The 72,089-nt window shown below is 36.7% G+C and overlaps 1 long non-coding RNA gene across 1 annotated transcript; it reads right to left on the bottom strand.

Annotated features, from left to right (window-relative positions):
• Positions 1 to 13,466: 13,466 nt before the first annotated feature.
• Positions 13,467 to 53,510, bottom strand: Gm42184. Its single transcript, XR_880671.2, has 3 exons — positions 53,423 to 53,510; positions 19,233 to 19,444; positions 13,467 to 13,707 (listed from the first exon to the last, which is right to left on the bottom strand). It is a non-coding gene; the product is annotated as a predicted gene, 42184 (long non-coding RNA).
• Positions 53,511 to 72,089: the final 18,579 nt, after the last annotated feature.

Here is a 72,089-nt window from a genome sequence, read left to right as displayed (position 1 = left end):
AAGCTGATCTATGGTCCTAGAAGAGATTCTGTGAGTAACTCAATATCTTTTTTTAATATGGTTCACTGTCTTGCCATATATCAGGCACAGTGAACTTTTTCAGCTAAGATTGCTGACTGATCCAGTAGCCAAATTGGATCTCTTTGAGTTAGACAGTCTCATATATCTTGAAAAGTACAAATTGAACAGCAATAATCTGAGCAGCTTTCCGTGGACTCTGACCAGTGTGTAGGTCGAAATTGCATTAATCTCTAAGTGTCAGCCTTTGGAAAAGATATCCTTAAGTTAGAACTTGATCCCAATGGAGCAAAGCTCAAATAATGATGCTGGAAATTCTATCAGATAAGGTAGAAATTGGGGCTATTTCTGCAGATAGATGCCTCTAGGATTGATGATCACAGTGGAAATTCATGTTCTTATGCCTCTGTAAATTTAGCATGCTTATTTTCTAGAGTCATTAATTAACCTTGGGGATTACAACATGGAATGCGATGTAGGATAGTAGTGCAATGTTTGCTTTGCAAGACCTAATCTACAAAGCACTCTCTGAAGTCCATAAATTTATGGACTTGAATCAAATACAACCATGCTGTAATATTTTTTTACTATAAATAAAAATCTAATATTTAACATCATAGAAAGGTGTTTTGACTTTTTTCTTTTTTGAACTTTAAAATTGTTAGTGAAGTATGTTGAGCATGTAGATAAAAGTCAGTTGATATGACACTGATTTGCAATGAACTCTGTCCACAGCTGTTCAGCTGTTCAGCCAAGGTTATCTTTTTCAGTTTCTTATCTTATCACTCTCTCATTGCCTTTCTCTTTGTTCACCTTCCAGACTCACTAATCTCTGAGACTGCTTGACTCACTCAGCTGTATGGCTCTGGTCCTTATTTCAACTCTACCTTGGACCACGAAGTTTCTTTTCTGAATAGTTTTCTCCTAATAAGCCTCTCCAACCCATGACTCAGCAGTCTTAAATGACTGGCCAAGCTATTTCCTTAAGATAGAATCTCAGAAAATATTCATTAAGTAAATTACTAATTCATTGTTTCAAAATGTCCATTGACTAAACATAAAAAATATCAGTTTCTAACATGTCCTATGTATTAATAAAAACATATTTTTTAATCTTGAAAATACCTTCTACATTTATACCACTTTTTATTCTGGGTCAAAGAACATGCTTAGAAATCAAGCTTAAAAGGTCATTTGTGGTAAATACTCTGTAAACTTTGAAAATAATAGCTAATTTCAGTGTTGTTGTTCATAAGCTTACCATATTTCTGGCATTATGTGATTTAATAATGATAATTAGCATTGCTATGCATAAAGCTTGCAAAGAGGTGGGGCTTCTCATAATATTAAATAAATGTAGAGAACTTTGTCCTTTCAGTATTGAGACATACCCATTGTGACTTCATCAATGGTACTAGAATTAAGTGATCAAGTGTTGTTTCTTCCCCAGTTTATGTCAAATAACGTGTAAGCTTTATATTGAAAGCATTGGCTTAAAATTTGAGAAAATAATGTATCTTCTTCTCTCCTCACAGTTGTCCCATATACTGTACATTGACAAGATACAAAGGAATAGATTCATCAAAGTAGTGACAGCAGGTGGCCTTCAAAATTTAGCCACTAGAAAATTATTTTCATCATTTTTATGTTGCTTCAAATATTAATGAATAGTCCCAGCGATAATTAGCAATTTTCCTAATTATAGAAAATTGGCACTTCACAAATAACAAACTCTGATATTATTTAGTATTGTGCCTGTTTCCCTATTAATCTTGAAATGCAGCAATTATACCAGAACTAAGTAGGTTAAAGAACGATGGACTCTGGATAAACAACTGAAAGTGTCCAACAAAAGATTCAATGTCAAGAAAGTTCAGTGTTAGTATGTGAAGATAAAACAGTAGTGACCAATCCTACTCACCACAGATACTGCAGATTTCTTTGCTTTTGGCCTCAACTCTGTAGATGACATTCGTGTCAAAACTTAGACAATCCACATCATCATCAATAAGAAGAAACCAAAATATATACAAACCCATAAAATGGAAAGAACATATTTAGTGGTGTCACATCAGGCCTTATGAAGTCATCAGTATTCGTTTCTTCTAAGATCAGCAAAAGTTAGAAGATGGTAATTATCCAGCATCATCAAGTGAGCAATAATGAGCCCTTTCCATGTTTAACAAATCCTGACATACAAAAGATTTATAAGTTTAAATCATATATATGTGATGCGGTATGCTTGATAGGCATCTTGATGTTAAGACAGGGTTTTAACAATTTTTTACTCCTCACTTCACTTTGGAATGGGACCAAGCACAACTGAAAACTTAACTCTGGAAACTAGGAGGATGCAAATCACCAAATTTCCCCATCATAATGAACCCATCAGTCTTATTCTCAATGTCTCTTAATTTTACCTATGAGAAAGGGTACCTTATACGTTTATCAGTAAATGCAGGTTCACAAAAGTATCCTCCAGCTTTCTAAAGGTTGTTTTTTTTTTGTCAGAACTCAATAGTTACAAGTACAGAATCAAGGTTGCAATATCATGTGCCAAAATAGCATTTTTCTGAAATGTGTAACAATCAATCCACCAAAAGCCAAATCAATCTGAAAGCCTTCTTAATTAAATTGAAATGTAGCATATATGTCATTGTAGTTGCAACAGGAAAAAATTAGGTCAATTGAAACTGTTCAGATAACTATTATAATTATAAACAAAACTACAATCTCAAGATATTGCCAGTTAGAGACTTACAACAAAGTGTATATCAGACTGTGACTACACTTAAAGATATTGTGAAGTGGTCTCCATTTTCTTAGAAAGCAATAAAATAAGTCGACATTAATTCTGAAAAAGATACTGATGTCCTACCAAAACAAAATCTCCCAGTCTTCACTGGTGAGAGAAAAATAAAATATCTTACCATAAGATAATAACTGATGTTTCTTCTCTAAATTATGATTTCTTATTTACCATAATTTTTTTTTAAAAAATGAAAGTTTGTTTTCTGTTCATTTTCCTGTAATAAAAAAACTCATGATGATAGCTCTCCTTTTGGCATAAGACACAGTCCAACCTGTGGCACTGATAACCCCTACACACATAGGTTGTGAATGTCACTCTGGTCTCCAGAGCTCTGGCCCATCATTCCATTCCACATATTGGGTACCTTTCTGTCTCTTGCATGTTTAGATTGCATAGTTTGTCTTATTTGATCTTGGGAAATGATGGCAACTGATAACCAGTCTAACTGCTGATAGTATAAGAATGTGCAACCCAATAATTCCTTCTCACATTTAAGAAGAATAAAAGAAAAAACAAAACACCCCCCCAAAAAAAACCAAACCAAACAAACAAAAAAAAAACTGCATACATGTACAAAACACCATGCTTCCTAAAACCTCATAAAATGACTTCTTATTGTCGAATTGCTCTGGATAGTACTTCAAGTACTATATTGAATAGGTAGGGAGAAAGTGGGCATCCTTGCGTAGTCCCTGATTTTTGTGGGATTGCTTCCAGTTTCTCTCCATTTAGTTTGATGTTGGCTACTGGCTTGCTGTAGATTGCTTTTATTATGTTTAGGTATGGGCCTTGAATTCCTGATATTTCCATGACTTTTATCATGATGTGGTGTTGGATTTTGTTAAATACTTTCTGAGCATCTAATGAGATGATCATGTGATTTTTGTCTTTGAGTTTGTTTATATAGTGGAGTACATTGATAGATTTCCATATATTAAACCATCCTTACATCCCTGGCATGAAGCCTAATTGGTCATGATGAATGATCATTTTGATATGTTCTTGGATTCAGTTTATGATGATTTTACTGAGTATTTTTGCATCGATATTCATAAGGGAAATTGGTATGAAGTTCTCTTTCTTTGTTGACTCTTTGTGTGCTTTAGGTATCAGAGTAATTGTGGCTAAATAGAATGAATTGGGTAGTGTAACTTCTGTTTCTATTTTATGGAATAGTTTGATTAGAGCTGGAATTAGGTCTTCCTTGAAGGTCTGATAGAACTCTGCACTAAATCCATTTGGTCCTGGGACTTTTTGGTTGGGGGACTATTAATGACTGCTTCTATTTCTTTAGGAGAAGTGGGACTGTTAAGATCGTTAATCTGTATCCATTCCTCTGTTGAGGGGCATCTGGGTTCTTTCCAGCTTCTGGCTATTATAAACAAGGCTGCTATGAACATAGTGGAGCATGTGTGGTACATTTACACAATGGAATACTACTCAGCTATTAAAAAAATGAATTTATGAAATTCCTAGGCAAATGGATGGACCTGGAGGGTATCATCCTGAGTGAAGTAACCCAATCACAAAGGAACTCGCACAATATGTACTCACTGGTAAGTGGATAATAGCCCAGAAACTTAGGATACCCAAGATATAAGACACAACTTGCCAAACGCATGAAATTCAAGAAGAATGAAGACCAAAGTGTGGACACTTTACCCTTTCTTAGAAATGGGAAGAAAACACCCATAGAAGGAGTTACAGAGACAAAATTTGGAGCTGTGACGAAAGGATGGACCATCTAGTGACTGCCATATGCAGGGATCCATCCCATAATCAGCTTCCAAATGCTGACACCATTGCATACACTAGCAAGATTTCGCTGAAAGGACCCAGTTATAGCTCTCTCTTGTGAGACTATGCCAGGGCCTAGCAAACACAGAAGTGGATGATCACAGTCAGCTATTGGATGGGTCACACGGCCCCTAATGGAGGAGCTAGAGAAATTACCCAAGGAGCTATAGGGAACTGCAACCCTATAGGTGGAACAACAATATAAACTAACCAGTACCCGGGAGCTCTTGTCTTTAGCTGCATATGTATCAAAAGATGGCCTAGTCGGCCATCACTGCAAAGAGAGGCCCATTGGACTTGCAAACTTTATATGCCCCAGTACAGGGGAACGCCAGGGCCAAAAAGGGTGAGTGGGTGGGTAGGGGATTGGGGGGGTGGGTATGGGGGACCTTTGGGATAGCATTGAAAATGTAAATGAGGAAAATACCTAATTAAAAAAAAGGAAAAAAAAAGAATTATAAAAAAAATTCTTATTATATGCATATAAGTGTATTATACACATATATTCCTAAGTATAACCTGTGCATTCTGAATGTTTTATTTTCATCTTGGTACTTACAAGGATAATTTACAGTTAAAAATTTGGCATCAGTAAAAATGCATAGATTTGTATTATTTTCTAAAATAAAATTTAAATTCCTTTTGGCAAAAGTTGCTCACATGTACAGTGTAAACTAGTGCATAACCATGCTGAAAGTCTGTAAAGAAAGCATTACAAAAATGGTCTAAAAGGAAAAGCAGAGACTGGAGAGCGATGTTCCTAATGTGTGTCATGATCCTAGCTGCTTCACATAAAGCCTATAGTCCACATTTACAGCCAGTCATTCAAAGATAGCGTGAAGAACAGGTGTATAAAAAAAAAAAAAAAAAAAAAAAAAAAAAAAAAGAGAGAGATCATTAATCTGATCCTGATTTCACTTTGGTACCTGGTATCTGTCTAAGAAGTTGCCCATTTCATCCATATTTTCCAGTTTTGTTGAGTATAGCCTTTTGTAATAGAATCTGATGATGTTTTGGACTTCCTCAGTTTCTGTTGTTATGTCTTCCTTTTCACTTCTGATTTTGTTAATTAGGATACTGTCTCTGTGCCCTCTAGTTAGTCTGGCTAAGTGTTTATCTACATTGTTGATTTTCTCAAAGAACCAGTTCCTGGTTTGATTGATTCTTTGAATAGTTTTTTTTTTTGTTTCCACTTAGTTAATATCACCCATATGTTTGATTATTTCCTGTTGTCTACTCCTCTTGGGTGGATTTGCTTCCTTTCATTTTAGAGCTTCTATGTGTGCTGTCAGCTGCTAGTGTGTGCTCTTTTTAGTTTCTTTTTGGAGGCCCTCGGGGTTATGAGTCTCCCTCTTAGAAATGCTTTCATTGTGTCCCGTAAGTTTGGGTATGTTGTGTCTCCATTTTCATTAAACTCTAAAAGTCTTTAATTTCTTTCTTTATTTTTCCTTGACCAAGGTATCATTGAGTAGAGTGTTGTTCAGTTTCCACGTAGATGTTGGCTTTCTATTATTTATGCTGTTATTGAAGATCAGCCTTAGTCTGTGATGATCTGATAGGATGCATGGGATAATTTCAATATTTTTGTGTCTGTTGAGGCCTGTTTTGTGAGCAATTAGATGGTCAATTTTAGAGAAGGTACCATGAGGTGCTTAGAGAAGGTATATCCTTTTGTTTTAGGATAAAATGTTCTGTGGATATCTGTTAAATCCATTTGTTTCATAACTTCTGTTAGTGTCCATGTGTCTCTATTCAGTTTCTGTTTCCAGGATCTGTTCATTGGTGAGAGTGGTGTGTTGAAGTCTCCCACTCTTATTGATTGAGGTGCAATCTGTGCTTTGAGCTTTATTAAGTTTCTTTAATGAATGTGGCTGCCCTTGCATTTAGAGCATAGATATTTAGAATTGAGAGTTTGTCTTGGTAGATTTTACCTTTGATGAGTATGAAGTGCCCTTCCTTATCTTTTTTTGCTAACTTTGGGTTGCAAGTTAATTTTTATTTGATATTAGAATGGCTACTCCAGCTTTTTTTTCGGACCTTTGCTTGGAAAATTGTTTTCCAGCCTTTCACTCTGAGGTAGTGTCTGTCTTTGTCCCTGATGTGGGATACCTGCAAGCAGGAAAATGTTGAGTCCTGTTTGTGTAGCCAGTCTATTAGTCTATGTCTTTTTATTGGGGAATTGAGCCCATTGATGTTAAGAGAAACTAATGAAAAGTAATTGTTGTTTCCTGTTATTTTTGTTGTTTTTTTAAAGTTTGGGTTCTGTTCTTATGGCTATCTTCTTTTAGGTTTGTTGAAGGACTACTTTCTTGCTTTTTCTAGGGTGTAGTTTCTGTCCTTGTGTTGGTGTTTTCCCTTTATGATCCTTTGAAGAGCTGGATTCGTGGAAAGATATTGTGTGAATTTGGTTTTGGCATGGAATACTTTGATTTCTCCATCTATGGTAATTGAGAGTTTTGCTGGGGATAGTAGCCTGGGCTGGCATTTGTGTTCTCTTAGTGTCTGTATAACATCTGTTCAGGCTCTTCTGGCTTTCATAGTCTCTGGTGAGAAGTCTGGAGTAATTCTACTAGGCCTGCCTTTATATGTTACTTGACCCTTTTCCCTTACTGCATTTAATATTCTATCTTTATTTAGTGCATTTGTTGTTCTGATTATTATGTGTCGGGAGGAATTTCTTTTCTGGTCCTGTCTATTTGGAGTTCTGTAGGCTTCTTGTATGTTCATGGGCATCTCTTTCTTTAGGTTAGGAAAGATTTCTTTTATAATTTTGTTGAAGATATTTGCTGGCCTTTTAAGTTGAAAATGTTCATTCTCATCCACTCCTATTATCCGTAGGCTTGGTCTTCTCATTGTGTCCTGGATTTCCTGGATGTTCTGAGTTAGGATCTTTTTGCATTTTCCGTTTTCTTTGATTGTTGTGTTCATGTTTCCTATGGAATCTTCTGCACCTGATATTCTCTCTTCCATCTCTTGTATTCTGTTGCTGATGCTCACATCTATGGTTCCTGATTTCTTTCTTATGGGTTCTATCTCCAGAGTTGTCTCCCTTTGGGTTTTCTTCATTGTTTCTACTTCCATGTTTAGATCTTGGATGGTTTTGTTCATTACCATCACCTGTTTGGTTGAGTTTTCCTGTAATTTTTAAAGGGAATTTTGTGTTTCTTTTTTAAGTACTTTTACCTGTTTAGCAGTGTTTGCCTGTAGTTCTTTTAGGACTTCTACATGTTTAACAGTGTTCTGTAATTCCCTGAGGGATTTCTGTGTTTCCTCTTTAAGGGCTTCTACCTGTTTAGCAGTGTTTGCCTGTAGTTCTTTTAGGACTTCTACATGTTTAACAGTGTTCTGTAATTCCCTGAGGGATTTCTGTGTTTCCTCTTTAAGGGCTTCTACCTGTTTAGCAGTGTTCTCCTGTATTTCTTTAAGTGAGTTATTAATGGCCTTATTAAAATCTTCTAGCACTATCATGAGATATGATTTTAAATCTGAGTCTTGCTTTTTGGGTGTGTTGGGCTATCCAGGACTCGCTGTGGTTGGTGTACTGGGTTCTGATGATGCCCAGTAGTCTTGCTTTCTGTTAGTAACATTCTTCCATTTGCCTTTTGCCATCTGGTAATCTCTGGTGTTAATGTTCAAGCTTCTTTGGCTGGAGCTTGATCCTCCTGTGATTCTGTTAGCCTCTGTCAGTACCCCTGGGAGTCCAACTCTCACCTGAGTACCAGTGGTCAGAGCACTCTCTGCAGACAAGCTCTCCTCTTACAGGGCAGGTGTCCAGAAGTCTGGAGCTCTGATCCACCTCCTGAGTCCTGGGATCAGAACCTTCCCTGTAGTCGGACTCTAATTTGGCAAGGAATGTTCCCAGGGATCTGGGTCTTGGCTCAGCCTCCTGGCTAAGGATGAAGGCCTGACAGGACCCTGTCCAAGAGGCTCTGTTGCTTCTGTTGCCCACGTGCTCTCCGGTGATCACAAGGTCCTGCTTGTGCTAGGGGTCCTGTGGCCTGGAGAGTCCTCTGGTGCCCTCGACTCCCTCAGCAGGTTTCATGCAGAAGATGGCAGGGCTGGCCCTGACTGGAAGGAATCCCAGCCCCTGGTCGGGAGGGATTCCTTTGTCCCTGTTCCGGCTGACACAAGATCCTCTGCAATTCTTTGGAGCTGATGTTGGGTTCCTCTCACCCATTATCCCGAGGTGATCACGAGGTCCTGCGGAGTGGAGAGTTCTCTAGGGCCCTTGGAGGCCTCTGGCAGGTTCAGGAAGATGGTGAGGTGGCCCCCGACCTGAATGGATCCCAGATTTGATACTTTTTAAAGATGTTTATTTTGCATGATAATTCTAGAGGCCCAGAAAGTTCAAGAGCATGGTGTTGCCATGTTGGCCTCTCATGAAGATCTGTATAACTTTTTATGGTACAAAGCAGAAGGGCAGACAGGAATGGACAAAAAGAGAAAAGGCATGTGGGGGCAGCCTTGCCTTATATAGACTGCTGTCATGATACCTTGCCCATTCCAGCCAGAACTGCTCTGAATCCATGAAAAGCCTTCCTGACTTCTAAAAGATATAGTTCCCCAAAGCTAACCCAATACTAACCAAATAGTACCAAGGCTTTTTGGAAGAAATCCTATACAGCTATCAAAGTTTGACACACTCTCTCCATTTTTCTTTCTTATGTTATTAGAATTATTTGAGTATTTGTCCATATACCCCTCACTTACTTTTATAAATATATGTAAAGAATCCAAACCATGATAGGTATCCAAAACTATGATTGTTCCTATCTCTGCCTGTGCTCCCTAATGCATTCAGTCGCTTCTCAATAAATATTTGTCGTTGAGATGTGATTGGCTTAAATGTTGTAATTTATAAGTGAATACTTTCATTTCTTTATATCAATATTCATTTATTACTAGAATCGACAAATAGTATTTTCATTTTAAAATGTTCACTAATGTATAAGGAGTCTATTTTGTTGATAAATTCTTAATAAGCTAGTATGTTTAAGTTTTTAATAGTATAAAACTCTGGAATGTGTATCCAGGAAATTTTGTAGATAGCAATCTAGGAAATCACTGAAGGAGTCATTGTGATCTATGATCAAAGACACCACAATCATATTAGGACAACTAAAAGCATCAGAAATACAGTGGTATTGAATGGCTTTGTCCTGTTCCTCTTATTATGTGTTATGCCAAAAGAAACTCCTGTTATTCTAATATTGACATTAAATAATGTCCCCAATGTCTTCAAACATGTGTGTCTTAAAATATTGTTATTTTTCTTTGTTGTGAGCTTTTTGTTTTATTAGCTATTACAGCAAATAACACTTTCTTTTTAAAGTGCTTAAGGTAAGTAAGTACCTTATGAACTCTGGGACAAGAAAAAGGCCAGAATAATAATTTCAAAATTAAAACTAGATATTTTCTTGCCCATTTATACTGAGATAGCAAAGTAATCTTAATTTACATTAGCTTATTTGAAATGAAAGAAAAAAATGAAGTATACTCACTCAAAGAAAAACCATTGTATGTTGAAATGCAGTACTTCAGGTTAAAATAAAACATAATTTTAGAACCAGTATCATTCGGGCCAGAAAAATGACTATTGAAGATCAAAAGTAATGTTCGTTTCTTTTGCTGACAAGGCTCTGCTACCAAAGTTTGAACTGAGATATTATATTCTTCATACTATAACTGCTATATATCTTTCAAAACCATTATATTAAAAGAAAGTTACTGAACATAAAATACATAGAGGGAATAGGAGACACTCCTTCTAAGATCCTCTAAACCAGTTGTTCTCAATTTTCCTAATGTTGTGACCCTTTAAAACATGCTGTAGTGATCCCCAGTGATGAAGTTATTTTGATGATACCTTTATAAGTTTAACTTTGCTACTGTTATGAATCATAATTTAAATATCAGTGTTCTCCAATAGTCTTAGGTGATCCCTGTGAAATGGCCATTAGACCTCCAAAGGACACATAACCACCAGGTTGAGAACCACTGGTATAGACCGTTGGTTAGAGTGTGAACCTCACAATAACTGAACTTTGGTTCAAGCTTATAAATTAATGAACAATAAAGTAAAGACCTAAGCCTAAACTTCAATTTCCCAGTTGCTAGTTAAGAAGTTAATCAATTATCCTAAAACTGGGCTGAGCAAATCCCATTTCATCAGGATTTCTGGAATTATATACATGCTTAAATAATCCATGAGAATTAGTCTTATTCTAACCTGTAATAAATTGCAAATGAGTATCTAAGAAGTCACTTGAAAGAAAACTGATGACTCACTGGATGTCTTGGTCATGTTCCATTTCTTTTCAGCCTCAGAACATTTGACAAGGAGTAGAGAACTGGGTCTGGGCTTTATAGTGTGTGATCTTATCATGGGTCCTGTTTCTTTGCTCTCCCACTTAAATCTAAGTCCTTTGAAATATAAGTGCTTAGGCTATCTCTATGAACATGTTGAACTCAGTATTCCTACTCTATAATATATTATGATGTAGGAAAATAACAACTTTGGAAAATAAAGAAAGATATTTCCAGAGCACTAGTCTTATAGCTGGTTTCCTTCAGTGTCATATGCCATACTATGGCATGTGATGTATCTCTCCTTGAATTGAGCAATTATTGAAATTCATATAGTGAACATCACTAGTCACCACTTTGCAGATTATTTGTATGTATGTATTCTCCCACAAAGGAACTTTATCTGGAAGGAGAGTGAGAGCTGCCAATTTATGAAGTCCCAAAAGGATTTTCCTACAACAAAACCTATTATACCACAATTATATTCTGTGTCTTTGGATTCTGGAAACTTTACATTCAGAAGTTCCATGTTACAGTTGTGTGCAAAGATTCTCAGTCTGTGCTTCTAAAATAGCAGTAGATGTGCCACCTGTCATTTGGATAATTTTGTGAAAGGAAGGAAGAGCTATATAGTAAGTATGAAATTACCTCCTGGAAGATAAATTTTACTTGAAAATTTGGAAGAGTGAAGTCATTTAAATGATAATTTAAACATACTTTGTATTTAAAAATATACATTTATTTTGTGAGATGGTCTATTAAATTGATATAAATAATTTTGCTAGAGTATCTGTATATTGTCATTGTTTAGGTATTATTTAGACAAGCATTCCTAGTAGATACATTCTCAAAGGATATTTCCAGATCCATTGGCTATTATAATCTTTCTACTTGCCTTTTGTTATGTTTCTTGAGCCTTGGGTGTAGGAGTTGTGTTGCTGATGAGATGAGCTACCTAGCTGGTTATATAATACAAACTTGTCAGCCTTGAAATCATATACACATAAACACCAAAAGTGGACTTAGCAGGATTTGTGTGTGTGTGTGTGTGTGTGTGTGTGATTTAATAATCTGTATATAACAATATGTGCCTTTGTGACTAAAGAAATCATCAATTTTAGAGGAAGTAGAGACAGGGAAGGCTTGGATAGGAGAGATGTGGGAGGAACTGCTGTGTGGAAAGAGAAGTAGGTTAAGTAATAGAATTGGATTTTAATTATAAATACATTTAAAAACTTAAGTTGCTAGGCTAATTCCTATACATCAGAGTTTTGGGGGTGCAAAGATTACGTAAATAAATTAGTAAGGATTATTTGTTTGCTTATTTTAAATGGCAGAAAGTATCCAGTGTAGTGCATAAGAAAGGCACTTGCTTATCAACAGTACTGCCTAGGAAAGACAATTATGTGAGCATATATTCACAGTCAGAGTTTCTGAGCACCCTGAATTTTTAAAATAAATGAGAGAACAAGTCATGTATGTGTGAAAATCAATTACTCATATTACATCTCAATTTTTTTTAAACCATAGCTCTGCCCTGAGCTTTCCCATGTGATTTGGTCTCTTTCTATATGTTTTTGGATGCTGATATGTTGTTTTCCACTCTTAAACTAGTTTTTTTTTTTTTTCCCCTTTGGTAGCACGGGGCCGATACTGTGACAATGTCTGTATTATAATCACAATTCCACTAATGCTATGAGAAGTTGTTGACTTAGCATCTTAGTTAAATAGAAAGAAGTGGTCTTTAGACTTAAGCTTCCATGCTGTCTCTAATAGGACATATATAAATACTTGAAAATCATTTCCAGATATGTAGTTTTCATCTCATTTAGTGGTTTTATCTCTTCAATGTTGACTTCATTATTATATCAAAAAATGAATTCCAAGGCTACAGATTAATATAGTCACAATGTCAAATCTGAGAACAACAGGCAAGAATCTTAATGCTAGAAGCCCTGGAAAAAGATGCTATGAGTATCACTGGCCCATCATGCCATTTAAACAATCCTAGGATGGGCTGCACTGCTCTGCTTTCATTGTAAAATCTGATACCTTAGAACTTCATGGGATGGCTTCAAATTAATTATTGATGAATCTCTTCCTCTCCAAATCAATTACAGTGTCTTCCAGAATAAAGCTAAATGCATATATCAGGTGCAATGATATACAAGTAGGTACTAGGAGATATCCACCAGAGCCATTTAACATACAGCATAAGTGCATGGCCCTTCTCTGGTTTAGTTCAAGTTAAGAATCCAAGAAGCATTATTCACTTTTGATTCATCCACTAAAATTACACTAGAAAATCTGTTAGATCTACCTGTTAGATCTAGGTAGTATATTGGCAAAAGAATAGAAATACAAAGTTGAAAGGTTTCATGAAGGGGCACTGGGAAGTATCAAGGTAGATATCCTTCTGTATAGTACCTTATTTGAGTCCTAACTTGGTTGACTTCTTGCCCTATCTCATAAGTTCATGATCTGAATGAAACTAAGCTGGTTAAAACAGACAGACCTGGAAAAATATTTACAAGAACAAACATTTATTTAATCCATTTTCAAGTTTCCCCAAGAAAATTGCAAACAGTATAATGTACCATGATAATGGCACTGTAGAGATCCATTGAATTCTCATGGTTACTTCTGAGATTGAAAATATCTCATGCTCTGAGCAAACCACATAGTTGAGCAATTCTTGGAAAGGAGTAGAACACTGAGTCTTTTAACGCATCAGTGACAGAGAGCTTTTTACACCTGGTGCTTCAACACCAGACCTGAAAACACAAATATACAATTATAATTCAAGATTTCAAATTAAGAAGATGTTCATACAATTAATTTATTAATTTAAATTAGTTAAATATTGGCTAAGTGATAGTTTTTATATTATCCTAGTCCCGGTTCATGTTCTGCTTCTAAGAGAGAGTCTAAATTTACGTTAGATTTTATGGCCAATAAAAATGAAAATTAGGTAAAAATAAATATTTACTAGTTTAACTTTGACCATAGATAAGAGTTACCTTAAGACAAAAGGCTGTCTAGTAATATATAAATAGAAGGATCCTAATAATTAGGAAAAAAATCTTTGTGTGATATTGTCACCCCTTCACTTTTCCAACTGCTTTTGATTCATTGATGTTATACACAGCCTGAGTTGAAGCACTATCCTGTAACAATATAGTGTTAAATAAATCCTAAAAATATATAGTAAGGGTTTCTCAAATAATAAAAGAACCTAGAAAAATAACAGAACACCTATGACATCACAGATTCTAAATTTATTACATAAAACTATTAAAATGTTTGGATTATGCTCCTATTGTGGCTTGACTATTAAATATCCTACACTGTCTCATTTTCTAAATGGTTGGTATCAAACTACTGACTTTGGAAGATTCTGAAAACGTAAGAGTCAAAACTTCACTGGAAGAAGTAGGTCTTCATAACAGGTCTTCAAAGATATATTGTCCTTGGACATTTCATATTTTGCACTGTTTCCTGGTGAAGCATGAAGTAAATAACTCATCTATGCTTTGTATTTTCCCATTTCTAGGATGTTGTATTCAGATACACCGGAACAAATGACCTTAATTAACACTTCTGAGACTGTGATATTTTTTTACACTTGAGTTTTTATGGCAGGTACATTGGTCACAGGAGTATAAAGCTAATTAATACATGTAGCATAATTGGGATTGCTTCCCTATTTTGTTTAATCATACACATTTGTAACCAATAAATATTGCTTTTCTAAATCTTCCATTGGCTCGTAATTTATAAAAGAAGCAAATTAAAATAATTAATTGCATTAAAAGTTAATACTTTAAAAGGGAAAATGAAGAAAAGTGGGCAAGAGAATAAAAATAATATGACACATATTTATTAAAAGCTCACAGTCAAAATTCTTTCTTTGTACACAAAACAAAAACTATATAAAATATTCTTGCCATTATTTTAAGGCTGTGTTAACAGTGACATCATAGACATTTCATTTAGCACTTTTATTATTTTTTTTCTTCTCTTTTTTTTTAAATTAGGTATTTTCCTCATTTACATTTTCAATGCTATCCCAAAGGTCCCCCATACCCACCCTCCGAATCCCCTACCCACCCACTCCCCCTTTTTGGCCCTGGCGTTCCCCTGTACTGGGGCATATAAAGTTTGCAAGTCCAATGGGCCTCTCTTTGCAGTGATGGCCGACTAGGCCATCTTTTGATACATATGCAGCTAAAGACAAGAGCTCCCGGGTACTGGTTAGTTCATATTGTTGTTCCACCTATAGGGTTGCAGTTCCCTATAGCTCCTTGGGTAATTTCTCTAGCTCCTCCATTAGGGGCCGTGTGACCCATCCAATAGCTGACTATGATCATCCACTTCTGTGAGAATGTGGTGAAAGAGGAACACTCCTCCATTGCTGGTGGGATTGCAATCTCTTACAACCACTCTGGAAATCTGTCTGGAGGTTCCTCAGAAAATTGGACATAGTACTACCATAGGATCCAGCAATAACTCTCCTGGGCATATACCCAGAAGATGTTCCAACTTGTAATAAGGGCATATGCTCAACTATGTTCATAGCAGCCTTATTTATAATATCCAGGAGATGAAAAGAACCCAGATGTCCCTCAACAGAGGAATGGATACAGAAAATGTGGTACATTTACACAATGGAGTACTTCTCAGGTATTAAAAACAATAAATTTATGAAATTTTTAGGCAAATGGATGGAACTAGAAAATATCACCCTCAGTGAGGTAACACAACAACTGAGCTGGAAGGAAGGACCATCCTGAGACTGCCCCATCCAGGGATCCATCCCATAAACAACCACCAAACCCAGACACTATTGCATATGCCAGCAATATTTTGCTTGACAAGATTTTGTGAAATAGTTTGTGCAGAACTGGAATTAGATCTTTGAAGGTCTGATAGAACTCTGCACTAAACCCGTCTGGTCCTGGGCTTTTTTTGGCTGGGAGACTATTAATGACTGCTTCTATTTCTTTAGGGGATATGGGACTGTTTAGATCGTTAACTTGATCCTGATTTAACTTTGGTACCTGGTGTCTGTCCAGAAATTTGTCCATTTTGTCCAGGTTTTCCAGTTTTGTTGAGTATAGCCTTTTGTAGAAGGATCTGATGGTGTTTTGGATTTCTTCAGGATCTGTTGTTATGTCTCCCTTTTCATTTCTGATTTTGTTAATTAGGATTTTGTCCCTGTGCCCTCTAATGAGTCTAGCTAAGGGTTTATCTATCTTGTTGATTTTCTCAAAGAACCAACTCCTCCTTTGGTTAATTTTTTGAATAGTTCTTCTTGTTTCCACTTGGTTGATTTTGCCCCTGAGTTTGATTATTTCCTGCCGTCTACTCCTCTTGGGTGAATTTTCTTCCTTTTTTCTAGAGCTTTTAGATGTGTTGTCAAGCTGCTAGTGTGTGCTCTCTCCAGTTACTTCTTGGAGGCACTCAGAGCTTTGAGTTTCCCTCTTAGAAATACTTTCATTGTGTCCCATAGGTTTGGGTATGTTGTGGCTTCATTTTCATTAAACTCTAAAAAGTCTTTAATTTCTTTCTTTATTCCATCCTTGACCAAGGTATCATTGAGAAGAGAGTTATTCAGTTTCCACGTGAAAGTTGGCTTTCTATTATTTATGTTGTTATTGAAGATCAGCCTTAGTCCATGGTGATCTGATAGGATGCATGGGACAAATTCAATATTTTTGTATCTGTTGAGGCCTGTTTTATGACCAATTATATGGTCAATTTTGGAGAAGGTCCCTTGAGGTGCTGAGAAGAAGGTATATCCTTTGGATTTAGGATAAAATTTTCTGTAGATATCTGTTAAGTCCATTTGTTTCATAACTTCAGTTAGTTTCACTGTGTCCCTGTTTAGTTTCTGTTTCCACAATCTTTCCATTGATGAAAGTGGTGTGTTGAAGTCTCCCACTATTATTGTGTGAGGTGCAATGTGTGCTTTGAGCTTTACTAAAGTGTCTTTAATGAATGTGGCTGCCCTTGCATTTGGGGCATAGATATTCAGAATAGAGAGTTCCTCTTGGAGGAATTTACCTTTGATGAGTATGAAGTGTCCCTCCTTGTCTTTTTTGCTAACTTTGGGTTGGAAGTCGATTTTATGCGATATTAGAATGGCTACTCCAGCTTGTTTCTTCAGACCATTTGCTTGTAAAATTGTTTTCCAGCCTTTCACTCTGAGGCAGTGTCTGTCTTTTTCCCTGAGATGGGTTTCCTGTAAGCAGCAGAATGTTGGGTCCTGTTTGTGTAGCCAGTCTGTTAGTCTATGTCTTTTTATTGGGGAATTGGGTCCATTGATATTAAGAGATATTAAGGAAAAGTAGTTGTTGCTTCCTTTTATTTTTGTTGTTAGAGTTGGCATTCTTTTCTTGTGGCTGTCTTCTTTTTGGTTCGTTGAGGGATTACTTTCTTGCTTTTTCTAGGGCGTGATTTCAGTCCTTGCATTGTTTTTTTTTTTTTTTTTTTTTTTTTTTTTTCTGTTATTATCCTCTGAAGGGCTGGATTCTTGGAAAGATGATGTGTGAATTTGGTTTTGTCGTGGAATACTTTGGTTTCTCCATCTATGGTAATTGAGAGTTTGGCCGGGTATAGTAGCCTGGGCTGGCATTTGGGATCTCTTAGTGTCTGTATAACATCTGTTCAGGCTCTTCTGGCTTTCATAGTCTCTGGTGAAAAGTATGGTGTAATTCTGATAGGCCTGCCTTTATATGTTACTCGACCTTTCTCCCTTACTGCTTTTAATATTCTGTCTTTATTTAGTGCATTTGTTGTTCTGATTATTATGTTTTGGGAGGAATTTCTTTTCTGGTCCAGTCTATTTGGAGTTCTCTAAGCTTCTTGTGTGATCATGGGCATCTCTTTCTTTATGTTTGGGAAGTTTTCTTCTGTTATTTTGTTGAAGATATTTGCTGGCCCTTTAAGTTGAAAATCTTCATTCTCATCAACTCCTATTATCCGTAGGTTTGGTCTTCTCATTGTGTCCTGGATTTCCTGGATGTTTTGAGTTAGGATCCTTTTGTATTTTGTATTTTCTTTGATTGTTGTGCCAATGTTCTCTATGGAATCTTCTGCACCTGAGATTCTCTCTTCCATTTCTTGTTTTCTGTTGCTGATGCTCGCATCTATGGTTCCAGATCTCTTTCCTAGGGTTTCTATCTCCAGCGTTGCCTCACTTTGGGTTTTCTTTATTGTGTCTACTTTCCTTTTTAGTTCTAGTATGGTTTTGTTCATTTCCATCACCTGTTTGGATGTGTTTTCCTGTGTTTCTTTAAGGACTTCTAACTGTTTGGTTGTGTTTTCCTGTTTTTCTTTAAGGACCTGTAACTCTTTAGCAGTGCTCTTCTGTATTTCTTTAAGTGAGTTATGAAAGTTCTTCTTGATGTCCTCTACCATCATCATGAGAAATGTTTTTAAATCTGGGTCTAGATTTTCGGTTGTGTTGGGGTGTCCAGGACTAGGTGGGGTGGGAGTGCTGCATTCTGATGATGGTGAGTGGTCTTGATTTCTGCTAGTAGGATTCTTACGTTTGCCTTTCACCATCTGGTAATCTCTGAAGCTGGCTGTTATAGTTGTCTCTGGTTAGAGCTTGTTCCTCAGGTGACTCTGTTAGCCTCTATAAGCAGACCTGGTAGGCTAGCTCTCTCCTTAGTTTCAGTGGTCAGAGTATTCTCTGCAAGCAAGCTCTCTTCTTGCAGGTAAGGTGCCCAGATATCTGGTGTTCGAATCTGCCTCCTGGCAGAAGTTGTGTTCCATTCACCAGAGGTCTTAGGATTCAGTGGGGAATCCTGTGTGGGTCCTTGCGGGTGTTGGGAGACTCCGCTGGCAAGGCACCCCGGTGCTGAAGTGGACCCGAAGGGACTTGTGCCCCAGGTCAGGCTGGGTTGTCTGCTTCCCTAGTTAATGCAGTCTCAGGTTCCGTGTGATTGGATTGGGGCAGACGCTGTGTTCCACTCACCAGAGGTCTTAGGATCCTGTGGGGAATCCTGTGTGGGTCCTTGCGGGTGTCGGTGCTCCTAATGTATTTTTTTAGATTATAGTATAGCTAAATCATTTCTTCTGTTTCTTTCCTCCCTCCAAATACTCCCATATCCCATTCCCCTATTCTTTTATAAATTCATGGCCTTTTTTCTTTAAATGCTGATATGTGTGTCCATGTTAGTGTGTCTGTCTATGTGTGTGCATACATTGTGAAATACATATTTTTATACACAAATGTATATAAATATATATGTACATATATGTATATATGTTTCTAAATGTATAAATGTACCTGATCAATCCATAAAATGTTACTTAAGGGCTTGCATTTTGATAAGATAACCAGTTGTTGTCCCCTTCCCTGTAGTAGACTTTATTCCTCACACTTGGCATTCCTTAGTGGCCCTTCAATGTTCTTTGTCTAGTGTTGAGGCCTGATGGTCTTTCCTCTTGGCATGTTAGCATTTTTCTTGGTGTGGTCTGGTTCAGGTAGTTTTAGGCAGCCTGAAAGTTAAGCATAGTAGTCTCCCTTTATTGACATCTGAGCACTTTTATCTTACAGGATCAGTTTAACAGTGTATTACTAATTTTTGTCTAAAGACATTATCAATCACAATCACTGCCTAAAGCAAAATATCACATTTTATGCCAAGATATGTATGATAAAAATTAGAAAATCTTCAAAAACCTTTAGTAATTAAGAATTATATGAGTTTTCTTAACTTTAAAGGAATAGTTTTCAGAAAGTGTCACACCAACTAATTTCAATAGACTACAAATAAGAGAAATAAAATCACACATTTGGTGATTAATAGTATTTTCTGAAATATTGTAATTAAAAATGAATTAAAAATGTTTAAAAAAATAGTTAACCTGTGTATAAAAATTCAAAAAAAAAAGTTAACCAGCATTGTATTCAGCTAGTCAGGGACAGCTGCCTTCCCACGCATTTACTGTTAACCTTAATAATACCTGATCAAGTGAAGGAAAGTTGCAATGTCATCACAGGTGCATGTATGGATCCCATGAAGTTGTAAAATTTTTCAGGTATGAAGTTGAAAAGTGGACTACCCATAAATAATGTTAATAATAGCTCAAGATCTCAATAAAAAATTGTAGTATTTCTGGCCTAAATAAAGAGAGGCTTATGGTATATTCTTATAAGAAGCCTCAACATTGTAAAACTATAAATTACATTGAAATTACTGCTACCAGAACTTTTAATAAACCCACAAGCTATATATTATGAACGTACAAAAGAATGATGTAAAAAGAGCCAAAACTTTGTCAGAAAAAAACATTCTAAAAACCTTCATTGTTGATATAAATTTGCATTAATTAATTACAACAATAGGGAATACTCATAAAAAATACATTAAGAATAATAGCCAGAAACAAATTGTCATGTTATAGAACAACCAAATAATTTGGGACAAAAATATAATTAAAAATAAACTGATAAGTAATTCAATATTTGTTTAATAAATACTTTAGCAAATTTTTTTCTCTATTTGGAATTAAATTATGTCAGATTCATTTTTTTTTCAAAGCACATGTGAACTAATTGCAGTTAAAATGCGAGGAAAAAACAAGAACACAAAAGCTATTCTTGAGTTAAAGAAAACAGACTACTAGAGGCTATTGTAGAGTGGCAAATGTTCTTAAGCATCTGCATATTTTACAAAAAATACTAACTTTTCTGTGAATTCTGAACATTGACTGAATGCATCACACAAATAGAGTATTGTCTTGAAGAGCAATTCACCTCCTCTCTACTACACAAGAAAGTTCAAGTCAAATATAGATGGTGCTGAATAATTCTCTGGCTTTTAAACAGACACTTCTGTGGGGCCAGTCTCTCTTCATGCACTTACATATAAGCACATTTTACTAGGTATTGCATATAAGGGCATCTATACAAAGTCTTCATCATTTGTTAAGCTAATCAATCTGGAAAATATTTCAGGACACTCTTTTCAGCAACTTTCCTGAAAATAAGTTATTTATTTCTCAGAATCATGTACATTAACCTGATGTATTTTCATTATTTTAAATATAGTATCATATATTTTAAGTTATTTGCTTTATAATATAATAAATGTGAATTCTATTATAACATAATCGAATAAGCATGTGGTAATGTTGATAATCTGATCAGAACGTTTAAGAACTTGTGTCCAGGTACTTGAAAGGGATTTTTGTCTAAAAAGCAGGAGTATACATATATCTCTGTTACACATATGCCTGTACCACCCAACACACACATACATTCTATACCATATATATGAAATGGAAAGAAATGAAAAGAAACAGAGTGATAAAACTGCATACTACTCTAGCAATGAACTGATTAGCTATTTGTCTATTTTAAAATAATATAAAATATGGTTACTTTAAGAATATCAAAGGTAACGCTGACACCATTGCACACACTAGCAAGATTTTGCTGAAAGGACCCAGATATAGCTGTCTCTTGTGAGACTATGCCGGGGCCTAACAAACACAGAAGTGGATGCTCACAGTCAGCTATTAGATGCATCACAGGGCCCCCAATGGAGGAGCTAGAGAAAGTACCCAAGGAGCTAAAGGGATCTGCAACCCTATAGGTGGATCAACATTATGAACTAACTAGTACCCCAGAGCTCTTGACTCTAGCTGCATATGTATCAGAAGATGGCCTAGTCGGCCATCACTGGGAAGAGAGGCCCATTGGACACGCAAACTTTATATGCCTCAGTACAGGGGAATGGCTGGGCCAAAAAGTGGGAAGGAGTGGGTAGGGGAGTGGGGGGGAGGGTATGGGGGACTTTTGGGATAGCATTGGAAATGTAAATGAGGAAAATACCTAATTAAAAAATAATAAAAAAAAGAGTATCAAAGGTATCACTCACCAAAATGAGACAAAAATAAATAAATTAACACAATAAATAAGAGGTGTAAGATTGTCTGAAAGAAGTGAAATTTCTTATTTGCATATATCATAATCATGTAGGTAGAAAATAACAAGTAATATTTGGTGGTAGGGCTAATAAAGGAATTTAGAAAATGATCATTAAAAACAACTTCGTAAAAAGACATCATTCTTGTTTCTGGGTCCCAAAATAGGCAATTTTAATTGAAGTTAAATTACCACTTATAATAAGTTGCAAGGAAATGAAACACTTAAAGGAAAATTAAAGATTCTCATGTTTGGACTAAAGCCTTTGATTGTATCTTTGTAGAACAACAGTTGAATCAGAGGCATAGTAAAGATAGTCTAAAGTAGACAGTGACAAATCAATTGATTGTTAGCAAAGGGCTGCAGTAATCCAAGATATCAATTGGGAGCAAAAATATTCATGTAAATGGACTGCATTCAAATGTGCACATATGCAGAAAAATGAAACATCAAATACAGAACTTAACTCAAAAAATGGATTATAAACCCAGTTAGAAAGGTGAGCTGCATGCACAAACAAATATAAACATCTACCTATTCATTTCAGATAAGTCACAACAGACCAAAGACACAATGCCATCCAATGTAGTTTAGTGAATCAATGACTCTAATTTGGGTTAGTAATAAGAGCATGGATGAGGTATATTTTACAGAAATATGGCCAACTTGTAAGCAACCACACTAATGACGAAAATATAATTTTCTCCCTGCAATCAATTGTGTGTGTGTGTGTGTGTGTGTGTGTGTGTGTGTGTGTACTGCCTGTATATCCTTGGAAGGGAGTGAAGATTCATTGGCTCCTTCCCTCCATCCATGACAAACATTAAGCACTCAGTCTTGTAGAAATCTTCTTGGGGGAATGGGTTGAAAATTCAATAAGGCAATGACCATATTATGCCCTGAAGACAGCACTCTATTACTCCAATCCCTTATTCCAGCTCTTAAGTCTTCCTTCTTTTTGATGGTATTCCCACAGACTTGGAGTAATGTTGATGTTCCATTTAGGTAGTGTCCTCCTTTGTCCTCTATCTGCCTGATAGGTGAAGCAGAACCAGGATGAACAGGTTCTACAGGTCTCAATCTGGCAGGAAAAGCACAGCTCTTAGAAGAGAAGCTGGGAGGTTTGGGCAGCCTGTGCAGGGCAGGTAGCAGCAGTTCCCCTTTGGAGGATGCACCAGCACCAGTGACAGAGGTGGCAGGTGCAGCATGGGCATGAACCAGGCCTGCCAGTGGTGTTGAAGTTCCAGCAATGAATGATTCTTGAGAGTGAATTCTTTCCAAGTGTTGCAGCTCAATAAAACAGTCACTCACATTCTTTTTTTTTAAGATTTATTTATTATTATATCTAAGTACACTATAGCTGTTTCCAGAAGATGGCATCAGATCAGATGGCTGTGAGCCACCATGTGGTTGCTGGGATTTGAACTTAGGACCTTCAGAAGAGCAATCAGTGCTCTTACCCACTGAGCCATCCCTCCAACTTACATGCTTTATTTCATGTGGACAGGCACTATACAATCATTGAGGACTACCGTGGAATTTAGGGGTAGACATTTCCTATTGGCTAACTTTCAGATGTTAATGATGCTGTATTTATGGTTTCCCTACATGACTGACTGCGATGGTTCTCTCAGTGGGGTGAGGTGGTTACCTGTTCCATCGCAGGTAGTGGTAGGCAAAAAATGGTTCCATCCCTATTGGGCTCAAACCTGAGATTCACAGGCTCAACTTTACCAGTTCTTCTGTCTAGTGGCGCAGTCCACTTGCCCCACTACATTAACTAATTATCCATTCTCCAGTAACTAATTTTTAGCACTTTGAAGAGGTATAAATCAGTAATAACTGACCACAGATAAAAGAAAGTCTCCTGACCAAGGATAGAAATAATTTGTTATATATAATAATAATAAGTAATAATATGTGGACTATAAGAACAAATATTTAGAAAGCAATGATAGGCATATCATAGTTATGTGCCAAAAAACAATGTCCTAACCATTAGGACCTCTCATGTCCTCAGTCTAAGTAGGCTTATAGTAATACATATGAACTCTTCCCTTGGAGATGGACTCAAATTTCTAAGAGTTCTGCTGTTTTGTACCCATAGGCACATCTTAACTTAACTTGTCTTTAGTGTAGCATACAAGATTTACAACAGAGTAAGGTTGCGGGATGCAATCCTCTAGTAGTCTGGAAAATGCCTTCTGGTACTCTGAAAGCTAGCCACCAGAGAGGAAGCCTCTGCCTTAGCCACAACTTGATATTTTATGTCCTAAAATGTAAGCATGTAGTGTCTCAGCAGCAGAATCTTGCCACATAATTACGCTGTGCAATCAATAAGAGGTCTTCCTCTTCAATTAGCTGTAGAAAAGGAGCCCACAGCTGGCACTGAGATTTTCATGTAACCTCTGGCTTCTTAGATCATGGTTTATTCCCACGAAGGGTGCCATCATGTGAATGAAGGATATCTCACTCACTATTTAGCTCATCTTTTACCATACCATTTGAACCACATACTGTTGGTAGATTTCACTCCTATTTGTTTTATAGCTTCTCTGCTTTATCTAATCATAAAGTTTGCAAATGTTTTCCAGCTATATTCTTTTATCTTTTGTGAACAGATTTCTCATCCTTGCTCCTTTAGGTTAATTGTATACTTTTCTATACTATGCTATGAATATTGTTTTGACAGTTGCTTTCCTTTCTCTATTGTCTTCTAGTTCCTGATGTTTCTGAAGGATTCAGCCAGCAATAACTACTTTATGAAGGAATGCTTTCTCTTACCCTGACTCATGTTATTCACCTTTTGTCTTATTCATATAAATCTATTAATTTTTGCTCTGCCTGCAGCCCCCAGACTCATCCTTTGTACAGTGAGTTTTGACCATCTTCATTTTCTTCCATTTCTTAAATCATTTTCTATTTAAGCAACTCCAAGATAGATTATTCCATGATTGTCAGTTTTCTTTGTTGGCATATTAAAGCACCCAAGTAAGTATACAATGTACTATGGTTGTCCTCTCCATCTCTGTTAAAGGTCAGACCTTAAGAATATCTTCTATTCCTCTCTCTACACTGGAAAGGATCTAAAAGGGTAGCCATATCAGCATCTCATCTGTAGATGTTAGCACAGATTTTCAGCCATACTCATCACCCACAGTAGAGATGGTGTAAACACTCCTTCCAAACTCATGCTTAGTTCTGATGTATCTTATGCTGAGTCAACAAGTATGATATAAATATTTTCTGGGGTGACATGAACAACATCTATTCAGCCTAGATAAAGCAGAAACAAAGAGCAATGCAATTAAGTGCAATATGTGTGAGGAGTTATTGTCAATTAAGTCTAGTTACTATTACCAGTAGTAATTAAGAAATTAAAAGTTAATACAATAATGATATGTGACTAGCTAGACCCATTACTGTAGCTAAAATTTAAAAGACTGACAATGCCAAGTTCAGTGAACCATTAGAATCATGAAGCTTTCACACAGTTGGTAGAATTCTAAAATGTTAAAAATCTGTTTGAGAGAAGTTGTGTGTATGGACTTAAACCTATGTTTGGTGTTCAACCCAGGCCTTCTACTACTATAAAATTAAGAGGGAAAATGAAAATATAAGCTCTGGAAATGTTTACCATATGTCATGAGCTAGCAAGCATAATTATCCTATGTTCATATAATGGCATACTCCCCAGAAATAAAATTGAATTGCTGGAACATGCACTAATACTCATCTGAGTATCAAAAGCATTGATCTAAGTGCAAAAGCCAGATACAAAAGAGGGCATGAATTACAAATTTGTCTATATACCATTCAAAGAGATTAAGTTTGTTCCTCAAGTACATTTATTGATATGAAATGTATTTCACATGCTAACTGCAAAATACAACTGTTCTACAAAGTACATGCTGTCGCCCTTCAAGTACAGCCATTACTCTTTCCTGCATACACCATGTTTGATATTTGTCTCACTATACATTGAACTCAGTATGCCTACCTAGTTGTCTGTGTTGCAGATATGCTCCTGTCTGCATATACTTAATGAAACCAATACATTTTTGTCTACTTTATTTTCTAGGTATAATAACATGAATTAATATGAAAAGGACAAGAGAGACAATTTAAGGATGCTTCATAGATTTTTAACATAAAAAGAGTTTAGTCAATAACATATGCAGCTTTTGTAGAGTTTTCTTAACTATTTAATTTTACATATTTCTCTTTCTTTCTCCTCCCCTTCTTTATAATGTGTGTGTGTGTGTGTGTGTGTGTGTGTGTGTGTATGTGTGTGTGTGTGTGAGAGAGAGAGAGAGAGAGAGAGAGAGAGAGAGAGAGAGAGAGAGAGAGAGAGAACAGTTTTCAGGAGTCAATTCTCTCCTTTGACCATGTGGGTACAGGGATCTAGTACCAGTCATCAAGCTTAAAAAATAAGATTATATTTTCAAAGGTCAAATAAGGTAAAACCATTTCTTATATTGACATTGTGATGATTTTAAGAATTAATTCAGTGACACTGGCAATAATAGTTTCACAAAAACATTTGCCACTGGCAAATAAAGTTCACCAAGGAAATGGGTGGTATTTAGTTTCTGTTCTCTCCCTTTTAAAGTTCTCTTTCATACGATACATCCTAAATGTTTCTCTTCCCTCTACTGTTCCCATTTCCTGTACACATACTTTTTCTTTCCTCTGGTTCTACTGTTCCTCCATTTGCCTTCAGAGAAAAAGTAGGTTTCCCTGGGATATCACCTAAATCTGCATAACAAGATACCCTACAACTAGGCACAATTCCTTATTTCCAGGATGAATGAGGCACCCAGTAGGTAGAAAATCATGCCAGGAGCAGGTGAAAGAATCAGAGACACCCTCCCTCACTCCTACTGTTAGATGTTCTACAATAAAAATTAAGATAATAATATTAACATATATGAGGAGTGTTTGTGTTTGCTGCTTTAGTCTTTGTGATCCCCTTTGAGCCCTGCTCAGTTGATTCTGTGGGCCATGCTCTCCTGGTGTCCTTAACTCTTCTGACTCCCACTCTTCTGCAGGGCTCCAAAGAGAGGGAGCCAATGAAGATCCCCAACTTTGATTGTCTCTTGTCTAATGTTCGGGTCAAGTCTCTGCATCTGCTCTTACTAGCTGCCGAAAGCCCCTCTGATGACAGTTGAGCAAGGCACCAATATATGGGTATGTATGAGTAGAATATCATTAGGAATCATTTAACTGATATATTTTTTCCTATCCTACGACTCTGGCTATCCATCCTCCAGTTCCTGGTCACCCAGGCAATGACAGACACGTAATCCCTCTCCTGGAATTGACTTTGAATTAGATGCAGTCATTAGTTGGCCACTCCCACAAGTTTTGCACCTTCATTTCCCCAGCCCATCTTGCAAGTAGAATGGTATCCCAGTCCACTGGAAGCCTTGTCAGGTTACAGAAGACAGTCAATTCAGGCTTCACATCCTCCATTACTATAAGCCTTCCTTAGTTCCATCCTCTTAGAATACTGAGAACTTTCCCCTTATCCATCCTCTGCTTCCTGTCTGACCCTTTCCGTTCCCATCTCCACACACACCCAGTCCACCTACAACATCTATTCTATTACCCTTTCCCTGGAAGATCCACATGCCCCATCTTGGAGATTTTTTGTTACTTAAACTTGCTGGTTCTATGGATTATACCATGATTATCAACTTACTTAACAGCTAATATACACTTATAACAGTAAATACCATGCTTATTTTTCTGATTCGGGGATACCCCACTCAAGGTGATTTTTTTCTAGTACAAGCCATTTGCCTAAAAATGTCATAGTGTCACTTTCTTTTAAACAGTTGAATAATATTCCATTATGTGTTGTAGGATATTTGATCATATTTTGAACCTCAAGAATGTGAACTACAAGAGTATGTTTCTAATTTGTGTCTCAGCCTTTGATTCTACATCATTTTGTTTACAGTAAACAACTACTTGTGGTATGGCTCAGGCCTACTGAGGGCATCTTTAATCCAATAACTAAATAAAGTCAACCATAGGTCAAGAGGCAGAGCAAGCAACCAAGCTGACAGGATGTGAACATAAGTAAACAGAATAGGAGTGTCTAGGAATTGAAGGGTTTTGATAGTATGGAGAAGAAGAAAGGGTGTTTTTGTTCTGGGAAGTTGTTTGAGTAGAAAGGTCAGCTGGATGCTTTCTTTGTCTCTCTGAGGTAGCAAGTTTTCATCCCAGCATGTGGTTTCTGAGTCTTTATTGTAAGTTGAGTGGCTGGAATTTTTGTTTTAGAAAGCAACAATCATGTACATTAGCACATTTTTCTTTTCCATTCTTTATTTGAGGGATATCTAGGTTGCTTCCCAGTTTCTGGCTATTACGAATAAAGCCACAATGGACAAAGATTAGCACATGTCTTTGTGGTAGAATTGAGTGTCCTTTGTGTATATACCCAAGAGTGGTATAGTCATATTTTGAGGTAGATTGTCAATTTTCTGAGAAGTCACCATATTGTTTTTCATAGTGACTGTACAAGTGTTCATAGTTTGCATGCATTTGATGATCGTTCCATTTATTTCACATTCTCACCAGCATGACTTGCCATGTGTGTTATTCATCTTAGCCATTCTGATAGCTGTAAGATGAAATTTCAAAGTACTCTTGATTTGCATTTCCCTGATAGCTAAGAATGTTGAACATTTCTTTAAGTGTTTCTCTCATTTGAGAGTCATCTATTAATTATTTGTTATGGTCTACACCCTATTTTTAATTGGATGGTTTTTTTATGGTAACTAGTTTCTTAGATTCTTTATATATTTTGAATATTAGCCCTTTATCAGATGTGGAGTCGGTAAAATCTTTTTTGTTTTATTACTATTTCTCTGTATTACAACTTTAAATTAGGAATGTTGATACTTTGGGAAGTTTTTTAATTGTAAAGGACTGTTTTAGCTATCCTGGGATGTTTGTTCTTCCATATTAAATTGAGTATTGTTCTTTCAAGGTCTGAAAATACTTATGTTATAATTAGGATGTGGATTGAATTGAATCTGTAGATTGCTTTTGGTAAAATGACCATGTTAATTCCCCCTACTCATGAGCATGAGTGGGAGATCTTTCAATCTTCTGATATCTTCCTCAATTTCTTCTATCAGAGATTTGAAATTATTATAAATCTTTCACCTGTTTGGTTAAAGTTATACCAAAATAATTTTGTATTATTTGCATCCATTATGAAGGGCATCATTTCCCTAATATCTTTCTTATATAATTTCTCCTGTATATTCAGATGGAGTACTGTTTTGTTGGTTTTGTTTTGTTTGGTTTCTAAACTAATCTTGTATCCAGTCATTTCTTTGAATGTGTCTACCAGTTTTAAGCGTTATCTAGTAGATGTTTTGGCATAATTTACACATGCTGTGGTATAATCTATGAATAGCCATGCTTTGACTTATTTTTTCAGTTTGTTTTGAATTGATCACCTATAGTTGTCTTATTGCTCTAACTAGAACCTCAAGTACTATATTGAGTAGATATGGAGAAACTGGCCAACCTTGTCTTGCTCCTGATTTAAGTAGAACTGCTTTGATTTTCTCTCCATTTAATTTGATGTTGGCTATGGGCTTGCTGTAAATTGTCTTTATTTGTATTTAGGTGTGTCACTTCTATCTCTGATCTCTCCTAGATTTTATCATGAAGCAGTGTTGGATTTTTGTCAAAGGTTTCTTCAGCATCTAATGAAATAACCACATTATTTTTCAGATTCTTTACATGGAATATTACATTAATGAATTTTAATATGTTTAATATGAACCCTACTTGATAGGTTCTTTGGTTTGGTTTGTGAGTATTCTATTGAGTACATTTACACTAAACCTCAGGAGGGGAGTTGGTGTGTGTAACTCCCTTTCTTTGTTGAAGCTTTGTGTAATTTGGGTATCAGGATGATTATGTCCTCATAAAATGAATTTGATAGTGGTTCTTCTTCTGTTTGTTTTCTCTTCTTTTAAACTCTGGTAAATTTCTACTCTAAAACTATCTGATCACCTCTTTTGGGTTTCTTTCTTTTTTGTTGGTTTTTAGTTTTTTGTCTAATTGGGTTTTTGTTTGTTTATTTTGGTTATAAGAGTATAATGACAGCTTCTATTACCTTAAAGGTTATAGTTCTATTTAAATTGTTTATCAGATTTGGATTTAACTTTGCAAAGTGGTGTTTACTGAGAATATTAGCCATTTCTCTTAGATTTTCCAATATTGTGAAATACAAGTTGAAGTATAATCTCTGATGACTTAGATATTCTGTGTGTTTGTGTTTTAGTTCCTTTGGACAAGGGGTTGCCTGTCTTGTTGATTTTTCTTAAAGAACTGTTTCATTCATTCTTTGTATTGTGATATTTGTTTCTATTTTATTGGTTTAATTCTTCAGTTTGATTTTTTTCCCATGTGTTACTTTTGCCTTTGCTTGATTCTTCTTGTTTAAGAGCTTTTAGGAATGCTGTTAACTTGCTAGTATGAAGGCACTTAGTGCTATGAACTTTGCTTTTAGCACTGTTTTCATTGTGTCTCATAAATTTGTATAAGTTGTGTATTTATTTTCATTGAACTATACAAAGTCTTAAATTTCTTTATTTTTGGTTTACCCAGTAGTAATTGAGTAGAAAGAAAGTTGATTCACTTCCATGAATATGTTGGCTATCAATGTGTGAGGTTTGATGTGTGATTTGAGCTTTATAATATTTCTTTTACAAATGTTAGCTCTGTTGTTTTTAGCAATTAGATGTTAAAGAAATAATCTTGGTGGATTTTCCTTTTTGAATATGAAGTATCTTTCTCCTCTGTTGAATAATTTTGGTTTAAAGTCTTTCTTTTTAGATATTAAATGGATGCACCAGTTTTTTTCTAATGGTTATTTGCTTGAAAATTCGTTTTCCAATCTTGTACTCTGATGTAAGGTCTAGCATTGATGTTGAGGTATATTTCTTGTGTGTGAAAGAAAGATGTATCCCGTTTTCCCATACATTCTGTTACTATGTGTCTGTTTATTGGGATACTGAGAGATATTAATGAGGAGTGATGGTTATTTTGTTGTAGGTGGTGATAGTATACATGGGATTGTAAGTGTGTTTGTGTCTATATCTGTATGTTTATGTATCAGTATATATGCCTCCTTTTGGTTTTGCTTTGTGGGATGGTTTCTTTCCTATGTTTTCCTGGCTGTAGATAATCTCTCCTTGTGTTAGAGCTTTCTTCCTAGTATGCTCTATAAAGATACAGTTTGAATTTGACTTTACTGTGAAATATCGTGTTTTCTCTATCTATAGTGATTGATAATTTTGCTGGGTATAGTAGAATGGACTGACATCTATGGTCTCTTAGAGTCTGCAGGATACCTGTCCAGGCCCTTCTGGCTTTTAGAGCATCCATTGAGAAGTCAGGTATAATTCTTATAGGTCTACCCATTATATGCTACTTGTTCTATTTCCTTTGCAGATTTTAATATTTTTCTTTGTTCTGTATATTTAGTGTTTTGATTGTTATGTGGTAAAGGGACTTTCTTTTCTGATCCATTCTATTTGTTGCTCTCTATGCTTGCTGAACCTTTATCCTTCTTTGTGTAAGGAAAAATTTCTTCAAGGATCCTGTTGAAAATATTTTCTGAGTCTTCGAGTTTGAATGCAGGTCCTTCTACTTCACCTATTATTTTTAGGTTTGCTCTTTTTATAGTGTCCGAGATGCTTTTGTTGAATGGGTATTTTGCTCTTTAATTTCTGTTTCTTCTCTTTCCTTTTTTCCTTTGTGCCCTGTAGTTGAGTAGAGAATTTTGGCCCCATTTAAAGGCTAGGACATGGTGATGAGGATGGAGAGAGGGATAGGATGTAGAAGGAGAACATAGTGAGTCAGATATGTCGGTGACCTACCTTGATTTCTGGCAGAGATTGTGACCTTCTCTTGAACCTAATTTATATTTTCAACCAAATTCGTAATTCTAAAAGCATCTTAAGAAAAGCATGATCTTTACTCCTTTGCAGGGATGCATATATGTCTTGCTGCTGGGATGCCAGAATGCTGTCAATATGCTGCTCAGGGAAGGCAGAACGCATTGTAAGATAGGGGTCCCAGCCATTCCTATGGGTGAGAAAAATCAAACAATGAGATCTAGGATGGATGCTGTGGTTTTCAATCTCCTGTGCACCCAGACCTTGCTGTGCACAATGAGGAGTTGAGAATGGTGGTTTCCAGTCTCCTGTATACCCAGATGCTGCTCGGGACCGTGAGGATTTGGGAGCAGGGAACAAAGAACTGAGCTTCCCTTTCTCTTCGAGGCAGGAAGGGGGTGGCTGAACGAGGGACAGAGGGAATCAGGTTTGGTTCTAAGTGAGTGCCAAAAGTACAGAGAAACTGGAAGACAGTCCTTCTCCAGGAGACTTAGGTGTGGCTTGTTATGATGAAGGCTTATGCCAACAGCAATCCTTGATGAAAGAGACACTCCTTGCTTGTCCAAACTGCTTTATTCATGGCAGATATGAATGCATAAGTCTTATTCAGGGTGAACCAAGGATTAAGTACCTTTTGCAGGAAGGATGCTCAAGAAGAGAAGATCATTGTATAAATACTTGGGGCATATCTTGATAAGTCATTAGCATGGAGAACTCTAGGCTTTTATGCTACTTGACTGACTGGTTGTCATGATCCTCTCAATGGAGTGCACCTGTTCTAGACCCTGGCCAGGAGCTGGTTCCAATGCCTGCTCTTTTTAATTATGAGAATTCCCAATGTTCAGTCTTAACAGGTCATCTATCAGGAGGCACAGTCTACTTGCCCTACACTCCTTCATTTGTAATATTTGATTGTTTTGAGAAAAGAAAAGAAAAGAAAAGAAAAGAAAAGAATTCTTAATCCTTTAGTACAAAACCATGCATATGCTTCCATAGGCATGATTAGGAGAACTATACATAAAGAAGATAACTCTGACAGCATATTAAAAATACTTTTACATTTTTTAAAGTTGGAAGCACTAAAAACTGTAAAACTGGTGACAACAATGGAAGCAATCATGATCAAGAAATAATTATTAAAAAAATAAAAAAACATGAGATAAAACATTTAAAACTGTCTTACAATGCACTTATATGTATACACACACACATGTTATTGTCACTGAACAGAACCCACTTAACAAAATTTACTTTTCAGAGTAAAAAAAAAGGAAAAAACAAAATATCTAAAATATAGGGTCTTCACTGATCTATAGGATCCCACATCTAAGTAGATAGCCTTGCACAGGCTCACAAGAAAAATGATTTTGAGCACTGTAAGAAGACTAGATTAATGTAACCTGTTACCCATTAATGAAGGAGGATAAAAATTCAAATGCTTTATTAGATTTTTTCAGGATAAAAATCCAAAACCTTTATTAGATTTTTTTCTATCTGTTCCCATAGACTCTGGAGCCTTTCCAAGCCATATCTCCAGAACTGGCTCACATAAGATTGTCAGATCAACACTGCTGCTTTTTCTGACTCTCCCTGTAATCAATAGTTCTTGCTCTGTCCAGCCCATGTCTGTCTACTTTCTTCAGATCTATACCAGTAAACTTCTAGTCTATGCTTCATACTGTGCCATTATACATTTCCTAGAACACAGCTCAAATTCTGGGAAGTATAAACAACCCTCATTGATAGGCTATACAGATTCAAAATCTGTGATACTGTCCTCAACAGCAAGGGTCAGACTTCACACTCCTCTAAGAAACAGAAAAAATAAAAAGCCCAACACCTGCTTTATTCGTTTCATGTCTTTGGGAAGAATCCTAAGAAAGGTGAAGCCTCATCACATTCCTGATCCATACACAGGCTAATTGTCAGGAATCAAGTCTAAAACACAAAGGAAGAGCAAATGCTTGTAAGAAGCTTACAGAAGCATGTACCCTCTAGAACAAACCTTATCCATCTAAACTTTCTTTAAAGTATTCATAGGAATGAAGGTCATCAAGTTGCCTGAGATTCGTTGGTTTTTAGAAAACATTTGCACTAGAAGATGTAGAAATACCCTTAATTGCTGAGTAAAGTTTTGATCAGAATTAGCTCTGAGAAGCAACCTATAGAAGAAGAAGGAGGAGGAGAGGAGGAGGAGGAGGAGGCAGAGGAGAAGATGAAGGAAGAAGAAGTAGGAGGAGGAGCAGCAGCAGCTGGGATTAACTGCTTAGAACTGATTCCAAGAAAGGTATGAACATCTGAGTAAGGGTTCCCTTTTATGTTATGCCTACTAGTAGGAAGCAGAATTTCAAGGCAGCACTTCCATCTATAAATTAAGAAGATTAATTTAGGGAAGCATTTAGCATGTTGCATCTCTTGGGGCCAAACCCCGTGGCCAAGGCATTTTCAGGTCAGCAAGTCATTTTGACAGCCTCAAAGAAAACTGACAAGAAAGTATGCCAGGGGAAATTATCTCTACCACAAATAATAAAATGTGTGACCTGAATCTTACCAAGGCTCAGGGCATACATAGCATAACAGACTCACAATTCATCAAGTCTCCCAAAAGTGTCATGATTAGATAAGTTTATAGCATTACAGTCTTCTCATTACAATATAAAATGTTAATTACCATTAATCTGGTAGCTTGTTGTACTCTGATGTAAACGAGCTTCCGAAATTGATAACTATCCTGAAAAACACTTTAAGAGTTGCAGTTAAAACTATTACAAATGAGAATGAAGACAATGACTTCTTATAGGTTTTAAATGCTATAATGCAATGCCTGTAAGTAATACAAAACAAATAGTTTTATTTTCAACTGTTATTTATTTCTCATCATTCTAAATTTTCCTTTTTGTATATTCTTCCTTAAATATGTCCAATCTCAAATTTAAATGACATAAATTAATATAGTCCAAATTCCTAATTCTTTCACGAGTAAGTGTTGAGAAGAGTGATCATTTATTACTTAGAGACACTGCTACACGAGTATTAACACCATGGATATGGGAGAAATAGATCAGAAAAAAATCACATTTGAATTAAAACAGAGAACCAGAATGAAGACTTAATACCAAACCAAAGAACATTTACCAGGTAATTTCTTTGGTTATGTTCACTCCATTTGACTAGCTTCTCTCCATTTAGGAAATGTTCCTTCAAATGATGTTTGAAAGCAAGAATTTCTATAGTCTATCTGTGTACTATCTATAGTTTCCTTCAAAGACTGATTTCTTATCAATGTGTTCAAAAACTCAAAAAATTCTCTTTAGTGTAACTATAAGGCATGGAAGTTCACAAGAAATAACAATGCCTCGGGCATTCAGGTTAGTAAACAATTTACATGTTCCTCATTTGGTGTGAGACTTCTGACTACTTGCAAGAAAAAGACAAAACAGGATAGAACTTGCCTCAAAAAGCTCAGAGACAGACAATCACTTGAGTTCAGAACCAAGCAGAACCAAGTGCTTTGACAGGGAGATGTGTGAGATGATCACTGGAGAGGAGGAAGGTGAACAATATTCACCAGGGTGTCCAACGAACAGACTTTTTCTAGGCATGAGAAATGCTGAGTATAATCATGAGATAAGCAGAATAGAGATAACAAATGCTTTCAGAAGGAGTAGGTAGGCACAGTCCCTTCCCCAGTGGCACTATTATGCTTTGGGAGCAAACATTCTGAACATTTCTAAGTTGTTGTTAGTTTTATTCCACCAAACAAATGAAAGACATGAGGGCAATGTGATTAGAAATCACTAGCTTGCTGTTTAGGGACATTTAAACACAGCTACACTGGATGTCATCACTAGTACGAGCGAAATAAATCCCATATTTGTTGAAAGAAAAGACATGTAAATATAAGGTAAAATATGCAATAATAAATGAATATTTTGTAACCAAGGGTTAAAGTGTTATCTCTAAAATCTTCCAAAATATTCAGACATTAAATACAAAATTATTTGTAACTTCCCAAAGAAATTTTTTAATTATATAAAGAAATCTAAAACATAAGCTATGCACTCATCTCTGATAAATCAGTGAGAAATTTATTAAAATGTACAACAAAGGCTATCTGGGAGCAACTCACAATAAAAACACGGGTCAACAATAAACCTTACAGGGATCCTCAATGTAAGTCAAATTCACAAGGCAATCATATTCTTGAGATACAGGTAATCAAAGATGCCAATGTCTGCATTAATACTAAAACAGACTGGTTAATTTAAAGTACAGTAGTCGTAAATCCATCCATAAGATGCCTGGACGGTCCACCTCAGAACTTCCAATGTGAGAGGAAATAAGTCTGATTGAGAAGCCAAAATGACAAATGCATAATTACTGAATGCAAGTTGTTACCCTGAACTCAATTCTGAACTACAGCAGCAAATAACATTAGTATAAATATCATATTCAAATCTGAAACTTTGGTAATAATGTATTTTAAGACCCCCGAAGCTGAGCCTCAGCTCAAGTCCCAGAATGAGCTGGCCAGCACCCCAATAACCCGAGAGGAAACCACACCTGATGCAAACTGCAAGAGGTTTTATTATCAGCTAGCTGAGGACGAAGTCCCTCCACCATGCAGGGCAGGGGAGCTCAACCCTGAGTGGTGACAGTAGGGGTCTTTTAACAGCTAGATAAGGAATTGGAAGGAGTTGGGAGGAGTTGGGAGGAGAGTTGGCTACAGCTCCTTTCTGGCAAGGGGCTGGGGGAGTGAGCTGCAGCCTCCTCTCCTGTGTCTATCTCTATGTCCTTGTAGGTCTTCCTACAGTTATCACATCTCTGGCTGTAAGGCACAGAAACAAAAAGGCTTTTTGCTGGCTATAGAGAACAAAGAGCTTCTTTCTGGCTATATTTTTAGAGATCAGGGAAAACAAGCTTGGGGAACGTCCAGGGGCTTTACCTTCCAGGGAGAAACGCTCTAAGTCGGGGTCCCACAATATCACAATCAATTTCTTTGCTTACAACTACATATAGCTTATTATACTAAAATGGAAATGTTTAGCAAGCTTTCCATATAAATAAAGTAATCCTCAAATCAAGAGTTGGCTTATAAAAAGAGCTAACCAGCAGCTTCTTTTCAGGAAAAGTTATCTTTTTAGGAATATACCAAATATTATAAAGAAATAGAATTTATAAAGTGGACAGCAATTGTACCATGCTGAAACTAAACAAAGCAGAAAACAAAAATAATGTAGAGAGAGTGATAGGAAATAATTCCATGATACTCTAACGATCAGAAAAGCTTTGTATCTATTTATTATACAGGATCTGAGCTAAACTTAAAAATACTTGATAGGAATACATCTATGGTGAGTGTACCAAGTTGTTATGTACAGAAGTATAGTCACTTACAAACTAGGCCATTGTGTTTATAGCTAGACATAGGTGCGTGTGTACATCTGTCCACATACATCACAAGACAGCTACAAGTACATGGGATTGCTTTTTGAAAGGTAGACACACTGAAAACAAGCATTTTTAGGTCTCTAATATTTAATTTTTAGATTTTCCACAGAATATTATTACTCTAGGAATCAGAATTATATAATATGCACCCATTTTTAAATGAACTATATATACTAAGAAAAATAACCAAGAAGACCCAGAATATTTAGGCCAGTCCTAGCTGCCATTTCAACTTATATATGAAGCTTACTTTAAATTATCTTAGATTCCCTCAATTTCTGTGAAAATGGGGAAATGGGACTTAACCCAGCACTTTTTTTTCTCAGGCCTAAATTGTTTTAGTCTACGATCTTGGATGATACTTTCACTCTGTCATCTAGAGAAACTCATGCATTTGGTGTCACTGAGCCTTTGGTAGTGGGTAATGGGTATTAAAATTACATTTAAGTTGATAAACAAGTTTAGCAAAAACAAAACAAAACAAAAACAAACAACCCCCCAAAAAGTTGTGTAGATAGAGAAGATAGGAAAAGAGGGAGGGGTGAAAGGGCATTTGTAAAGGCAAGGTGAACATGGAGGATTTGTGAAGGCAGGGTGAACATGGAGGATCTGTAAAGGCAGGGCTAACATGGAGGATCTGTGAAGACAGGGCTAACATGGAGGATCTGTGAAGACAGGGTGAACATGGAGGGTCTGTGAAGGGAGGGTGAACATGGAGGATCTGTGAAGGGAGGGTGAACATGGAACATCTGTAAAGGCAGGGTGAACATGGAACATCTGTAAAGGCAGGGTGAACATGGAACATCTGTAAAGGCAGGGTGAACATGGAACATCTGTAAAGGCAGGGTGAACATGGAACATCTGTAAAGGCAGGGTGAATATGGAACATCTGTAAAGGCAGGGTGAACATGGAACATCTGTAAAGGCAGGGCGAACATGGAGGGTCTGTAAAGGCAGGGTGAACATGGAACATCTGTAAAGGCAGGGTGAGCATGGAACATCTGTAAAGGCAGGGTGAACATGGAACATCTGTAAAGGCAGGGTGAACATGGAACATCTGTAAAGGCAGGGTGAACATGGAACATCTGTAAAGGCAGGGTGAACATGGAACATCTGTGAAGGCAGGGTGAACATGGAACATCTGTGAAGGCAGGGTGAACATGGAGGATTTGTGAAGGCAGGGTGAACATGGAGGATCTGTGAAGGCAGGGTGAACATGGAGGATCTGTGAAGGCAGGGTGAACATGGTCAAATGCACTGTATGCAACTTTCTGAGGGAAAAGCAGGCGTCCACTTTTAAAGAAAGTTTGTAAAAGTAACTAGAAACGTTGAATTCAACCTTACTAAACAAAACAGACATGTCGAAAATGTGTTAGGTTATTTGTACTATTTATCATTCACAATTAAAAAACAGGTTTGCAGTTTTGGTCAATGGCCTAAGGTATCACATGTACTCCTAGGGGCTAGAACACCTTTCTGAATTCCTGCAATTTAAACTTTCTTTAAGCATTGTCAGGAACTTATGGAATTTTTACTAGCCTTAGACTAGTATTTATTACCAAGGAGAATTCAAACATATTCTTTCAATTTCTGACAATGAGATTTTTTTTCTGAAATCTATTCAGTCACTGTAGGTGGTATAGGTTCATCAATTGCCTCTCCAAGCTATCCATTATCTATTTTGAGAGTACAATTTGTTTTCTGCATAAAGTATTTGTTAAAAGCACAATCTATTCTACATTTATAATTAATTTTGAACTGACAACGTAGGTAGGAAAAATTTCCTCATAAATAAAAGTAATAGATGTAAGAATTTAAACCAAAGGTCTTAGCAATTTCCAGAGATGAGAAAGGGAGAGAAGGAGAAAGACAGAGAGATAGGGAATATAAACTTGGTCTACTCAATGTTGAAAACTAAAAATGCCAAGAGATTGTTGCTTTTCTCTACATGACACTCAATATTTTTATATTCTAATATTAAAAGATATAATAAATGACAAGTAGACACACTACATTGAATCTGTGAAAGAGAAACTGTTTACTTCTCAATAAAATTAATCATTCTGGTTAGTCTACACATGACTAATTGCTCAGTTCATACAAAATTTTATTAGAAAATCATTTTGTGCACATAAACACTTACTCAGATGAAACTAAATATTTTGCTACTCTTAGCACTTTTGAAATGAAAGAGAGCCCCAAATTAAATTACACTAAATGCCTTTATATTTATCTAGCATTAAACCTTATTTCCCTTACTCTCATTCTGCCAGCATGACATCACTGGAGCTGAAGAGGGACGCTAATACTATTTATATTACACTGCAATGTCTTCTAATTGACCTTGTTTGTGCAATGGAATGGCTGCTTTTCTCTAGCTGCCAGCCCTTTATTGTAGCATTTTGACCATGCACTAGTAGCTCTTTGTGCCACTGCTGGGTTCAAGAATCAATACTGGATTCTCAACAGCCAATAAAGGCAGCTGACAGCATGAATTAACTGAGTGTGGCCAGTTGCTTGGTGGGCCATTGTCTTTAAGGAAAATCTGGCCATGATTACCAGTCACCATCTCTGAGTAAAGGCTTTAATGCAGAGTGCCAGGTTGCTGTAATTTAATTTTGGACTGCTGCTCTGTCACACTCCCCTTTGCCACTGCTGTGTGAGATACAAGCTATTAATGGCTGCAAACTAAAACACACATGGAGACAAAGGCAAGTACGCACAGTCATACCATGTTGTGCTTCCACCTGACCTGGCCACTCTTCAGACATTGGGGCCTCATGATAGGGTCTGTTTCCTTAAATGGATCTTTCTGGCATAGTAGCAAGTCAAACCAAAGCTTAAAATCACATTTCTTGTGTTTGTGTGTGTGTGTGTGTGTGTGTAGATGTGAAGGGTGTTCTCGACTTATATATGAGTGAAGCTTTTATAAGGGGCAAGTTTGAAATAGCAGTGCACAATCGTGCACATGCACACACACACACACACACACACACACAGTAATGGCTTTTGATTACAGACTGCTAGGATTATGAAAAAGGGCACCAATACTTCCTTATATCTGGATACTATAAATGATGGCTACTTCTATATTACATTGAACATATTTCCCCCTAAACGAAAATCCCATTGATCCTTTCCCTCCTTTATCTTCACAGCAGCACTCAACACAGAGCACATAACCCTCCTTTGTAAACAAACAAACAAACAAAAAACCGTGTTCATCTCTCAGAATGTGTTTCCTCTGGTCCTGCCTTGCCAGTGTCCATGTTTCTGCTTCTCCCTTTATTTTATAAAACCTCATGCTAATTAACTTCAGCAAAAGCTTCTAATTTTCATTTACTGTCACTCAAGTCTTTATTTGGCTCATATTCTTGATTAGTTTGGCCATTCTGTTGGTGCATTGAACTTCATGTTAGTCAAACTGAGGTCACTCTCAATTGCTGGTCTCTCTAGCTCAGTATATACACATCTGACAAATGTATGAAAATGTGAACCTTAGCGTTGAATCTCATCATCTTTCACACTAGGTCTTTCCAGTGGACCTCTGGGTCTAGTTGTCTACTAATTCACATATCTTACTTTGCATCTTGGCTAGTTGGCACTTTGTTCTCTTCTTTCAAGACTATTTTAACAAGAGTCCTTGACCTTCAAGTTGGCCTTCAGGATCGAACTCTCCACCCTGCAGCTGACCTTCCTGTCTACACAACAAACTTGTTTACTTGCCTCCATCTTTGGGACTTTATTTCTTCTGCCAGCTTCATGTTGTGTTATCTTTCTAATTCTCAGTGCCATGCATTTCCCCTTCACTTCTGTTGAATAATTTCAGTGCAGGAACATGCACTATATCTGAGGCCAATTTATAACCAATCAAAGGGAAGTTCCTGTTCGACCCTTGCCTTCAGTTCTGAGTTCCATGCTGCAGTTAACGCCTGAGCTCCCCATGGTTCGACAGGCAGAAGGAAAACCCACTGAATAACAAAATGGGATTTGGGTAAGCCTGTAAAGGAAAACACTGGCATGTCATTTCCTGTTTTATCAAAAAGACTATATTTCTGAGAGAATTTTAATACTGAAAATATTTTAACATTGAAAATAGTCCTTTTTATAATAGACAATGTTCTTGGCTAATATTAATTCAGGTAGAGTTATTTAAGGAGCAGTACATTATATACAAGCCATTAACTTGAGCTTTAAAAGGATTTTTTCATGTCCCAGAATTATCAAAAAGGTACCAGTTTCTATCAACATTCATTTTCCAAAAACCAGAACAAAGTTTGTTTTCAGAGCAATTCTTTTTACATGTGTGGCACTCTTTTTTTTTTTTTTTTTAAGATTTATTTACTATTATATGTAAGTACACTGTAGCTGTCTTCAGATGCACCAGAAGAGGGCGTCAGATCTCATTACAGATGGTTGTGAGCCACCATGTGGTTGCTGGGATTTGAACTCAGGACCTTCGGAAAAGCAGTCGGTGCTCTTAACCACTGAGCCATCTCTCCAGCCCGATGTGTGGCACTCTTAAAGAAATAGTGTCTATAGTATATGATCTATTTGCACCACTAAGTTTTGTGTTTTCTTAATGAGTTTGGGGTACGTAAGCATCACGGCCACAAAACACATGGGTTCAAGAGTGTGATTCATACATCCCTTTTTCCATAAAAGCTGCAGTGAGCATGGGGAAACTTAAAGCCCCCACAATTATCTTGTATTTTATACAGAGATAAACTAAGAACCATGTGTAGTCAACTTCATATTTGCCTCAGTGTTCGCCTAGAGTGTTAGAAGAAACGAGGGAGGATGTTTTCGTATCTTGCTATGCTATCAGAGCTTCTCTTGTAACTCTTTTAGCTTTAAGACTTGGCAGCTCAGTAGTACATGACTTGTTTCAGGGTAGAAGAGACAGGGAAGGGAAGCATTCCCCTGTACCTCAGTGCTAAACACAGGAAGCACTGCTGAGGAAATTTCCTCAGTGGCTCTTTACAGTATAGGATGACATGCTGAGCAGGAACTCCCAGGGACATTTTCTTTCTTTCTTTTTTTTTTAATATTATTTTTTATTAGGTATTTTCTTCATTTACATTTCCAATGCTATCCCAAAAGTCCCCCATATCCCCTCCCCCCACTCCCCTACCCACCCACTCGCACTTCTTGGCCCTGGCATTCCCCTGTATTTAGGCATATAAGGTCTGCACGACCAATGGGCCTCTCTTTCCAATGATGGCCAACTAGGCCATCTTCTGCTACATATACAGCTAGAGACACGAGCTCTGGGGTACTGGTTAGTTCATAGTGTTGTTCCACCTATAGGGTTGAAGACCCCTTTAGTTCCTTGGGTACTTTCTCTAGCTCCTCCGTTGGGGGCCCTGTAATCCATCCAATAGCTGAATGTGAGGATCCATTTCTGTGTTTGCTAGGCCCCGGCATAGCCTCACAAGATTTTCTGATTCATAGAAACACTCACTCTGTTCTTGTTAGGAGAGGAAATTTGGACCAAGAAGAAATTGACAAGCTATATTTCTAAAACATCTCTGCCTTTCTGTTAGTGTCCTGGTTATAGTAAACACTACAATTGCACTGATTAAAGACAATGAGCATGAAGGAGACAATATCTCTCCCAGGCTGTATTCAGAAAGACGCATTTGTGAAGCTGCCTCAAAGATTTCACAGTGATTAATTAAGCCTGTTAAGCATCTATGCTACTGATCTATTTCTTCTACCGTGATCCTTCTGACTAGAAAGATAATTTTTACTAAATCCTCTTAATAAAAGCAACAGTCTCCAGGTAGGACCTGCATTATACTTTCCTGCAATAATCCTACATTTGAAATGGCGATTGTGTTTGTTTAGACACCTTCCTGGTGAAAGGGCAGTAACAAACTTGACGGCAAGCAGATTTGGATGGAGGGTGCAGTGGAGGACCATTTATCAAAGTCTTCACAAGAAACATGCTTGTGAGAATTGCTTTTTGCCAAACCTAAAATCACATGCCTTCTCTCTCTCTCTCTCTCTCTCTCTCTCTCTCTCTCTCTCTCTCTCTTTCTGCAGCATGAAGAAGTAGGTGTGTTTATTTGTTTTCAACCCACACCCCAGAAGTTTTGTGTCCCTTCATGGGTGATTTGGCTTTTTTTTTTTTTTTTTTTTTTTTGTCTTTGTCTTTGAATCCAATCACCCGCCATAGAAAGAGCCAGAGAGCCCTCTGGACTCTTGTGGTGATATATGAGAAAGCAGTGTGGCATCAGCTGGGAAAACAGCAGCTTGTGCTGGAATAATCAGAAGTGACCACATCTAATAATAGTCTATGTGACAGTGAAGAGGAGACAGCAGGAAGCAGGTGGACTTTATGACAGGGGATCAATACTCCCATATAGGGGATAAATAGATTCCAAATGGAAAATAAACTGGAGAATAGAAACAGAAAGACAAGAGAAGGTGAGGAAGACAGCCAAACATGCAGGAACCATTGTGACAAGAGGAATGTAGGAGTGTGAGCAGGACTCACAGCTGACTGTGAATGAAAACTGTGGGGGTAGGAAGGAAAAGGCCATGCATGTGAATTGGTTCCCACCACATAGAAGGGAGCAAGTCAGGCACATCCAGAAGCTTGCGCTCCCCAGAATAGCCAGGACCTTCTGCACTGTAATCTAACAGAATAGCCAGGACCTTCTGCACTGTGATCTAACAGAATAGCCAGGACCTTCTGCACTGTGATCTAACATGCTTGCAGGGAAAAAACAAAAAAAACCAAAAAAACCTGTAACTTACAAGAAGTGTTGACACCTCAAAAATTTGATTTTGTTCAGTGAGGCTTAATTTTTAGTAGGAAAACAAGGACAATCCATAATTCATTTCTTTTGAAAATAGATTTCAGTGCAAAGGGATATGAATAGAGGTAAACCTAATTTCCATCATCGAGTTCAAGGCAAATGCTGCTTTGATGCCACTGTGTGCATTTGCTATGCTTTCTTACTCCTGTGGGAGATTATGTATATTAAAAATTCCCTTCCTCTTTCTCATTATTTTTATTACATATTTTAAACATGCATATATACACACACACACACACACACACACACACACACACACACAGAGAGAGAGAGAGAGAGAGAGAGAGAGAGAGAGAGAGAGATTTAGCTGGCACACGCATAACAGCCACCTTCAATATGAGAAATTTCTGAAGGAAATCAATGTGAAACACAAATAAAACTAAATATGCTGTAAATGTTAATAAAAATCTCATTACACTAAAAGAAACAAGCATTGGAATTTCATGACTATCTCTTCTTGTCATGGACTGCGTGAATCCGTGCTTTCAGGATATCACACAATTCTTTAGTCAGCCCAATGAAATGCTGCAAGTCTCATTGAGACTGTGGACTATTTCATTATGTTCAGTTTGATTGTAATTTCATTATGTTATGTTGTATATGTGGAACTGACAATGGATTCAGTTTGTTTACTGAGGAAGGGTGGAACATTGCATTTCCCAGTGGCTGGATAGCAAAGAGAGAAGAGCTTTCTTCCCACCACTGAAACCTAAGTTGGAATTGGAAGGCAAAGAAAGGCTGTAATCTTCCGAAAGAAGCATCTTAGGAAACCTCTAGCTATTCCTGCAATGCAGCAGATGTGTTTGCTACTACCAAGCTCAAACTCAGGCTGAAAAATGCTGACATGAGAGCTTGGACTCTGCAATAAACCAAAGTAGTATTTACAACAAGCTGTTTGGGTGCATCAGATGTCCTCCTTGGAGTGCCCTTCAATGCATTTCTGCATCCCTGAACCTCAAAATTGCTCAAGATGCCTATAGTCTTTGCACCTTCCTGCTTTCTTTGACTGGATTGTGATGCGCACTGCGTGGGTAGTTGTGAGTGTCTCTCACAGTCAGCATGCTGCTGGGTACACAGGTTACAGTTACTGGCTAGGTGAATAACAGCTAGTTGTAATGTAGTGATGATGATTATCAAATGAAGGAACCACCTTCTAACTTTATGAGAAGTATCCATGCTTTTAAAAGCCAAATCTCTCACTGAACATGACAAGTGGCCTTGAATCTCTAAAACCAGACAGAAGATTGCAGAAAAAGAAAAGCCAAGGAGGCCCACATTCCCAGATACAGAACCCTCCCTAACAAACACTTGAAGCCATCATCCTGTGTTTCTTGACAGAGATCTTCAGGTTATCTGCTACCAGATTGTAGACTTTTGTTTCCTGATGAGAATTTTGTTTCTAAGCATTCATTTCAGACTTTATCTGACACTTTGCAATCCATCAATCAGAAAGCAAACATGACACTATCCTGAAGCCATCACCCAAGTGTCTTCTTGGTCTTGCTATTATAATTTTTGGGAAGAAAAAATAAGTATAGATAATATCTGGATTATTAATACCACCCCCATCTCCAGACACATGTATAATACAGTGTTAACCTCTTTATCCATTGATACAAGAGGTCCAGGGAGGCTGTGACTCGTTCTGATGGCTTTTCTTACTTTCTCAGTAGCCAGGACTCAACAAAAACATAGTAGGTTTTATTTGTGGCTGTGCCTCCTTCAAGTGCACTGTAGCCTGCATATCTACTACATTCCCAAAAGCTTGCTCATAGCAGGTGACTTGCCCTTTGAAGATCCTAAGCTACTTTATGCAGCAGAGACAGCTCTTCATGCAGCCTATCACTTGGATAGGCCTTGTAAAAAGGCTATAGTAAGTCTAACTAGAATTTACTGGTACCATGAGGGTTACTTCATCCTACAACAGAATACACCATATGTTCTTCGATAAGCACAAGTAACTGAAGCCTCTAAGTTTATTTGTTAGTTGAAAGATAGTCAAAATGAGTTGTTAAACACTTTTGATTCCATATCAGATTCAAGGCTCTTTTTATATGCCCTTTGCATAATTAGTATATATATATGAAAGTAGGTGAATATATAGTCACTTACTTTCCTATAAAATACTCTTCTAACTCAACTGTCAGAGGCAGTCAAAAATAACTAATATCAAGATGCCTTCCATTATTAAACACTACATCTTGCTTTCAGCACATTTAAATACATCTTTTAATCTGGGACAGGTAGACAATGGTGCTTACTCTCCTCGCATAAAAAGATACCAATATGTATCTTTTTATCTATACTTGCACACATGCATACATTCAAATATATTTCAACTTTCTGACAATTTCTGCTACCCATTATACTGTAAATAAAAGTGACAACAAAATTCTTCATAATTTAACACTGAGTTATATGGTTTATTTGTAAAAGGAATCAGAGTTTCTTTCACTGAAATTCCAGCCTATATTTGATCATACTAAATAGGCTTTTGGTGACCTAGATACCAAAATCTTAATTCTCCAAGTTCAATCTCAAAGCAACCTGTGAAGACCTCTGTTGAGACTATTTAAAAGTGTCAAATGTGATTACTAAGGATATTTTCAGATGTTTTGTTTTCTTCTGAGGTTTACAGTTCAAAAAAAATAGAGATTTTCTGTAATGTTTAATATTTTTATTATTTCTTGAAGTTATAATTACATTTCTCATTTTCCCTTTCTTCCCTACAGTCCTCTCCATGCACCCTCTTACTTTCTGGTGAACATTCACTTGGCCCAAGAAGGAAGGGTCTCTATAGTGACAGCAGAGTGTTTTTATTGTTCACTGGCACCAACCTTCTGCTGCCTCATGTAACTCACCCAGTCTCATTCCGGAAACACCAGTTTCATTCCCTAAAACCATATAAGTTTCCTAAAGAGAAGTCCTTGGAAATCTACATTAGGAATGTACAGAAAACACCAAAAGACTTACTGAGAACAAAGGGCTGGGAATGAAAGCAACAGGTAGCATTACATAACAAGCCTTCCAGAACACACGCTTGTGGCATGGAAGCAATGGATGAACTTAGCTGCAGTAAGAATTGTTTTTCCTTCTCATCATTTTAAATGAACCTCTTGAGGGCCTATCTATGCTTTTAGATGCTGCCTTCTTCATATTTGGTACTAATGGTAATATGAAGAGAATGTTTCAATTAACCATTAAAGGCTATTAATTGAACTTATAGAAGTTAATGGTAAGTTTACAGACTATTTCACAAAACACACCTGGGCTAATTTCTTTTTTGTTAATGCTTGATCACCTGATCTTTGGTGATGACTGGCCCCTACCTACCACTTCATAGAGCAACCTCAAGTATAAAAGGAGCAGGTGGGGAAGTGTAAAGTTCACCTAATGGTCCTTTCTCTCCCTTATATATCCCATGTTCTCTGTCTCCATTCAGAGACAAAGGAAACCACTGCTTTCCTTGGAAGAAATGGTTTGCTCCCATTGGATCAGAAAGCACTGTTGGCTTTAGACTTGTCTTTGGTTATCTAGAAATGTATCCCAATAAATAAATTACAAAAATTCATTTATTTTACTGATACTAAGTATTGATCTTAAATTCTTTCAGGGTTAAATCTGCATTCTTAGAAGGCATGGAACAGTCTTGAAACTTCTTAGAATCTAGAGTATTTTGATATGAAATCTTATCAAACCAGGTATCTGTCTTGCTGCAAAAAAGAGAGAGCAGTAAACTTCCTAAGAGGGGGAAGTTTAAAAGGTTGTTACATCTTAAAGATCTTTCCAGGTTTGCTTAATCGCTCATTGCTCTGATATCTTCAACTCACATCTTCCTCTTCTAACATTTCTTTCTCTGAGTTGATTTTTATATGCAATTTAAGTTATGTAATATAAACTATTTCATAACTATTATGTGTTTATATTTTCAAAATGGAGTAAGGATGCAATGAAAGTGAGGAGGAAGAAGAGAGAGAGACAGACAGAGAGAGAAAGGGACAGATAGAACGTGAGAGCTGTATATCTGTAGAGTAGGTGAGATGATAATAAAGGTGCAGAGACTCAGAGCAGATTCATTTTCAGATCTTTGTTTGTGTGTGTGCGCACACACACTCACACTCTGATTACTTACTCATCAGAACATTCCAGAGTAATTTTCATCTTTCTGTGAATAGTTTGAGGGTTTCTATAAATTTTCAATGATCTTCATTTTATTCATGTTAGGCTTTCAGGAATCTTCCCTAGGGAGAGATGGTTCTGACAGATGCTTTGCCTTCTCTGAATAAACATTTCCAAACCATTACATGTATTTTTAACATCCTTTTTCATCTTTCTATAAAACGTGGTCTGCAGCAAAGACCACTAACATTAAATCAGAGAGGGTTGGAATAGATTTTGTGTAACTTCTGTCTGAAAATAGAACAAACCATTTTTCTACATGGAAGTGTTGATGAAGAAACTTGCATGGTAAAGCCGCTTCCCAGAGAAACAAGTTTACCATGTTAATGATACTGAAATCTTTTTGTTTTGCTTGAAAAATCTATGCACATAAAAATTTGCCAATTTCACTCCCTTAGTTCTAGTTCTTGACTAGTCTAGAATTGGTTTGCTCTGTCAAGAATAGAGACAGGATTATTTTCACTTTTATTTATTTTTTTATTGGATATTTTATTTATTTACATTTCAAATGTTATCCCATTTCCTGATTTCCACCCCCATCTCCAGGAACTCCCTATCCCATTCCCCCTCCTCCTATTTCTATGAGGGTGGGCCCCAAGCCACCCACCCATTCCTGCTTCTCCACCCTCGCATTCCCCTACACTGGGACATTAAGTATTCACAGGACCAAGAACCTCTTCTCCCAATGATGCCCAACAAAGTCATCTTCTGCTACATGTATGGCTGGAGCCATAGGTCCCTCCATGTGAACTCTTTGGTTGGTAGTTTCGATCCTGAGAACTCTGGTTGGTTCATATTGTTGTTCTTCCTATGGGCTTGCAAAGCCCTTCAGCTCCTTCAGTCCTTTCTCTAACTCCTCAATTGGGACCCTGTGATCAGTTCAATGGTTGGCTGTGAGCACCTGCCTCTGTATATGTCAGGCTCTGGCAGAGCCTCTCAGGAGACAGCTATATCAGGCTCATGTCAGTATGCACGTCTTGGAACCCACAATAGTGTCTGTGTTTGGCGACAGGTGGGGCAGTCTCTGGATGGCCTTTCCTTCAGTCTCTGCTCCACACTTTGTCTCCATGTTTGTTGCCGTGAGAATTTTGTAACCCCCTTTAAATTCTTCATTACACTAATCACTAAGAGTGTATGGCAGACATGTTTCTGTGGGAGCCTAGATGAGGATAATGGGCCTTCAGCTGTCCCTCCCTGTGCCAGAAGGACCAAAGAAAGATTTGGACATGAAAGCCCATTTGTAAACTTCAAACTGTCCTCCAAATCTTTGTTATTCTTACTATCTAGTGTGTTAGATATATTCCAATGCTCTTGTGGAAAAGAAAATGAGATTCTAAACTTTGAAACAAAGGGGAATTATATCTCTTTAGAGGTCGATTCAAAGATAAGGAAACCAAAGAGGTGTTTACTGCTATTTCTAGATCAGGGACACACTCACTCTTTATCTGTTGTAGTGATAGCAACTGAAACTGTTTTTGTCCTGCGTCACAGTGGGCACAAAGTGTCTGCCTCAGGTTAATGTGCATATCCAATGCTGTAAGAGGTTGGCAGTAGACCTTCTAACCACATGTTAATGGAATGAGCAAGGGATTCCTTTTGAACCAGGCATTGGGTTGAAGCTTGTTTACCAGGGTATTTTTTCCCTACTATTCAGGTTCCAGTGCAGTCTGCCAGGGCATTTTAGCTCTGTGTCTCTTCATCTTCCTTCAGGTTAAACCAGTTTTAAAAAACCTTTCTTTTCTGGGATGACATTACAGAAGTGAGGAAAATACAGAAGTTCCCCATCTATGTACAAATACATTGGTACTTTCTCTATTTTATGTCTGTCCAGTGTTTCTTTGTAATTAAATTCAGTCCATATATTCCAGATTAGGATGCAGGTTAGAAATCTGTTTCATTTAGTCAATTACTGTCATATTTCACTATTTTATGGTTTTGTTATTAGTCACTATTTTATCCAAACCAAACTGTATATAAGTATATATTATTTTATATGTAATATAAGTGTATTTTAATGCATATTTAATAACTATGTAGAACTACTACATTATATATAGCTATTATATTGATACTACTTTCTCTCTAATACCTAGAAGCCATCTCTGGGAAGAGACTTGATTTTTACACCCGAATTTTCACTAGCTTGTACCTTACCCCATCTGTACCATAATGGCTTCAGCATGCTCCCTTTTCAACTGCAATATTTCCCCCATACATGCCAGCAGCCACTTACAATTTTACTATAACTGAGAGTTGTTCTCCTTTATCTACTTATTTATAATAACTTCAGCATGAATGAATGAATTATTTTTAGTAGATAATGGCTACATGTAATTTTTTATGTGTAATTGGTTTTAAGTGTGTCCATGGGCCCTGTGAGCTGCTCTTTTGTTGCTGTCATAAGTATTTAGTTTTTGTGGTTGTTTTTCTTCATCAATTTGTCAAATGCCAATAGATTTCTTACCTTATACATAATTACCTCTTACCTAGAGTGAATTTTTTTCTTTGAAGAGCCCTAATTTCATTTCATAAAAATCAATATAAATGACCAGTATTTGGGTGATAGCATGATTTTATTTTTAATTTGGGGTTACTTCTGGAGTTCTATTGATGTTTTAGGATGTTTTACAGGTGTGAGAAGTATGTCACTCATTCCTACTTCACAGGCCTTAGTAGGACTTTGAAAGAACAATCCAAGGGTGACTGATAGGGAAGCACAGAGGTGAGAAAGGCATCAAAGTTTTTTGAATCCCTGTCCTAAACTTCTGAAGATGTAATTTTCTAATCCTAAACTTCGAAGAAGTGTCACTTAGATGACCTATTTTAAATATATCATGAGGAAATTTCAATATACCCTTTTATTCTGTTTTGTGATATGAGAACCTTTGTTCAGTTGAAACTAACTTTATAGGAATATTTTTGGAAAAAGAAATATACCTTGTTTAAAAATGTTTCAGTATGGCTCCAATAGAAGCCTGCACAAACTCACAACAGACCACAACAATCCACATCCATCCCTCTAAAGCCTTGAGCTAACCTAGTGAGCTCACATTAACTTGAAGCTCCCATGTATTGTCTAGGAATGTTAATTTGGATCTTTTAAAGTATATTTAACTCACTTTTAAGGTAATTTTCTTCTACCCTTCCATCTTTATCCATAATTAAGCATCTCTGTATTATAGCCCTTTGCTTACAAGTTTCACTTTGAAGAACTATTTTCAAGGAATGAATTTTTTCTCCTCCTTTTTATTAACATCACTTAGTCTTTAGCAGTTATTCAACAATGCTTATGTATTAAAATTCCCAGAATACTATTATTTTCTTTGAAAGCTTAATGTAGTTTATAAGTTGCCTTTCTCTAACTTCCATACTCACTTATTGAATTATTTTCAAGAATATATTTATTGAGAGTTTCACATAATCTCTTTTGATCATATTAACTCTCCTCCCCTAACTCTTCCTAGAATCACCTCTCTTTCTTTACCCACTTTGTTTCTTTTTTTAATTATTGGTTTATTAATCTTCTACAACTATCTTACCTAGAGAGTGGTCAACTTCCTGGAGCCTACAATTTTGAGAAACTTTCTGCCTTCCCCAGTAGCTCCACAGGTTGGGGTTGATTGGTGCATCCAGTTCCTATCTCCATACTAAGATTTGCCTGGGTTTGAGTTTGCACAGGGTTTTTGCATATTGTCAAAACTGCTGTAAGTGCATTTGTCCATCTGTCCTGATTTGGTCAAAAGATAGTTTCCCTATAGTAATCCACACCTCTGTCTCTCACACTCTTTCTGCATCCCTTTAAACAATGGCTCTCGATCCTTGCAGGGTGGGATGAGGTTGTGGTATATACCTTCTCTTTAGGCTTGGGAATTCTGTACTTTATTATTTTCTGCATTCTTGTGACTTATAAATTACATTCTTAATCCTCTATAAATAGAAGTTTTTCAGATGAGGGTTGAGAGATGTACAGATTAATGGGAATAATAACAACTCTTTAATTCTATGTCAACTTAAGAGCATAATAGTGGTTGAGTTCTGCAATAAGGCCTCTGCATTATGTACCTAGTCAGTAATAGTGTCAGGTATCTTGTGGAAGAGGATTTGGATTCAATCAGAAAGTGGCTAATTATTCCATGATGCCTTTGGTACTATTGCTCCAGTGAGCATGTCTTGTCTGGTCTTTCACATGTCCACAGCTGGTTATGATTGACGCGTACATTTCTGCTCCAGTCATTTATGTAACACTTTCCAGCATTATGAAAGCTAGCTGCTATGGATGAATTTTCCAGGTCTGTTTGACATGTTCTAGGACTCAAGTATGTGGTGTCATCAGACAGAAATAGCATTTGTCAAGTTCTCTAATCAAGAACAATAGCAATAGACTATAATATTTGGGAGTCTGTGAGAGCTCACTAGCTAACAACTCCACAAGAAAGATCATATTCCTGTCACTGGGGTTTTTGTTAGTTAGCCTCTTGTATCTATTAGGGATATCGGTGCCCTGTTCCATCTTAACCCTCTAACTATTCCTTAATTCCCTACTCCAGCTAAACTTTTTTCTGTTCCATTATTCCCTTATTAAATTATTTTTAAGTTAATGTTAGATTAGAATTATCAAAATTGGCCAGTTTTATCCTTGAAGAACAAATTACCAGTAAACAAATTGCCTACAGCCTATCTAGCTACTTGGAGAAAAGACTTAAGAGTCAGGTATATCCTATATTCTATGTAGCCTGGCATTATGCTAATCCTTTGTGCAAGAATCAACACCTGTTTTTTCTATCTTTCAAGAGTTACAGTTTCATAGAGCCATACAAGATCCTGTCTCTCATGAAGCCCACATTATAGTGGAATAAAAATAATCAAAAGGATGAGAGTGGATAATAAGTGGCAATTTTCAGAAAAGTCATAGGGTACTTCAAGAAGAAAAATAATCTAACCCTATAAACATCTGGGGGGCTGAGAGCCATAGAAGAAGGAAAGAGCAAGAGCTAAGGCCAGGAGGCTGAATGTAACTTGGAGAGATGTACAGGACAGAGGCCAAGTGACGATGAAGCATGAAGCAACCATAGGCATCTTGTGGGATAGTGGACTGTGCCAGGAAACGTAGAAAGATTTTAAGTGGGAACAGAGTCCCTGACACCCAGGTACTGACCTGAGAAGGTAGGTGCCTCTCTGCTCCCTTCCAGATTCCTGGCCTGGAACATGCGCAGCACTTCCCACATGGGAAACATTGCCTGTGGTTACAGAGCCCAGAACAGAGTTCTACACGCTAATGAGGTATCTAGAGTTCCCAAGGTTTAGCCAATAAGCTTACTTTCCTGGACATTCCTTCCTAGAAAAAAAAAAAAAAAAAAAAAAAAAAAAAAAAAAAAAAAGGATGTCTTCTCCATTCTGAGAACATGCTACACCTCCATTTTCCACAATGAACCGGCAATAAACAGTATGAATAAACATGAACCGTCTCTATTGAAGAACCGCCATAAGGAACATGAAGAAAGCCTTCGATTACCAAGCCCCCAACACTGTTTCCAACTCTTTGTGACCCAGCAGCGCCTGGATGTCCAGGAGTTTCAGAGTCCCTGGCCTGGCCTCCTCAAGTTTCATAGATACCACCACCACCACCACCCCCTTCGATCCTGCCATCTCTGTGCAAGTTTTCCAGTGGCAACTGGATGCCTGGGAGCTTGGGAACCCCAGCTTCGGCTTCCCACATCTTAGACCGTGTTTTGCCACCCCCTAAGCAGTATCTTGGCACTTATCTAAAGCCTAGCACCCAATAGCATTGGCACAGGGTAAACGCAGTCAAGCGTGCTCCCTGAGTTTCTCCTCCCCAGGAGTGCTTCCACACTCCAGTGGCTGACCCACAGCCTCTTAAGAAATTCAAATGTTGTAGGAGAGGACATTATTAGTGGCACTTGAGGGGATGAGAAAAGCAAGAAGGGAATAAATGGTGAAGATAGGTTAGTGAACTGCGAACAGCAATGACTACACGAGGCCAGGATACAAGTGCAGGTGATTGATCACAGTGCACATATAAGTGAACCACAGGGTGGCCAAACCACGTGGCTGCATCCACAGCTTCTGCCAAACAGCCCTTGTTTGACTTCTGCCATAAATATCTCCTCAGCCTGTCTACTGATAAGGCGTTTTCTCTTCACTAAATTTGTTCTTTTCCATCTCTAGGAGCTTTTGACGATTCTTTCTGTGGCTTGTGGCTTTCCTTTCAGTTGGCTTTCTCATTCATTTAATTTATTTAACAAACGTTCACCAAATCATTTGTACACCCAATTACTCTTCTGAGTACCTAAAGGACAACTAAAATGAATCAGTTCCCGAGTCCTAGCCCTTAAGGAACTTGTCAGCTGGAAGACAAATGGGCATCAGGCTGATCTATCGTCTGAACCCTGTAAAGGTGACTGGGGTCTACTGATGGACTTCATCTGCTATAGATCTCCCTTGCTCTGCCATCAACAATTATAATATAGGAAGAGCCTCTTGGTATTTCTGCATTTAGTTCTCTTCTCTGAAACCCACTTCATATTCTGCTTCAAAAAATAATCTTTCTGAATCACTGTTTTTGTAAATTCCTGGACCAAAATATGTATCAGAAAATAGAAGCTAAATATAATATGAGATCCTCGATAAGAACTTGTAAAAGGAAAAGAATATCTATAGGGGAAAAAGACTGCTGAAAGTCAAAGGCCTCCAGAAGACGGATGTTAAACAAGTCTCTACTTCCTAGTAATGATCATTTCGCTACTGTGGTCAATAAGAGGTTGTCAAAAGAAATGCAGATAGACGCTATATACTTTCTGCAAGTTTCTGTAAGTCTAATATTCTCTTAAATATCAGTTATACATTAGTTAATATTAGTTTTTAAGCACACACAGTTGTTCAAAATATTCATGAATGAGAAAAATAGGATGTTTTTAGTGACATTGAGGTAATAAAATGTCTAAATGCTGTTATGTTAAAAAGAAAAATGTAAATGAAGCAATTCATCCGTGATAGAAATCAGAGGATTACAATTTCTACCATCACCACAGGAGACTCACAGAGGAGTGAGTGCAGAGCCACAGAAACAAATCTTTTGATAATTTGTGATATTTGAGCTTGATATCTTTGGCATGGGTCTGTTTGTTGTTATTGTTTTTGTTTTTTGAGGTTTTTGTTTTTTATTGAGATAGGATCTCACTATGTATCACCAGCTGTTCTTGTACTCACTAGGTAGCCTGTCTGGCCTTAAACTTACAGAAAACTTTCCCCTGCTTCCGCCTCTCAATTGCTGAAATAAAAGATGTGCATCATGACACTTGGCTTATGACATGCATTTGAAAGCAAACAAAAAGCACCAAGGGCTACTGAGTCTTTATTCTCTGGGATAAAATAGCTGAAAAACACAACTGCAGACAGTCATTTTGTTTCCTTGTTTAGAGTCATCAGTCCATGCACACTGACTTGATTGTGTCAGATCTGCATTTGTGGTGAGGCATCTCACAGAAGCCATGAGCAAAGAGAAGAGCCCAGAAATAAACATACTCCTTAAAGTCACATTCCCAGATCCCTCCTCTGCTAATAGCCCATCCATCTAGAAGCCCATCATTGCTTAATTGATAATTGATAATTGAGGTTATCACCTTCATATAGTGCCATTCACTATATAGGAACCAAACTTTTAATGTATTCACCTTTAAGAGACGCACTTCATAGCCAAACCAAAATAATATACATGAGTAGTAAGACAGGCTAATGGTGACCTGATTAAGAAAGTTAGCAATGTAATATGAGAGGAATTCTGAGAACTAGGTCATGGCTGCATGTGTCTCTTATCTTTCTTTCTTTTGCAGAGATATTTTATTATCTTTCAGAATAAGTACTGTGCCTGGTGGTGCTAAGTAAATACATATCTCATGCATTATTCAAAAATTTAATGCTTGCTCCAGTGCTAGCAAGCTGTGTGACTGTAGGCAAGTGGCTTTCCTTGCTATTTTTTCTCTAACTCGTTGTGATAACAACACAGTGAAGAGATAAAAGGGTAACTTTTCAAGCCAGAAACAACCCACCTTTGTGGTGATTATTTCTTTATTATTGTGGCCTTAAAGGAAAAACAACTAATGTTTACTAAGCCAACAATACACTGCAGAAGCTAAATCCAGGAATCTGAATGTTTAATCCCTTTAGTGATTCTGTTGTAAGTGATCCAATGGGTTACAGTTGAAGAGATGGAGCTCTGAGGTAGTATTGGTCCCTGAGTACAGAGAAAATATCTTTTAATGTAGGATGTTTCTTTCATTGTTATTGTTTTTACATATGTTTTACTTTATTAAAATAAATTTTTTCATGTACTATATACTGAATACAATTTCCCCTCCCCCAACTCCTCCAGGATCCTCCCCACTTTCCTACTCAGAAAATTCACACAATGTAGAATGTTTCTTAATTAATAATTTCTTAGTTATCACATAAAGAAGTAAGATTTCTTGTGAGAGTTTCATACATATGTCTCATTAGATATTCTTAGTCACCATCTTTCTTCACTGTCCTCTCTTGTGGCCTTTCCTCCCCCTGAGCTCCCACACAGTTCCCCGTCTGCTTCAATGTTCATGCATTCAACTCCCCTCTTTTATTCACATTCCCTTTAGATAATTTCTTCCCTTTTCATAGCCCCCTTCTCCTTTTATGTTGTACGCACTTCAGGCTCACACACATGCACACCCCCCCCCCCCACACACACACACACCACACACAATCTAGATTTCACATGATATTTATTTTCCAGGGTTTTATTATTATTCTTATACGACAAGACCAATAGCTATGGAGGCTAATAGCATTAAAACAATTCAGAGAAGAGGCCACAGGGATAGCCCGAGGGCCAGTCAGTAGGCAAAGACCTGAAAGAACACAAGAAGGAGGTTTCATTGTGGTTTCTCTGGAGAGAACATTGAACGTAGGTTCAGCAGTTCCAGGACAGCCTGGTTTCCATCATTTCCAGTCAGTTCTGGGCATAAAGACTCCTGGCTGTGTGACATATGGCCCTTGGGTGATTAGGGAGAACAATAGAAGCTAGAGTGGAAAGGCCTTTATGGAGGCAGCTGGGAGGAAAGGCTCTTGACTGGTCTGCATATGAAAGCCAAGATTGCAGGTCAGCACCTAAAGTGTCTTGAAACTGACTCCTTGACCTGGTTATCCTTGCAGGGCCAGTGAGATTCCAATATGTTCATAAAGAAACTCAGAAATGTGATTGTGAAAGACAGTCTCAGATAGAACTGTAACCATTTTGGTAAATTTTTCCCTTACTTTTATATTAGTAAAAAATAAAAAATTCCAGTGAACTGTTTTTAATATATCTGTGATGTTAGCATGTCCAATATGCAACTCATATAGGGTTGCTAATGTGATATTTATTTTGTACTAAGTTTGAACTAGCCATGTCTGATAAGTGGATTGTTACAGGACAAGGCAGAATTAGAGAACTGCAGAAAAATTCATTGGGCTTGATGGAGACTTTAAGAAATATCTGAGCATCTGTTTGAAAGTGGAAGCCATGTGGCTCATTAAAGTGATCTCTGTTCTCACCCGTTGACCTACTCTAGCATATTCACAGCACTGCCCTTGTCTGGCTGGCAGCTTTACCCTCACCTTATTACCATGTCTCCAACACTACTGTGATCTGCTTCTTTCCTTTCTCTCCTTTTGCCTGACTTAGACAAAAGAAGATGCTGCTATTGGCAATCTCTAGTATGTAACTTCAAAAATCACTGTTCATAGGGCATGGGCTAAAGAGTGACCTTGGATCAGAAAAGAAATGCTGAAAATTTACTTAGCTAGTTTTACAGTGACAAGTAAAACTTGAAAATGCTAAAAATGGACTCTTATTCATTATAAATATAAGCAATACACACACAAAAGCAAAGCTCCTTGGTGACCTGGAGGCGAAAAGGAAAACAGATTCATTGACACTGCTTTTGAAATCTATGCATCAGCTAAAAGATCATTGTGTTGTGTGTGTGTGCGTGAGTATGTATGATGCACGTGCAATTAAAAGATAAAATGCATGAGTAGCTTGTTAACCACAGAAAAAAAATAAGAAAAAACAAGAAACCGTGTATACTCTTTGTCTGGAAGTAGTGGTTTCATCCCTGATCATTTGTCAGCATTACCTGTTCGCTTGTTGAAATTTAACATAAGTCAAACAGTTTTAATGCCTCACTCAAGAGACCCAACCAAGGTGCCCCATCACAACTTAATCTTCTCATTTAATGTTGCCTGGATTCTGTCTTTTTGTCTGTCCTTGATGTTTTCAGGTGTAAATCTGGCATAAAAAACAATGAGGTGTGTGTGGCTGTGTCCTGAGCCAAAAATCCACAAAGCTCAAAAGAGGTACTTTGTTCTATGTGTCTTTCTGTGTTTCCTATAAGTAGAGTGTGACTAATGAACTTCACAGAAAATGTCAGCAGCAGCAATATTTTTTCAGGACCAAGAATTCAAGCTTCTATTATTATCTTACCAGTGTGCTATCAAATATGGATAGGAACCTGACAATGAATGGTATCAACTCTGTAACGTAAGTAGCATGTTGAGAAGAAAATCATTGTTCACGTATATTATTGTCGACCATTACTTCTTGTGAACTCCTCATGTGAATTTCCCTGAACAGACAGACTGATCTTGAAATGTAAATGGCCCTGAAAATTATGTGTGGCTTGTCAAAGTATTACTTCAAGGACACATGGGCTATATTCAAAAAGGAATGCAAAAACTATGGTCGAGTTTCCATTTTCAATTGCTCCAGTAATAGAGAGCAAGATGCTTCCAAATGTTTTTCAGAAATGCTCTAAGTCCAGGGTTTCTACTGAAATCACTAGCTTGTCTTCAAACTGTTAGGTTATAATCGTGGAGTATGTCTAATAAAAGGCCACAACCCAATACAAGATAATCATTACAGAGACATTATTATTATTTTCTAATTAGTAAAAAAAAACTATTGGATTTCCCGTGGCTTCCTCCTGCTGAGCAATCATTTGATCTTGCTTATGTTGACAAACACACACGTCACCAATTCTGCCTCATTTATCATTTGACAGGGACAGTATTTGCTTCTTCATGTGTAAAGAAAGGAAAATTTAGGGTAAGCAAACCGGCAAGAAGAATCAAGCAGTAACTCAAACTCCTTTTGCTGGTTAGCAGTAAGGGAGGAACTAGTGAGTAAGGAAAATCATTTATTGTCCATTGTATAGCAGAATGACTTTTGAATATCTTCTCGGTATAATGCTAAACTCCATTTCACAGACCTTAAAAATAAGCCAAATTGGAAGAAAATAAGCCAAATTGGAAGAAAAGGAGAACAGATGTGCTTAATATTGAGAAAGAAGATACTTGAAAAAATAAAGGGAAATCATCGAAAGCGATTGGGAATGATTACTTTTTACTATTTACGTTGATATTAAATTGAACATATATTTAGCTAGGAAAAAAAGAAAAGAAAAAAAGGGAATTCACTTTGTCTGTATTTAATAAAAATAAAAGTAAAAATGTTATATTTTGTGCAAAACAGACTTTTCAATTCAGTGTGATGATTTCAAGTTTCATTCTGGCTCCTTAAATTTGGTTGTTATCTCTTTTTAATAATAAAAAAAAATGGATACCTAAATAAAATGTCTAACAAGTACTGTGGAAAGATGATTTTTTTTTTTTTTTGCTAAGGAGGACCACACCACATAGGCCAGAGCTTCCCAGGAATTTACACTTTGGAACTCTCACAAGATCTAATGGTTTGTTGACAGATTGTACAGAAATCATCACTATCGTAAGGAGAAAGATGCAAATTGAAATGTTTTCAGGAAAGAGGACATCTGTATGTAGATAAAGGCACAGCTCAGCACCAGAGCTGGGGAAACCCTGTGCTCTCTGTTAGGAGGGACTGGGAGATCCATCTGACAGTGAGAGTGAAGAACTGGCCTAAAACCCCAGGCTTCACATACAGCACCTTGATTCTAGGCTCCGTCAGTGTAAACGCAACTGATTAAGACTGACCTTGCCTGTCAGCAAATGAAATATAATTATAGCATTTTGAAATTCAAACTCCCAAATATTGGGAGTGAGCTTTAAAAAGATCCAAAATTCTAATATATGTCAGTACAGTACTTTCCTTTTGCACACTGCAGACAGTCCAAGATAAAAGATTTCCCACTATTTGGTAAGGAAAAAATGTCAAAGAAAACCCACTAGGTATTCTTGATTCTGTTTCTAAAATACAACATTCAGTACTGTGTGAAGATTAGGTTACAACATTTTTTGTGTATGTCTTTATTTCTAACCAAAAAATCTGCAAAAAAAAAAAAAAAAAAAAGAAAACCCAAAATGCTTGGGCCATTATCCCCTTAGGTGCCTGTCTGGGACACATATTATAAGCACATGTTTTCGGAGATAAGATTAACTTCATACGAATCAGATGTTTTCTTCAGAATATTTGATAACTTTACTATAAGAAAATTCAATATTTTATTTGCTATTTTCTAAGGCAAGATAATAAAACACTTGTTTTCATTTTAAATGGATGCCTGATATTATTAGAAAACAGAAATATTCAAGGCTTAACTGAAATGATTAAAAACTGTAGCAGTCTCATTAATATAGGACTTTAAGGTAATGGCAAATGGCTCATTGGTTCTTTGTGTGAATAATGTGATCAGACGACTGGGGGAGGGGAGACAGATGAAAGAGTATGGAATCATTTGCGCTGATTTCCATTGCCCAAGAGGAATATATATAGATAGATTCTCCCTTCCTGGTTTTTCCCCATGACAACAGTCTTGAAATGCTGGAATGCACCTCTCTGAGCTAGTATTCACCAACACTGCTAGCTAAAATGTACCTAAAGGAAAAGACAAACAAGCAATGTGCTTATTAACCTGTGTTATTAACAAGAGGCTGCCTAAGACGGTTTCACTTGAAATTACAAGAGTTATATTTTTATTCTGATTATCACCGTTATACAAATCTCCAGGTACTGTGAAAGAAGACATAGGTGTGTATGTACAGAAACACAAATAATGAATTTCTGACCCCATTTGTGCCATCAACATACAATTTCATATTTTCCCATTTGACTACCATTATTGTTCCAGATCTATGGCACTACTACACAAACCATACCTGCTAGGTCCCATCATCATGATTTCATTAGAACACAGCCCATTTTCTAGAGCTAAAAGTGCCATCACAGAGGAAAATAAAATTTCCAAGGAACTGAAAGTGACTTTAGAAATCTAACTGCTTCCTTATTATTTTTCTAAGTTTTTAGAATTTTTTTATCTCTCTCAAGAGTGCAGCACAATAAAGCGAATGAAAGGACCATGTTACAGGAACACTGAATGTGTTTTGGAATTTTAAAAATACAGAAAAAGGCTAGAAGAAACCCTAAAGCACTTGCATTTCATGAACCATGGCACGCTTTGTGAATATGTCACATAGAATCAACTTGTGGACAAGTGTGCTAGGGAATACTTCAGCACACTATACCACCACTGCTTTACAATACAATATGTGGAATTGTTTTTAAATCTTTTTTCTGCCTTTAAAGAATATCCTGATTCTGATTGAATAGACAAGAATTCAACAATAGAATACACAGCATATATATGTAGTGTGTAATCTTTGCACTCAAAGAAACCAAGCTGATTACAGAAAACTGATGACGAGAAAAATTGGCTCAAAAACCTGAAATAACTTTAAAGGGACCAAAATCAAAATAAGGAGCCATGATCTCATGTGTCTCTCGTATCGAAATGAATGCTTGCGGTTAAGTAGGCAGTTCTGAAGCTCCATGCATTTTCTTCTGGGAGGGAGTGTGCATGTGTGTCCTGGGCAGCTGCTGGGTTTTTCCTTTGCCTGCTCTCTGCCATTGCTTTGCCCTGCCTCCCTGTGTCCAACATCAAAATCACACAGGCAAAATAAAGAAAGCCCTTTGATTCGACCTTCACTGTAAATTATTGCACCACAGGAGGAGGATGGCGAGAGTGTGGGAGGAGGATTGCTCCCTCCAGTCACTGGCAATTATCAGAGCAGGGACCCCCAATTCCTGCTCTGATACCCTGGCTCTGGGGGATGGCACCCAAGGGAACAGGAAGGCATGCAGAGGAAACCATTTTGTCTTCTGATTTCTATACTAGACATTTTTAGCCTCATTTTCATGGGGGGAAAGGAAATTAACATTTCACATTTATTCCTAGAGAATGTCAGAAATGCGTTTTCAGACTAAAGAATTCTCTTTTCAAAAAATATTAAAATCTAAAAGCTGAGAGTGAATAATTTTTTTCCATTTTAATTAAATGTCTAAAACCCTAAAGGCATCTACAGTATTTATTCTGAGAGTTATTTATCTAGATAAACTGTTTATTAGTATAGGCGAGAGATTATCATTTTATCACAGTTTATAAATGACATGTGGCTACATGCCTGTATATCAGTCACTGTTGCCAGTAGATACTGTAATTGTTAAAGAAAAAAAGACAGAATTTTGTTTTTCATACAAGAATTTTCAGAAATACTCTCTAATATACTTTATTTACTATATAAGTTAGGAACACAATTCTGGTGTGTAGAGAGGTCTAGCTGGATAATAATGTTATATATAAAACATACATAAATAGGCTTTATAGTGCATAGACATGCTTATACCTAAATTATATGATAAGGAATTAAATATACATTCACAGCATGCACAGATTTCTAAAGGCAGTGAGAGGGGTGGCCTTCCCTCTAGGAAGTGCAGCAGGTGTTTGCATATCTGCACAAGAGGCTGCAAGGGCTGTGAAGTACTTGAATCCTTACTACATTGAGAGCAGTCATGATTGGCTCAATTGATCACTGCAGTCACCTGATATTACATAAAAGGTTGGTGTTGAAGCATATGGATTGGATAATAATCAGAGTTGTTCTGACATGGTCTATTTAATAATTCAAAAAGGAAAATTTGAAAATGATACTACACAAAGCTGCAGCACCCGGTTGACACTTTATTTATATCAATGCTCTTTGTGTGGTTTGCGAGCTGTGCAGATTGCCTCTTCAACAGAGTTATTTTTCTAAAGCATCAATATTCCAAATCACCATCAGCAAATAATCAGATGCATCACCTGTCACAATCGAAGGGTTGAAACATTCTGTGTCTCCCTACATGGGTGTAGCAGAAACTAAATGGCAGGCAGCCACTGTTTCTGTACGTATTGAAAGTGCAACAGAAAGACTCCATGGACATGATCAGTCATCCTGGAAAAATGACTATTGGTAACATTCATTTGAGTATATTTTTTCCAGTGAATAAACCCATTCACTTAAAAAACAGAGGAACTAAAACAGATATAACTGCGTTCTCATCTGTCTGATGAGCATGGACTATGATTCTTTCTATAGAAGTAAAAGCCAGGCATTCATGGTTCCACTGACTAGGCTCAAAACCATAAATGTTTTTAATATATATGAGTGTTTTTCCTGCAAGTCTATGTGTATAGCAATTGTGTCTAGTGCACGTGGAAGACAGAATGGCATCTCATCTCTTGGAACTGTAGTTTCATACAATTGTTAGGTGCCATGCCAGTGCTGGGAATCAAGCCCAAGTCTTCTGGGAGCTAGTGCTCTTCACTGCTGAATCATCTCTTTATCCCCAACCAGACAACCAGATGCTTCAAATGGCCCTAAGGATGCAGAATGAAAGGATAGCAAAGGTTTCCACACTCTCAGAGGGAAGAACCCTAGTATGTTTAAGAATCCCACAATGAGTGGTCTAGCCATCATGATTTTGGCTTCCAGTATTACTGTTTCTCACTATCTGTGGAGCTCATTTGCCAAGCTGGTGACATAGAGCAAGCACTGAGACACAGTGCTTGCATGTCTTCATAAGCTCCTCCTGCTTTCTTTAATCAAATAGATGATTCAGATGTTCCCATGATATTGTTCAAGTGTGCTTTGTAAAATCTAAACGTTACCAAAAACTTAACTATCAAAACCAAAGTCAACTATTTCTGAAGTTCAGCAGATATATTATTCTACATTGTGCTTGAATGGATTGCTGCATGTTGAGTCCTAAAAGATAATTACAACTTGTAATTTCTTCATATGGGTGCAGGTTTGAAGTACAGAAGAGAATCACAAATAAATGAAGTTCTTTATTGGGCTGGAGAGATGGCTCAGCAGTTAAGATCACTGACTGCTCTTTGGAATGTCCTGAGTTCAAAATCCCAGCAACCACATGGTGGCTCATAGCCATATGTAATGAGATCTGATGCCCTCTTCTGTGGTGTCTGAAGACAGCTACAGTGTACTTACATATAATAAATAAAACTTTTTAAAAAGAAGTTCTTTGTCATAACCTACAAATAACACATTCTGCAATACAGCATTTTAATGTTAGATTGGGAGTTGCAAAATGGCTCAGTGGTTTAGAAGTTTTCTGGTCTTGTAGAACACCTAAGTTTTGTTCTCAGCACCTGTGTAGGGTGTCTCATATCCATCTGTAACTTTTGCTTGAGGGTATCTAAGGCTCTCTTCTAGTCTCTGGGAGCAAAAAGGTACATTCACAATACAAAGAAACACACACTAATATTTTTAAAATATATATATATATATATATATATATATATATATATATATATAATAAAAACAAATGTAAAAAAAAATAATGACATTTTTAATGATATATTGTGTAATACAATAATAATGATGGATTTTTAATCATTAATTTTGAAATTTTTATGTTGTATGAAATTTGAAATGTTTGTTTCATTTAAAAAATATTTTGCATTCTATTGTGGTAGGAAGTACTCTATGGAATGAAGCCATCTTGGCAGCCTTGAAAAGAGTGGGTATCAGTAAGTGCAATCTTCACCTCTTAGCAGAAGCTTGACTATCAAAGGTAATGTTTTCTGACGTACAAGGCAATTTAAAAATCACATTCTTTTTTCTGTTAACGATTCAAAGCAGGACAGCTTAAAATCAACATGGAATGTACTTCTAAATTAAAAATAAGACATATTAGCGGATAGAACAACTTGGATGGGAAAAATCACATATTCAGGAAAGTTTATCCTCTCTGGCCTAAAAGTTTGTGAATACAATACCTAAATATCACATGGTCCATTGTTAATGATGTCTGTGCCATCAACATTTAAGGTAGGATGCAAATTTAAAATTTTTCAATATTATCCTGAATGGAAACACATGTTACGCTTATGTATATAGCCTGATAAGGTTCACAGCATCCTAGAGGCCTCACTGATTGCCGAAGTTAAATCTGTGCTTTGGAATAAATACAGTCAGGTTTCCTTGCACACCCTTCCTAAAATGCTGAGCAGTTCCAGTAGGTTCCGCCATGCTCATGCAGAGGTGCGTCTTGATTTAATGAAGAAATTCTGGAAGCTTAATAAGTAGGATGGCTATGTGTGACATAAACAAAAGTTAAGAAGGCTTAGAGCCTGAAATCATAGGTTCCATTTTTTTTTGATACTCAAAACTGTTACCTACAGATTAAAAAATATATATAAAATGAAAAGGTACCATAACAATTTAGAGGCAAGGAAAAGCTACAATATCTTTCTGTAGGTGACCTTTACTATGGGTTCTGTTGTTAATGTCTAGCTGGGAAACACTGATGAGAAAACCTTTCTCGATCCACGTTGCCCATACTCTTTCCTAGTTTGCTGTGTTCATCTTTTTAATGACTAATCTTAAGTAGACAAAAATAGCTACAGGGGCTTATTTCATATAAGTTTACAATCTACTTCCCTTCCCAAAAGCACCTTACAAGGTAAGTACCTATTGTATATTATGGTGATAAAATCAAAACCTAGAAAAGAAAACAGCAAATTCAGATCAGACTTTTGATGAATAGATAAACATTATTTTTAATCCTAAGGCTTCAGAATTCAAACTCAGTGAATTAGCCTTAACTAAAGTATGGATAATAGATAAGCAAGGGACACATTTAATATGTAATTGATCTTCACCTTCTGTTTATAAAAATAAGACTGCATTCTATTATCTAATTATCACTTTGAATAAGGATTAATAAGAACAACTTTGAAAATGAGAATCTGTTATGATTCATGGAACTGAGTATACATAGCATAAAACACCAAATAAATATGATAGGAGAGATTAATGAATTTTTCACAGTTTTCATTTCAGAGCTATAAAATTGTTTATTTCAACAAGTATATTTTTGTAGGATACTTCAAGGAAAGGGCTATGTACTAAAATAGTTCTTCTTGTTAGTCTTCTCAAAACCACAGAAATTTAACAATCTTTTTGTTACCTTTAAAACACTCATACATCTTGTTTCTTGTAGGCCAATGAGAAACATATGGGATCACTCATCTGAAACCATTTTTAATTCTCTAGCAGCCATAGTAAAAAGATTTTAGCAGTGAATCCTGGTGTATTTAACACATACATTCCTGGAAACTTTACCCAAGTATCACTTTCCAAAAAACAACAAGCATTTGTTATAGGAATACATGAGCATTTAAAGAAAAGCTACTAGCAGGAATTTTAAGAGGTTCAAATATAGTGTTATGTACAATGTTAGAAGAAAGGACAGAAACTTCATAATGGGAAAGCCTGGTTTTAAGAATTTTGCCTTTTACCCTGATATAGCTGTCTCCTGTGAGGCTTTGCCAGTGCCTGGCAAATACAGAAGTGGATGCTCACATTCATCTATCGGATGGAACATAGGGCCCCCAATGTCGGAGCTAGAAAAAGTACCCAAGAGCTGAAGGGGTCTGCAACCCTATAGGTGGAACAACAATATGAAATAACCAGTATCCTCAGAGCTCCTGTCTCTAGCTGCATATGTAGCAGAAGATGGCCTAGTCAGCCATCATTGGGAAGAGAGGCCCTTGGTCTTGCAAACTTTATATGCCCCAGAACACCATGGTCAAGGAGTGGGACTGGGTGGGTAGGGGAGCAGGGGTTGGGGAGGGTATAGGGGATTTTTGGGATAGCATTTGAAATGTAAATGAAGAAAATATCCAATAAAAAAAAGGAAAAAAAAAGAATTTTTGCCTTTTAACCGATAGCAACCACCACTTAAATGTCACTCCTGACTGTGGATGCGCCCTTTTGCTCACACTGCTGTTTTTGAGTATCTATTGAGATAATCCAAGTGAAAGTAGACTAATCTATAAGTATTCAATGCAATACTTATAGAAATATTCAATGTCAATATAAAATATCAATATTCATTAATATTTTTGTACATGCAGACATTTTTAAAATTATATCCTCATTATGAGATCCAGTTCTTCTTTGATGAAATGAGTACTTTTAAGATCTTTAAAAAAGACTTTATTAACATGATTCCTGGATCTATACAACCTCTATTGTTGTCTTTTATATTTCTTATTTATCTTCACAGTACTTACTTGAAAACTCCTTTAAAAATATGGGTTTGTGGATTACTGGTTTGATTCTTCAAATCGTGACCTGTAACAATCTGAAACATTTCTTACCATTTCTGATCATCCCAGAGCATTTATTAAACTCTGGTCCTCTGTGCCATCTCAGTCTAACTCCCACCAGTCTGGGCATAATATGCAATTCTATTAAGTTTCCCTCCAAAATATCTCACCATAAAAGCTTCTCCCAAGTACAAGACATACAGGCACTACACAGCCTTCTTCATCTTTTGTGGTTTCATGTCCACGCAGTCTCATGTCCCCACTTCTATATAGAAAAAAAAAAAAAAATCTTTCCTTTGTTTGTAGACATGGCTGCCCCACTTCTCAGTTCCTTAAGGTCACTTTCACAGAACCTTTCAGTGTTTCTCCCAAATAATTTCAGTGTCACACAAAGTAACTTCTACACACAGCTATAATAAACACGCTTCTTTCCCACCACAGTTATTTGTAGTTGGTTGTCTGACTCTCCAAATAGCATCTCAGCTCCATATGGGACTGCCCCTGCTGTGTTTATCACTAGATTCTCACTCCACCTCTAAATGTTCATTAAACACTATTACTCAAGTTAATAAGTATGAGTGGACAGCATAAAGGGGGTGTCAGAAAACGCAATGTGTTACAGATATATGAAGATTAACAGGGATTTTCTATGAAATTCAATTTCCCTATTTATATTTGCAAATGTACTTTCTCGCAATCTTTCCAAGTTCCCGAAGAAGAAATAGGAAAGAAGAAAAAGCAGAAAGAAAAGAAATGAAAACAATACAGAACAAAACTTTATTTAATGGTCAACTTGTAGACTGTATTGTATTCACTGATGACATTTGCTGTTTTCTTCTAGGAATTAAATAGCATGCCAATTTACTGTATTTATGTAGAAAGTCAACTCTGGCTCCAGGGTTTCTATATATTAGTAAGAAAATACTGAAAAAAAAAACCCAAAGCAATAAAATAAAGTATGAATATCACAGAATTTCTGAACATATATGTAGTTTTATTATTTTGTGTTGCTTTAACAGATTGGACTGCTACTGATTGGCCCAGGTGTAAAAATCGATAAAATCCCCTTTGATCCCTATTAGATTTTAGAGTCCTTTCTAGTCTCTGATTGGAACTAAATGAAAATCCAGAGTGCATGGTATATGGCCTTTTCTATGTACAATAAAGAAACCCACCAAATGGCTCAATAGACTTTAATATTATGGGGAAACGCATCTGCCATTTGGTCCACTTTTATTCTGATGAGATGGTTTGGGGTCAGCGCACAGTTGCAGATCCTAAATGCAAATCATGGCATGATCCCAGCTCACGGAATTACATCAGCGCTTTTGATGAGAGAACAGAATCAATACAGAGGTCAAAAGTGCAGCACTGGGAGGAGAGCCATAATCAGGCACAGGGATTCCCCAAGACTGCAATTCCCCTGATGGAAAGGCACAGTTGCAAGAGCTTTCTGAATGTGGAGAGGCTACCTACACAAAGAACTGGCTCACAGAGGGTTTTTCTTTCCCCCTACTCCTCTCTGTACCAACATGATTGCATTGTGAAGTTTGCTAACAAAATGCTGATATATAAGACAAAACTTCTAGGAAATCAATATTAAGTAATTGCCTAGGCTACACTGGAAGACAAAAGAATCTTGCATATTACCCTTCTTCACTTCTAGAGGGAAGCAAACCATGGAGCTCACAGAACTGAGCTATTCTTATTGTGCATAATATACCTTTATATACCAGCAGGAGCACAAGTCATTTCCTTCCCCACTGCTCACTATACACTGATTTCACCTCTTCTATATGCATTTTTTTTTTTTTTGTCCAAGACTGATGCCCTTAAACACTATGCACCTGTCAGGTCCTGGATATCCCTTACCTGGCATCCAAAGGGAGTACTTACAAATGAATAGCTTGTTCCCACAGTAAATAGCTCCTTGTGGCTGTGTAGCTTGATAAGTTTAAGGAATAGAGCACAATATCAACCACACTGCATTTTCCATAAAATGATGTCTGACAGAATGCACTGCTCAATTTATTTTTATACTGAATGAATCAGCGATGAGGCGAAACAGATACCAGAGGCCCATTGTTATTACAATGCTTAGGAAAAATGATTTTTGTACCCAGCAATATTAAGAGCCAAACTATCAAACCAAATATCAATATAACACATATGTTTTCTTATACTTCAATGGCCAGAATTGTTCTTTTATATAACTTTACACAGTCACAACATAATTCTTTGCATTCAAAGCTTAATTTATCCCTCCTGAACTAAGGAAAATAAAACAATATTTATCTTTAGGGTCATAGCTCTGTGTCTACTATGATTTGGTCCCAAAAAGTTATTTCAAGCTTATACAGCAAAGCAATGACCTAGGAAAAAGGAGTTAAGTTGTCAAATGCATGACTATAATACATACTTTATATAGTATCTTTTTACTGCTGTTTTAATAAAAATAAATATTAGAAAATATTTTAACAGACATGATTTTTTTGAAACTATTTTAAGGCTAAATTCTTTCATCCTCATTCATTCCCAAGCTAGTAGATTTAAAGATTTAGTAGTAGAAAAGAAATAAGCATGAAAACCAAGCTACAACTACAAAGGAATTATGCCAAAGTGTTTTGGGTGAAATTGTCTTGGACAATAAAAAGGACGTGGGTTTACAATACTGATGCTGAAAGGCATACTCAAATTATTAGAAATATATTAATTTTACATAATTGTTCCTTTGCACTTCATGATAGAAACAGAAATCCTGTTAAGGATAGTTCAACTATGTCTTTAACCACATTAGTTCAGTAACATGTTGAAATTGGAAGATGAAAGGCTATTGCTTTATTTACATAAATATAAGCAATAAATGAGCAATTTCTGAGTTGAACCAAATCAATACACACTGCATTATCATGTTGACCCCCTTTTTGGGGGGGGGTCAATAAATGTGTGAATCCTCAGAATGATATACCATTCAAACCAGAGTCAAGACTCCATGTCCCCAGGGATGTTTCACTCTCCTTTATTTACTGTCTCAGGCTGGCTGATGAATCTGTGGTAATGTTACTTGAGGGACTGTAGCACTTGTAACAGAAAAAGATAGTCACTTTGGCGATCCATTCAGAGGATGCAGCTGGGAAGGGTTATTTTGTGTGGTCTTCTTCATCACAGAAATGAACCACAAAGCGGAACATTCTCACTTTTCAGCATAGCATCCTGATAGGAAAACCAAGCAGATAATTTAATAACAACCAGAAATTTGGCACAGATAAAGATATCACAGTCACAGAGACTTCGTAAAATTTTGCCATTTGCCAACAAATTGTGCCTTTCTGCCAGGATATTACAAACTTGTGGGAAGCCCATTTGTTTCTTTTCCTTATTAATAAGTCATGATGCAAGCAATTATGTGACATTGTCTCAAAGTACCTTAAGAAATTTTATCAGCAAAGGATATAGAAAGAACAGAAATTGCAGTTCTGGCAGCTTATAAGCAAAGAAAGCAATACCACTGTTTTGTGACTAAATCAAGATTGGGGTGTGTCTATGTGTAATCCTGAATTACTAGGAAATTGTTATCCACTATACAAATTAGGGTTAGATAAAATTAACTAACATTTATTGATTTCCTATAAATTAAGACTATTCATTACAACAAGAGTTTCAAGATCATTTACTCATTGAAGGAAATTCATCATCAAATGGCAAATTAACAAAATAAGATTTCAAGAAGTAAAATAAAAATGAAAGAAAATGCATCAGCGATGTTTCTCTCTTTTAGCCCCACAACAACTTGAGGAGTTCACCTTTGAAAACTTCATCATCTAAGTTAAAGAGAAAATGCTTTGAATTTATTTTAAGTGAAAAATAAAATGTAAATGTATATTTCAGACAAAAAGGCTGTGAAGGAATGTTCAAGAGCAAAAGTCTTACATAATGAAAAAAATAATGACACTCTTTTAAGTATTTGCTCTTTAAATTACAGATATTTCTGTTGATTTAAAGTGGAATAAGTAGAATTTTCAATATTAAAAATATTCATTAAATTGTAGAAAATAATATAGTATCTGGAATTAGCTTTAAAACAAAATATGAGGGTTTATATTTTTGAACAAAAGCAACTATTTACTGAAAGTTTTAAAGCTTTTAATAACTAAGTCTGAGAGTTCATTATATTTTTCTATGTACTTGTTGCACATAACTAAAATTGTATTTAGCATTATGTATATGTACATATATTCACATGTTATGCAATTTTAAATGTATAAATTATAAGTATGTGCACACATGTGACAAGGTGCGAGTATATATGACTATATATACACACACAAATACATACATGCATATTTAGGTATACATCCATAT

The sequence above is a fragment of the Mus musculus genome, chromosome 3, assembly GCF_000001635.26.
Source record: "Mus musculus strain C57BL/6J chromosome 3, GRCm38.p6 C57BL/6J".
In the NCBI taxonomy this organism is placed as follows: Eukaryota; Metazoa; Chordata; class Mammalia; order Rodentia; family Muridae; genus Mus; species Mus musculus.
The sequence above is the reverse complement of the archived record's forward strand: the minus strand, read 5'-3'. Positions and strand labels throughout refer to the sequence as shown.